The sequence below is a fragment of the Hibiscus syriacus genome, unplaced genomic scaffold, assembly GCF_006381635.1.
Source record: "Hibiscus syriacus cultivar Baekdansim isolate YM2019G1 unplaced genomic scaffold, ASM638163v2 tig00111783_pilon, whole genome shotgun sequence".
NCBI lineage: Eukaryota > Viridiplantae > Streptophyta > Magnoliopsida > Malvales > Malvaceae > Hibiscus > Hibiscus syriacus.
Window position 1 is genome coordinate 1,724,958 of NW_024063178.1, and position 72,089 is coordinate 1,797,046.

Consider the following 72,089-nt stretch of genomic DNA (forward strand, 5'->3'; position numbering starts at 1 on the left):
ACCATGGAACCAAATTTGAAAATCTTGGGTTTGGTGATTTTTGTAATTCAAATGGAATTAGCCATAATATTTCAGCCCCTAGAACCCCTCAACAAAATGAAGTTGTTGAGAGGAAAAATAGAACTTTAGAAGAAATGGCTAGGACCATGCATCGTGAAAACAATTTGCCAAAATATTTTTGGGTGAAAGCCACAAATACAACTTGTTATGTGATTAATAAAGTAATGATTAGGCCTATTTTAAAGAAAACTCTATATGAAATTTTCAAAAATAAAAAAACCTAACATTAGTTATTTTAATCTTTCGGATGCAAGTGTTTTGTTTTAAATAATGAAAAAGATAATCTTGACAAATTTGATGCAAAAAGTGATGAAGAGATTTTTCTCAGTTACTCTTTAAATTCTAAAGCTTATCGAGTCTTTAATAAAAGAACTTTAGTGGTAGAAGAGTCAATACATGTAGTTTTTCGATGATAATCCCCTTCCGAGGAAGGATTCTTGTGTTGTTAATGATGATGTAGGTATTTTAAATCCAAATGAAGTTGGTGAATCATCATCGAAAGAAGTGAAGAATGAGGAAACTCAAGATTTCTTCAAGAATCTAACTATAGAGGAAAAGAAAGTCACATACCCAAGGGAGTACAACTATGTCAAGGATGGTGAGATTTTGGGTGATCCATCAAAAGGGGTAACCACTAGATCTTCTCTTAAAAATATTTGTAATTATGTTGCATTTATCTCATTCTTAGAGCCTAAGAACATCAAAGAAGCATTAAATGATGAACATTGGATTATGGCTATGCAAGATGATTTAAATCAATTTGAGAGAAGTCAAGTATGAACATAAGTTGAAAGGCCTAGTAATAAGTCTACTATAGGTACTAACTGGGTATTTAGGAATAAATTAGATGAAAGTGGTAATATAGTGAGAAATAAAGCTAGATTTGTTGCTCAAGGGTACACTTAAGAAGAGGGAATATATTTTGATGAAACTTATGCTCCCGTAGCTAGGATGGAGACTATTAGAATGTTATTAGCATTTCATGTTATCATGGATTACATTATTTCAAATGGATGTTAAAAGTATTTTTAAATGGTTTTATAAAAGAATAAGTATATGTGGAACAACCTCCCGGTTTTGAGGATTTAAAATTTCCAAATCATGTTTTCAAATTTACAAAAGCTTTGTATGGTTTAAAACAAGATCCTAGAGCTTGGTATGAAAGATTATCAAATTTTCTTATTGAAAAAGGTTTTTCAAAAAGGAAGTTTGACACCACCTTGTCTATAAAATGTAAAGGTAAAGATTTATTAGTAGTTCAAATTTATGTTAATGATAAAATTTTTGGTTCTACTAATGATGTTCTTTTCCAAGAATTTCCTAAGCTAATGCAAGGTGAATTTGAGATGAGCATGATGGGAGAGGTTTCATTTTTCTTGGGGCTCCAAATCAAGCAAATAAAAGATGACATCTTTATCAATCAAGAAAAATACATCAAAGATATGCTCAAGAAGTTTGGATTGGAAAATATGAAACCCCAAAATACTCCTATGAGCTCATCTACAAAGCTTGACAAAGATGAATAAGGTAAGTGTGTACATGTTTAGCTTTATAGGTCTATGATTGGGTCTTTGATTTATCTTACTGCAAGTAGACCGGACATTCTATTTAGTGTTTGCTTATGTACCAGATTTCAATCATGTCCTAAGGAGTCTCACTTACAAGCCATTAAGAAAATCTTTAGATACCTTAAGGACACTCCTAGCATAGGACTTTGGTATCTTAGAGACTCTAGTTTTAGCTTGCATTCCTTCTCGGATGCGGATTATTGAGGTTGCGAATTAGCTAGGAAAAACACCTCCGATACATGTCAATTCCTAGGAAATATGTTAATTTCTTGGTTTTCAAAGAAACAAAATAGTGTTGCACTATCTACCACCGAAGCGAATATATTTCAGCCAGTAGTTGTTGTGCACAAGTTTTATGGATGAAACAACAACTTTTAGACTATGAAATTGATGTGGGTACCATTTCTATCAAGTGTGACAATACTAGTGCTATATGTCTCACTAAAAATACCATCCAATATTCTAGAACTAAACACTTAGAAATTAGACATCATTTTATTAGAGATCATGTCTCAAAATAAGATATAGTTCTAGAGTCTGTAGATACTTTGCACCAAGTAGATGATATTTTTACAAAACCTTTAGACAAAGAAAGATTTTGGGCACTTAGGAGAGAATTAGGTCTAACCAACCTACCTTGACTTTGTGTTTAAATAATTTATGCACTTTTATAATTTTATGCATGCAAAATGACCTTTTTAATCCCTTCTATGCTATTAGTCAGGGGAGTTTATGATTTTCATAAAAATTACCGATTAGAATTGCATATACCACTATTTATGCTTTGAAATTTGCATCCTATTTGTTTTTGTTGCAAATTTTTGAACCATTCTGTGCACTTAGAACCCGTAATGTTCATACAGTACCGATACTGTTCTTGCTTAGCATCGATATTGTTCATCCAGTAATGATATTGTTCTTGAAGCCTCGATAGGGTATCGATACTCGATATCGATACCATCCAATTATTTCTTTGAAGTATTGATACTCCCGTTGGAGTATCGATACTACCCGTCGAGTTCAACTTATAAAACCCTTAAATATCATATTTTCTTCCCCAACACTAAAACACTCAGCCGCACCTCTCAAAACCCCCTTCTCAAAATTACCTCATTCCATCATTTTGGAGTCAGATTTGCATTGTTTTTCAACTTTCCAACCTGCTAGCAACATCAAAATCGTGCATTCATCATCAAATTCTATCTCAATCCTAATATTTCAAGGTAATTTTTTTAAACCCTAATTTTTTCTTTTCAAATTTAGCACTAGTTTTAGTTAGTTTTTGCTTAAATTAGTGAATGGGCATTACTTATTTTGTTTTACTACACTGGAATCTTCAATTTTTTAACACATTTCTTTAAATTCGAAATTTCATAAAAAATATTTTACGTTTGTTTATATAAATATATATATATATACTTTTATTTTTCATAATTTTTTATAACACCATGTTTTGACCCATTATATTATATTTAAAAAATAGCTTTATAATACCTTGACTTGTGGACTCATATTGAGTTTTAGGATTAATTGATTGCATACATATGTGTTGTCTTTCTTTGCATATTTTACTTTTATTCTAATTTTCTTTAACATGTCTCACAAACGTCCTAGACCATCTTCCTCTCATGCTAATCCACTTCCTAACCCTCCGCCAAATCTTCCTCCCAATCCAACTGAAATGATAATCGTAAATTTGTGTTTTAATGAATCGAATAGTCAAAATCTCTATTCACGATATCTAAACCATTTTGAGTCTTATGCTATTAGGGGTGAGCGGCTTCCTTCTCTTTCGACAATGCATGAAATGAACTTTAAATACCTACCTCTTCTCCAAGCTTGGAAATTTGACAACACATTCAAAGTTAAACCCATTGTCTTTCACCAACTAGTCCGTATTTTTTTATTATAATTCAGTTTGCATCCAAAATGAAGCTCGCACACACACTGAAAGTATTCATTCCTATCTCTTGGGCAAATACATTACCATTGATTCTGAATCTATTGCCCGTGCTTTTGGTCTCGAAAACACCGGGATTAATAATGAGTGAGACACCATCCCTTCTTCCTTAGAAGTAAGAAAGAGTACAAGTATCCTTGATTTTCATTAGAGGTTTATTCACTTGATGATCTCTTGGTGGTTTCGATCATCTAGAGATAAGTATTCCTCTTTCTGAAGTATCGACATTTGATGGATCCATTGTTTTCAAAATAATAAAAGAATTAATCTAGCTCAAATAATCTTCGGTGAACTAGTGGACACCGTGAACTATATTCCTTCTAAGAGGGTCGAGTCTTTGGTTTATGGTTGTTTTCTTAGTAATTTCTTTATCAAAGCCGATCTTAAAGTCAAACTTGATGCTTCCATCTCCTTGGGTACCCCAATCAATATTACCTCTCTCCAAAAGTCAGGATGGACTCAAGTTGGAACAAATTGGGAAAGGGCACCTAAAAAGACACCCGGTGCTAGTTCTTCTCAAGCGGCTCCGGCTCCGGCTCTGGCTCCTCCTCAGACCGATGATGTTTTACAATATGTTGATGATCCAATAAATCGAGTCCCTGACGAGCCTCCTAGAGCTAGTAGTTAGATGCCTCCCTATTTTCAATCGCTGATGGAGACATTAAATATGAGGTTTGCATCTATGGATTCTCATTTTACTGCCTTGGGGACTCAAGTGTCCGAGCTGCAAGCAATGCATTTGGCTTCCCAATGCGACACCCTAGCTCGATTCGACGCCGTGACGGATATGCTGGATGCTCTTTCTCAAGACTTTGCCTATTTCCATGCACCTCGTTCGGATCCTGATCCTCTATCGGATGCTTGATGATGCTTTTGCTTTGCTAGTTGTTCTTTTGTTGGCGTTGCAAATGTCCTACTTTGAACTTTAAATTTCCTTTGAATTTATTCGCATTTGATATTTTGGATTTGGTGATACTTTTATGTTTTGGATGATTGGATTTATATTTATCATATTTCGCATATTTTTATTATCATGTTACCTCTTATTATGTTTATGACCAATCCCACTATCTTTTGAATATTATTATGTTGACTGACCTATTTTGACACATTTGTTCTTCACAACTATATTCTATATCTTATTTATTCTTTATTGAATCTTTTTGATTTAAAAAAGGGGGAGGGGAGAAATGTTAAAGTAAGGGGGAGAAATGTTAAAGTAAGGGGAGTAATTTTTCAAAGTAAATCTTAAAATTTGTTATATCAAAAAGAGAGAGATTGTTGAAAACACTTTGATATTTTGATATACAAAACAAAATTGTTATTTATTTTCTACAAATTTTAAGATTATATTCGATTTAATCATTCGAATATATATAATTTTTCTTTAAAGTTAAAACGTCAATTTTTACTCCTCACTTTATTGAAAATTTGAGTCCTATACTGGAAATATTTTTGAAATAATTTTTGCTAAGGGTTTCGAACTTTAATCGAGTCAAAAATGATTTTAAGCAAAGAAATATCGATACTACTAGAACAATACTGATACTGTTAAAGAAGTATCAATACAGATATCATCAATACTGAAGCCCAAAACAATGAAGTAGTACTGATACTATTGAGGCAGTACCGATACTGTAAAAACAGAAGGCTAAAATGGTACAGATACCATATACGGTATTGATACTACTTAATGTAGTAGTAGCGATACTCTTTGTTATGATACCAATACTACTCCTTTTGGTTTTAAGTCTGTGAAATTCCAGTATACTGAAATTGTACTGATAATATATACAGTATCGATACTACTAAATATAGTAGTACCGATACCATGTGACATTATCGATACCGATGTTTCCCAACGGTCAAATTTTTGTATTTAATGCAGGGAGTATCGATACTGATAAACGTAGTACCGATACTACAAGCCTCTGAGCAGCATTTAATGCTGAAAATTACCCCCAATGGCTCTATTCACTCCCACAACAACTCAAAAGGTTAAAATTGAATTAGGAAGTATATAAACAAGATCCCAAGCCGTTTGTGAATATAAGAGACAAAAGAGAAAACCATAAACATCAAGTTTGAGTTAAATCAAGTTAACATTCTTCAATATTCTTTTTGCTTTCAAAGAACACTTCTTGTACTTATTTGTATTCCTTTCTTAAGTGTTCTTATTTGTTCTTGAATTGTGCAAACACATTTCTTGTGAGGTTTTTTATAAGTTTGCAATTTGTAATTTTTCTCTTTGAGAGAGTGTCTCAAGAATTTGTGGTTAATTCTTGAGGGAGTTGTAAGGTTACACCTTATCCTCAAAGGTAGATACAAATTAGTGAATTTGTGGAAATCCTTAGTGTGAATAGCTAAGGTAGTGGAGGTAGACTTTGGTTGATAAAGTCGAACCACTCTAAATTTCTTGTCTTAATTTGTTTAATTTTTCCCCTTAAGCTTCCACCAAATTTTTAATTGCCAATTCACCCCCTCTTGGCTATTTCATCCTTTCGATTGACTCAATAGACCCGATTCAAATTTTTAGAGTATAAATTCGACCTGACCCGACCCGATATAAAATAAGAACTTAATTAAAAAATAATAAAAATTTAAGGAAATTACATTATTATCCTTGGATTGGGTCGGGTTAGAATTTTTCACCCTCCACTCGAACCCGACCAGACCTGATCTCACCCCTCAAAAAATTTGACTCGACCCGACCTTGAATTTTAAAAAAAATCCGACCCTATCGGGTCAGAACTCGTCGGGTTTGGGTAAAATTGCCATCTTTACTAAACACACTGAAAATAAGCCCACGTTTACTGCCTTCACTATCATCAAGTTACAGGCTTCACCTACCAGATTGAAAAGTAACGGCGAAAGAGGGCACCCCTGCCTAAGACCTCTTGCTAGTTGAAATCTGCTTGTTAGGGATCCATTAACGAGAATGGAAAAAGAGGTAGTAGAGATGAAATTAAAGATCCCGTTGTACCATCGAGTTCCAAAGCCCATTTCTTTCATTATCCAAATGAGGAAATCCCAGCCGACCGTATCATATGTTTTTCTTAAATCTGTTTTAATCATCATGCCTGATCTGATGCTCTTCCCCAATGAGTCGATCACTTCTTTCGCCATCAGCGAACAATCGAGAATTTGCCTCCCCGGTATAAATGTGAATTGAGAGTTACTAACCAAAGAACCCAAAACAAGTCTAAGATGGTTGGCTAACACCTTACTTAACATCTTATAAATCCTTCCAACAAGGCTAATAGGTTTGTAGTCTTCTAGTGATGAAGGGTTCGCTTTTTTGGGGATTCGCGAAATATATGAATGATTTAAAACCCCATCCAACTTACCAGAATTATAAGTCATAAAAATAATAGTAAGATCTCCTTTAAATCTAGCCAGAAGTTCTTGAGGAAGTTGAAATTGAAACCATCCTACCCCGATGCCTTGTTTCCATCGGAGTTCCTGAGTACTTGGTAAACTTCCTGTTAATAAAACTCTCTCCAGCACACATACTTGGTCCGAATTTAGTTTATTAAAAGGCATAGTCATCCCCAATACTTCCAGCCAGACAGAGATGTGGAAAAACCTGGTGTTTCAATCGCCCTCCATAATCCATCTAACTCTGGATTTCTGTAACCTGGATCTTTCCTCCTTCCTGCACTCTTCCCATAATCTCAATTTAAGGCTTTGGAATTCTGGCAAGGGAGCCTCATCATCGCCCTTGGACTGGAGCTCTAATTCGATCCCGTAAATCTCTCTCTAGGTCTCCTATGACTCGTTTAAACTCAAAACATTGCTTCTTAGACCAGACTTGGGCTCGTCGTTTGCATCTTTTAATATTCTCCCTATTTTAGAGTTGCTACCCCTGTTCTTGACCCCGAAAATGGCAATCTTTAACGCAGCCTCAAAACTCCCATTGTTAAGCCAAAAATCGAAACATCTAAATGGTTTTCTCCAACAATTCTTGGCCACCTCTGCAAGCGGAACCGCATTATGATCAGAAACCGTCTTCGGCATCAGCTTCAGAATTATCGGCGAGAAAGATAGCAAAAATTATCTATATACTGGGAATCTGTCTAACCTTACGAAAGTAGCCTTGTCGTGATTGTTCGACCAAGTGAAATATCCCTCTTCCACCAGTAAATCAATCAATTCAACTCTTTGAATAAACTTTCTAAACCACCAACAGCTCTAAAATTTATCGAAGCACTTATGTTTTCCTCGGAGGAGAGGAATGCGTTGAAGTCCCCTCCCACACACCAAGAATTTGAGAAACATTCCATGAACTCGGCTAATTCCCAGAAAAAGCTTTCTTCCTCAGTGTCTATGAATGGACCATAGACATTAATGAAGCTGCATATGATGTTAGTGCTTAGTATCGTCCCAAGCACCACAATGAACCTTTGATTGATGATCCTATCTGGCTCCTGGAAGGAAGAAGGATCCCACAAGGTCAGGATCCCCCCATTGAAGATTAGAAACTACCCGAGCGCAAAGTTGGCTTAAACTCCAACCTCTAAAACTACATGCCTTAATTCCTCCTGGAGGGCCCGAACCTTCTTTATAACTGCATGTTTACCTCCCTTGAAGGATAATTCCAGGATATTTCTAACTTCCCATACAACTTCAGCCTCCTCGTTCACCCCCTCATCGAGCCTATCTCGAACAGTGCCACCTATCAAGTGATTGGCATTTTCTAAAGATTCCCTGATCATCCTCCGAACGTCTCTCCTAAAATTAGCCGTTGAGCTTCTAGTGCCTTTGCTTGAGTATATGAACAAGGTATTAGGGACAACTAGGGAGGAGTGATCTGCGACGTATTCCCCAACTCACAACCGTTGAGGATAGGATTAGAAAAGTCTTCACCATTAACTATACTATCTGGTATCAGGTCAACTGAGTCCGAAATTTGGGTCGATGGAGGCTCAAGTGCTTGAGTCTCAAGAAGCTGGTTCGATGGGCTAAATAGCTTTTCAACAGGCTCCAGTGTTTCATTTAACCTACCAAACCCATTATCCTCTTGATGCCAACCCACAAACTCATTAGGAGAAATACTAGGAAAAGAAATATCAGATCCTACCATTGGCCTCACCAACGGCTCCCGAGATACCCCCATTCTGCTCTCGACAGTTGAGTCAGCCGTAATGATTAAGTTGTCCTCATAACCACCCCCCGTGGAAATATCCTCCCTTTCCTGCGTGTTGTGAAATTAAATTAGCACGAGAAACTGACGGCGCCACTTTGGGAGACCTCTTTGTAGAAACCAAAGTTTTACTGTTGAGATTACTCTCCTCCAGATCCCGACCAAGTGCCGGAGTGTTTTTTATCGCTGGAGGGGAAAACTCCGCCGATTCATCATCAGAAAAGGATTGGCTCTTATTGTCGCTCGTCTCAGAATTCCATTCATCAGCAAACCTTAAGGAGCCCTCATCTAGAATCTTATCATCCTGTACCAAACACCCCCTCTAGAAACGCGATTTTAACGATGAACATTCTCCCACCAGAACGTACCTTAATAGAATTTGGGATATCAAAAATGCTAGTCGCCCTGATAATTATTTTGGCTGTAGAGAGATCCTCCGGATTACTCGTTGAATCCTCTATGTTTATATATGATCCCTCCAAGCGTAGAGAAGAAACTTTCATGCCAAGATCCTCCAGATTACTCGTTGAATCCTCTATGTTTACATATGATCCCTCCAAGCTTAGAGAAGAAACTTACATGCCACAATTGCAAAAGGATTCCTTTCAAATGACACGAGTAATAAGCTGATGCAAGACCGGATTCATTTTTTAATGGAGCAAGATAACTAAACCAAAAGCCCCAACCATCATCCCTGTTTTTCCATGCTTCTTTCATTTCGACCAGTGACCGAAAGATGACGATGTATGATCTCGGCAAATTGCCCCATCTCGCTACTTTAGCTGGAATCCCATCCTTTTCAATTGCTCTCTGAACAAACTCCAGTTCGAACCTCTCATTGATCATTTCTGTCAGAGAAAGATCCACCCACTCCATTTTCTTTGCTGGAATCTCAAAATCCTGAAGACTATTAGGATTACCCCTGTTCTTTTCCTGCCTCTCATCGCTATCAGCTTCTAGGCTCACCTCCTCTAAAATCTTCCTCCTTCCTAGTAGAGCTTCAGCATACATTTTTGGAATACCTTGTCTTTGCAACCCAAACTTTATGGTACTTCCTCTTACTTCCCTCTTCTTACTTGCTCGACCCAGGCTTGTTCGCCATCTCTGAGCTCCTTTTCTTCTTGGGCTGACCTGGAGTCCGAGAAGGAAACTTTGCAATCGAGACCGAAATGTTCCCACCATCAATCCGAGCGTTGTTCATCTTGTTGATAGCAATATCCATATCACCCCGAGTAGCAAAGCAAACAAAGGCATAGGTGATGTTCTTGTACCTTGGTTTTTTGTTGTATCGCCAAATGAAAACTGAAGTCACCTTCCCATAATGGTTAAACACCTCCATGAAGGCTCCTCTCGATACCCGTTTGTTTAGATTGTCCACAAAAACCGTCCATTCTTCCCCGGCTCTGATATTCGACACCCCGTGTTTTGACACTCCATGTTTATCGCTCATGTTTGACATAAATATTTGAATGATGCAAAAGATAACAAGATAACATGGTTCATAAGGCTTTTAATGGATGGTTTAAATATTTAATCAATCTGATTTCTAAGTGCAATGAGTTCTCCACTGGTTGTCTGACCTATCTGTTGCTGATAAGTTTTGTATCAATAGTATATTTAGGGATGGCAAAAAAAACCGAACCGGGAAAATCGAAAACCGAATTAAACGGGTCGGGTTCGGGGATGATAAACGGGGACGGGAAAAATAGAATTTTTTAAATGGGGACGGGTTTGGTAATCCCCACCCTGATTACCCGAATACCCGGCCTGATACCCGGCCTGATAAATATTAAAAATAATTATATATATATATATATAATATTAATAAATTTAAATTAAATTAAAAAACATATATAAAGGAGATTAGGATTTAGGAGAACACATCTTGACCTACTCGTCACTTTCCCTGTATCTTATAATTTTGGTGGCTTATCATTTTTTTGTGTAATTCTAGCAATCGGGGGTTACAACAATTTGTTGACGGTGGTGGTGTCGTTGACGTGACTTGGAAGTTGGAACTTTGGAAGAATGATTTCGTTTATGAAAGTTGAAACATTATATTATTAGTCGTTGTCATTATATTTGTCTATTTGAATTGTTTTGTTTTTATATTTTGGATGCATTTGGTGGTGTTTGGCGTTTTAACTAAGTTTAGATCCGATAATGACATTATTTTTTAAATAACTCGTGTCATCGTGTGAAATTTAAACGGTAAAAGGGATCCCCGCGGTGAAAAATAACCATATAAGGTAAACGGTTATTTAAACGGGTAATTTTCATTGCGGTTATCCCCGCGGTGAAAATTACCCGTTTAAATAACGATTTATGCTAAACGGGAATATCCGTTTTAATATGATCGCCAATAGCAAAGATCCGGAGAAGTACCCAAGTGGCCCCATCACACGAGCAAGGGCTAAGGAGTTTCAAGCAGCCATGGAGAGTATGTTCACATCATGTTTGGAACGTGATGAAGAAGGAATAATAAGGGAGGAACACTTTACTTTGCTTTTGCATGAATTTGCATGAGAATTTAAAGTTTGCATAACATTCATTGCATTTAATAAGTGTGTTGTTCATTCAAGCATGCATTGCATTTAAATCATCTAGTTCATTTATTAGATTAAATCTTAATTGTTTCATGCATGTTTTCAATTAAATATTGAATAAAGTTCACCTTTGTGTCTAGGTGCATGAGAGAAGTTGAATGGTTTCATCATATGCAAGAATGTTAGTCAGAATGTCTTCCAATTCTGGATGCGATACAGATGTATTTGGTTCTAGAAATCAATTTGACATTATTCCTCTATCTCTTAGCTTTTCAACGCCTTTTGAATCACCTTAATCCGATATCGGGAGCTTGAGATATGATCGATTTATTGAAGACAATGCAGGCTGGAATTGTTACGGGAATTTTATGCATGGATGATTTGGATGAGTTTGAGACAAGGGAGAGTCTTTTCAACTTCAGCCAAGTGACAAGCCATTGAAGGACTCTTAATTCACCCATTAAAGGCATTCAAAGGTGATTATTATCATCTAAGTTCAAGGGTTGTTCATATTCTTCAAGATGCAATGAAGGGTGATTTAATTCACTTATTAAGACAATTTTCAGCATGGAATAGCAAGAGTCTTCCTTCCCTTGGACGAAATTAAGGCCAAATTCAATTTCAAATTGTCTAGATTCATCCCAAAATGATCTAGAATATTCATCCAACTTTGAAGATAAGAAGACAAAGCATTCAAGTGCATTTTATTGCTAAATTGATGAGAATGTTTTCATCTTTTGAGTCTTTTCATATGCTTCTTAGAAATACTATAAATAGGCACCTTTGGGATCATTTGTGGACACATTTTTGAATATATAAAACATCTTTGAGCAGTTGCTTTCATTCTTGTTCTCTTGTAGAACTTTATCGGCTTCAAGATAGTCTTGTAGTCTTCATCCATTTCCTTTTGTTATAGCGTTGGCTCCTAGCTCATATATAGCTAGTGGGTCACGTTCCATACCCTACCATTTCGATTTAATTTTTTTTATATTGTTGGTTCTTAGCTCCAAATAGCTAACGAGTCACAATCCGCTTTAACCTTACAACACTTACCACGACAACAACATTTGCCACGACAACACCATTCATACTTCACCATCTATTTTCATTATCATTAAACCACAACAACCATCACTCTTCCATCACCTTCAAACAACTTTCTCATTCTTTTCATTCCATCATTGCAATTATTATTTCATATCATTTTCCTTCTTATGTTTATATTTATATAATTTCAGAGTTCAAGCTATCATTACGGGGTTTCTTACTAGAATCACGATCGGACATTCTCATATATGACTCGAAACAAATAATCGAGATCATATCACGTTTCCCCGCGGTTTTTTAAGCGGGGACGGGTACGGGTTTTTAAGCGGGGACGGGGGGACTAATCCCCGGCCCGAAACCGCGCCGTTGTCATCCCTAAGTATATTTTCCATTAATTTAATCGAGCCGTATATTTAACATATTTTCTAATCTTTCTTCAGGTAGTATATAGTGAGGTTTACATGCTGGATGGAGACATGAAGTGGAAAACATTACCTCCTGTGCCAAAACCAGATTCGCACATCGAATTTGCATGGGCGCTTGTTAACAATTCCATTATTATCGCCGGAGGTACGACAGAGAAACACCCTATAACAAAAAAGATGATTCTGGTTGGAGAAGAGTTCCAGTTTAATTTTGATACACCGGTATCTTCTTCTTCTTAACTTTTTTATGGTCTATAATTGAAGATTTTCGTATTTATGCTCACCCACGCTTTACAGATTTTTGGTTCGTGTTTTCTTATTCATACACAAAAGTGTATAGGTAATCTATGTGCATGTGCATTTGTGCAATTGAACGTCTGTGTAATCATGCCTGAACCCCCCCCCCCCCAAAAAAAAATTATGCTAAGCATGCCTCAAGGATCCTCTAATTTTTTTTACACGTAGATGTATTCTTAACCTCCATTTCTTAGTTTCATTATGTTAATTTTTCCTGGTAGCGCCACTTGGCATTTTATCCTGCATTAAACAATTGAGAATTGAGTACATTTACGACATTTTAACCTGCACTTGTCCTTGAAGCATCAACAGACGGTTGTAAATATTGTTTGGTGAAAGGGTGTCCAAGTCTTGAGGTTCTGATCTTTGTGGTTCTGTTTTTGCAGGAGTGGTCCGTGATTGGAAAACTTCCTTACCGAGTTAAAACCACCCTCGTCGGATTCTGGCAATTTTACATCCGGGCAACGAGACAAAAGTCCCGATGATCCGGCACCTAGGAAAGTAATCGGAGAAATGTGGAGAAACAGATTAAAATTGAACTCATAATGTGCCTCCGAATGATATTTAGCTTCCTATCTGATCCATTTTCACCTCGAACCTACATCACAATACTGTTGGTCATTCATAGTTATTGCCTGTAATAGATCTCCATGTTCATAGGTAGTTATTCGCAAGTTTAATTAAATTATTCCTTATAAACATTTACTTAATATTACAACACTTTGAGTAAGGTTTCGTAGTACTCTATCGGAATAAATCAATGAATTAATCAATGAATTAATCGGATATGAAAAAAATGTGAAAATGACAGGTAAATATGGATGGTGAATTTAACATGTGATGAACCAATAGCAAGTTTAGAAAGGAAAACTTATAATATGAAATTCCATATTTCCGAGTTAAAAAGTAACAAATGAAATAAAGTCACGCAGAAATTGCTAAAGTTCATCATTTGACCCCGATTTTTCTGCCCCTACTCCATCATAACATAATTTCCTTTCCAAATTTCATCTTTACATAGTGCCCCATTTTCTTTATTTAAATTAATTAGGCTTTGACACAAACTAAACGACATCGGTGGTAAATTATTCTTTGAAGTTCTTGATTTGAACATCTGAAATATTAGGGGTGTGAGCATTCATTGTCAAATGATTGAGAGTTATCTTTGAACATATATTATCTTATACTTATCGTAAATTAATAAAAAATTAATTATGCTTTGGCTTAATTGCAAAATCTTTTTTTTATTTCTTTTTCTAAGCCTTTACAAATTAAGAATTAGATGACGGAGGACTCTCCACCTCTTTTTTCAAGCATTTTTTATTTAATTATTTAAAATATTTTTTTACCAATATATATTATTTTTAATCTAGTCACTTATAATATTTTTTATAATGAATTCGATATCTAAATATATATAGGCACCTATAATATTTTTTTAATCTAGGTTCCTATAATATTTTTCTAGTCATGTAAATAAATTAGATATCTAGATAAAAAAATCAATGTACTATTTTATAAACATATTGTAAATATCTAAATAAAAAATACTATATACTTTAAATTTTCGTACTTAAATGAAATCTTAGTTCTTTACACGATTTGGACCACTATTTTTTACTAAATTCATTTTTTTAACTAATAAAGTTGGATAAATTCGAACAATCACATTTAGACAAAATCATGCCACCTGCATATGGAGACTGTTTAATCATTACCTTAAAATTTTCTATACCATTAAATACTAATTTAAATCTTCAAACATTATTGATTTATATTCAAGTGAATTTTTATTTGTATTTCAGTTTGATTTTGTTGTGAGCGGTTTTTTTTCAGTTTGATTTTGTTGTGAGCGGTTTTTGTTAACCGCTCCTTAATGTTGTTTAATGCCTATGACCAGGAACGGATGCATGAATTTATGTCAGGGGGTGCAAACATAAAAGATTATATTAAAATCTTAGAGGGTGCAGATTATAAAACCTCAGGGAGTGCGAAATTAAATAATTCATATAAAATACAAAGAAAATATCTAATATACCAGGAAATTTTAAATTGCACCCCAACACCCCCTCGGTCCATCCCTGCTTATGAGCACGTCCGTACTCCCTGCTTTGGAGTTATACATGGACGTGCAAAACGGTAAGATATAATGAATAGTTTTTAGGTGATTTTTGATGAGGAACCACACCTATAAAAACCCATCTAGCCAAGGTCCCTAAGTATCAAATCAATTCATCTAGAATATTTTATTAAAGAGCATTTGGAAATCTGTTCCATCTAAGTGAGATTTTTGAGTTCTTAGAAGATCCTTGGAGGTTCTAGCTTTTGTGAAACCAAGTTCGAAGTGCTCAAAGTATTTTGTGGTGGTTCATCGTGGTTGACGGTGGTATTTACAATGATCATTTTTCGCTTCATTTATGCTCAATGTATGAAAGCATGTCTAACATTTGGTATCAAAGCATGGTTAAATCAATGTCTTGCCTGATTTTAAAAGTTTGTATCTTTCTTGAATTTACGATGCCATGATTTTTAAAATTGGAGAAAAATTGTGTTACAAACTTTATTGCTAAAATCTTTGGATTTTATTAAGGAGATATTTATAAATTAATTATGTTTATAATAATCATATGAAAATGGTTAGAAATATTGTATGATTTTATGTACCTAAATTATGATTGACTGTATGTGAATTATATGGTTATTAATAAAATACATTAGGTGCATGAAACTTTATTATTATTGCATAAAGTATTTAGTAATAAAACCTTATATTATATGTCTAGATATTGATATAATTTTATTTAATTAGAGAATTGGCCACAACAACTTTGGTTAAATAAAATTATTTATTATGGTAATGATCTCATCAAGACTATAGACATAAGATGTTGAATGATGAATTAGTAACAATTTTGAATAAAGTTTAGGATTAATATTTGGCTAAGTGATTTACAAAATTTTATTTGCCACAACATCTTTAGTTAAATAAAATCACTAAAGTTAAAAACCACATATATAATGCTTAGATATTAAATCCTATTAAATAATTTACTAAGGTAAAATTATTAGATGCCTTACATAGTTACCCACAGGAATTGTGAAAGTGAATTTAATAATTTTATCAAAAGGATATAAAATAATTCTGTCATACGATGAATCTAATTGAATTAAAAATTTAGCCCACAAATAATTTTATGTCACTAGATTCATTATTTGCATAATTTGCATTAGTAAATTATGATTTATATTTGCCTCAAATATTTTATTAAGGATGTATGCTCATTATTTCTTGCAGTTTTACTACCCGTGAATATGTAAGATAATAGAGTAGATATCCCTGAATTAACCAATTAGAACTTTAAGGTATGGAAGGAGAATATTCTTCTTCAATTGGGGTATTTGGATATTGACTATGTCATAAGATAATTTGAGCAACATATCACTGAAACCAACACTCAAGTTGATCTTGCTCTAGATGAAAAGTGGGAGCGATCTAATCACCTTAGCATTATGTTCATTAACAGAAAGGTTCCTGAAGATGTTCGTGGCTCAATTGAGCATTATGTAAATGTATAATAACTATTAATGGCTATTAAAAATAGTTCAAAACTTCTCAAAAATCCTAGCTAGAACCCTAATCATGAGGTTCATATCTATAAGGCTCACACTGTGAAAGGTGTACGTGATCACATCAATAAGATGTGAGATTTAGTAGCTTGACTTAGAGCATTGGAGGTTGAAATATCTGATTCTTTCCTAGTGCACTTTATACTGAACAATCTTTCACTCAGTATGGGTCATTTAAGATCGCCTATAACACACATAAGGATAAGTGGTCTATTGAGGAACGTTTGACCATGTGGAGATTTAGTAGCTTGACTTAGAGCATTGGAGGTTGAAATATCTGATTCTTTCCTAATGCACTTTATACTGAACAATCTTTCACTCAGTATGGGTCATTTAAGATCGCCTATAACACACATAAGGATAAGTGGTCTATTGATGAACGTTTGACCATGTGTGATCAAGAGTAGGATAGACTTATACTGGAGATGTAACACCCAAATCTGGTCCAACCCAAAGATCGAACGATTAGAGCATCACACAGACCACCAAACTAGTATACCTAGAATTTTCTTTCAAAAATCATTTGTAAGGAATCAATTAAAACCATCATAGTAACATGAAATGAACATCGTAAATCAAAGTTTACTAAATATGAGGAACTCTCAATACATACAAAATACAATCGCTGAGTTTAAAATCAAAATAGAGTTATGTCTCAAATAATTCAAGGTCTACATTATACATGACCTCTAAAAGACTCAAGACATACTCTGAAGAATAAATGATCTGGAATTTATCTACGTGGTAGGCTCATCATCGATCCTCAACTAACCTGCACACGAAACAATTTGAACGCTGAGCTCACAAGCTCAGTGCCACGCTAATAACTATGCAATACAACAGACATTCATTACATGAACATGTCGGTGTGTAAAGTCATGGGTTTGTAAACGTATATCAATAAACATGAGATAGGTCTAATGGTGTGGTTGGAAAAAATTTCTACATCTCGAGACAACACACTAGCCTACCTTGAATACTCAAGGGTCTCAAGGTAAGAACTAAAATTTTACGTGCATCGAAGCTTACATACTTAGACCATATGAAGGCTCTTGAGCATGTGGTGCGATCCATAATTTTATGTGAATCAGATACGTACCTGGCCGACTTTCTCCATCGAGTTTTGATGCATCTGTTCCTAGTTGGCAACTAAAGTGCCTCATGCACTAGAAAACTATATTCGGATATTAAATCATAAAAATAATCGTCATACTACTAAGGAGACTTGGGTGTCTTGATTGTTTCCCGAGCGTCACACAAGGCTAGTCTTATGTCATCATTGTTTGATTTCTATTTGTTTTTATAGTTGCTTTAGTTGTTCTCACTTGTAGTCGTGTGTACAATACTTATATGACCCCAAAACCCTTAAATCCAAACACTTGAATCAATTGGGTTAATTGCCCAATGACCATTGGATATCAATACCCACCATGAGTATCGACATCGAAAATAACTTCAATGTTTTGGAAACCTTCGGTATTGATACTTTTATGGGAGTATCGATACTACCCCGAGTATCGATACTAAAAATGACTTATATGTTTACTCCCTTGAGTACCGATACCAAAAATGCATTATATAATATATTTAATGCACCCGTTATCGATACCACCCCGTGGATATCAAAACTGGATCAACAATATTGATACTCCATGAGCGAGTATCGATACTCTCTTCACAACTTTCCCTCATTTTGCAGTAGCTGACAAACAATATCAATATTGTTCTTCTAGTATCAATAATCGTGCCTAGAAATACCTGTTTTGGGCACGAAAATGTGGTCTAACTTTACCCATTTGCCCTACCAAGTACATTAAGCTTTATGTAAGTCTTATATGATATTTTTGGGGTTAAAAGAAGTCACCTTTTATGCTGAAAAATATCATATGTGAAATCTACCATGAGCTACTCATACATGCTTCACGAACTTGACTAACCTTTTATGGACATCTAACGATCTGCATGTGGTATGAACAAGATAGAAACATGTTACCTTGGTGCTAAGCTGCTAGAAAATGTCCTCAAATCACCCAAGGACTAAATTATCGTTTCCCCTTGCCTTATAGCTTTCTCATTCCTCTTTCACTAATCAAGACAAAGGAAAATGAGTTGTTAACTCACTTTGGGACTTAGGGAAATGCTAGAAACAATTTCTAATAAAAACCCATTAAATCCATTGTAGACTCTCATTTTTGTCTGTATTTTTTTGTGTTATTATATAATATATATATATATATATATATATATATATATATATATATATAATAGTTGAAGTCATTTTAAAATTATAATATAGTTTTTAAAAATAAAATATTTTGAAATATAATATATAGTTTTTAAAACATTTTGAAAACTTATATAATATAGTTTTAAAAAACATTTTGAAAACTTATAATATTTTTTTAAATCATTTTTGAAACTATAATATATAGTTTTGAAAACTTTTTTTAAAATATAATATATAGTTTAAAAATATTTTTGAAATATATATATATATTATATAGTTTATATTATATTATTATTAGTATATTATTATTTTTTTATTTTATTTTATTTTATTTTATTCATTTTATTTTATTTATCTTTTTTTTTATTTTTCTGGTCCAGGTCCAATAACTCCAAGTCCAAGTCCAACAGGGGTCCAAATGGGCATGGGCACAGATCAAGGTTCTGACCCGCCTGACCTAGCAGGCCATTAAACCCGACCCAGTGAGCTTAGCAGATTAGGGTTTCTGGAACCCAAAGGTTAGCGCCACATGGTGGGTCACAAACGGCCATAATCACACCGGCCGAGATTTCCGGCCAAGGGAATCGGGACTGACCCATCCCGAAATCCCTGGCCAACGACGGGTTGGTTACCGTGTTAATCGAAATGGAAGAACACCGATGGTGGGGTATTCACAAGGGGGATCACAGAGTAACATCGAGAGACAACAATCGAACAGGATCAAACCATCACAAAACAACAACAGTTGGAAAATAACCACTATAAAACAACACATCGGCGAACACAAACACAACCAAGAGAGAAGCAAAACCATTCGAAATACCAACCAAAAACCATAAACACGAACAATAAAACCAAGAACCATTTTCTGGAACCAAACATCGAACAAATAATCAGATTCATTCGAAATGAGAAACACACAAAATAGGGGGAGATCATTCGGAAAACCCGAAGCCAAGAGAAAAAAAATACTAAAAGTCTTTCGTAGATCTATGGACTTTGAGTCGTTTGCAGGCGAAAAAACCTTGGATTCGCAACAAGGGTGAAAAGGTGCTTCGGATAGTGCCATTCTCTACATTTTCCGACGCCGGCGACTACCGGTCACCTTGTCGACACGGTGGAGCTTCATCGGTGGCAGGGCTATGTTTGAAGCCCTTGATAGAATTTCTTCTCTCTTTCTCTCTCTTCTCTCGACTGGAATGGAACAAATGAGAGAATGCTTGATTTTTTGGCCTAATTTTGGCCATTTATATTGCGCGTAAATGACTGCGTTGACATGTAATTTTGCGATCGGGTTATTCACCAGACATTCCCTTGTACTTTTTTACCCATCTATTATGGTCACTAATGCAATTTTATCACTTTTTTTATTTCGATCCCTTAATTTCGTAATAGTTTCATTTAACTACTGGTTTTGTGTGTTTGATATTTTAGGCTGATGTTCCAATTTGGTCACTAAATTTATAATTGTTTGATTTAAATCATTGTTCAATACTTGATTTAATTACTGTTAGGTCCTTTAGATATTTGTTTTTGATATTCCAGTGCCTTAATTTTTTTTTATTTTTTTTATTTCATATTGTTTTTATTTTAGTACTTTTTTAACTTTTTTCTTGACCTTTGATTTATTTTTTATTTTTTTATCTCATCTTTTTCTTTGATTTATTTTCTTTTTTTTTTTTCTATTTTTTCTTTTGATTTTATTATTATTATTATTATTATTATTATTATTATTTTTTATTTTTATTTTTTTCTTTTGATTTATAATTTATTTATTATTTCTTGATTAACATTTTCGACCCTTTTTAGAGAAATTCCTACCAATCAGAGGTAAGCAATTTGAATCGAATTTTTAAATTTTAATTTTAATTTTAATTTTACAATTAAAGACAGCCAACAAATTAATTGGTGCCGAAAGGCGGTTCAAGGGTGCTAATCCTTCCTTGACCATATCCGACTCCCAAACTCGACATATTTCTAGTAAAACGCATACCAGGTAAGATGGTGTCTGATCATCCTAAATGCTTTAAAGTGTTCGGTGGCGACTCTAACCCAATTATTCAAGTCGAAGCCCAATTCTGGGCCCAACCAAAAGACGGCCGCGACAGGTTGGCGAATCCGCTAGGGCAGGTAAATGAGTCAGGCCGAAATTAATTTTCGATTGTCTTTTTGAGAGAAATTATAAATATAAATTTATTTATTCGATTCCAATTATTTATCTTTGATTTTTTTTCAAATAAATAGTTCTACTGACGGTTTCTTTCAATGATTTCAGCCTTTAAGCTTTTTTCCATCTAAAGCTCTATACCCGAGCTCCAAACCGTTTTAAGTGGGGGTGAAAGCGACGCTCTAGTGAGAATTCATTCTCCGTATGGGCCTAGCAAGTAACCTTCGGGATTCATATACCTTATGTCTTCGTGTGAATTTATTCTCCGTATGGGCATAAGGGAATGTTTCCTCTTGAGTTTAACTTAGTTCACACAAGCTTGTAATGGGCTTAGGACTAAGGGTCTGGCAAGCCCAAGGGGGCACCAGCAAGGAGAACTTGAGTACCTTTTTAGAACATAAACCGGGAGACTACAGGGAATTAGAGCCTACCCCAAAACCTCATTTCAAACCCTAGGCTGCTTTGAGATTATTTCTTGCTTTATTTTCTATTCAAAGCATGTGAACTAGAAATTTATGCGGTTAGAGCTTGTTCAAAATCAACTTGCGGGATAGAGATCATGTCCGGGTAGGAATAATAACTATGTGGGGTAGATATCATGTGGGTTAGGACTTTTATTTTCATTATTTTTCTGATTATTATCCTTACCTTACTAACTCTTTTCATGTTTGTTCTCTTTCATTTTATTTTCATCATTTGCATCATTCAAAAGAGGTGCTGATCTACCAAAAACGTGTTTGTTAAACGTAAATAATTTGTATTAATGGATAAAGGGGTTATAATACAAGAGATGAAAAACTCAGAAGTCCAGTTATGGTTAGAGAATACTCATAATGGACTTGGATTTACACTGTGCACACCAAAAATCAACTTTTTCGAGCTGGGAAAGGTTGCAGGGGTAAGATGAGGAAAAAAGTTATTAACCTGGAGAGTCCCTTCAAAGAAAATATGTCATTGTTGACAAATCCAAGAAACAAGAAAATGAACTTCAGATAGCTCTTAACAATGGAGTGCTTCAATGGCGTTTCCGTTAGGGAACAGACTCAACAGAGAGTGAAAACCGGAGATGCAACCATTCGAGACTTCTTGGGACAAGTACAAAAAATAGCTCGTCACCTGCACGATTTAGCCAGAGGAGCTGGAACGGTTCGATTAAGGTATTCAACCGGTGATAGAAAAAGGCGGAAGACGAATCAACCTATCAGAAGCTGTTCGGGGTCTAAAAAGAAAATACCTTTAAAATGTTTTTTGTCTCTTAAGAAATAACACTTTTGTCCCCCTATAAGGATTATTTATAATAACAAACATTTTTGGATCAATGCCTCGAACATTTCATGCATCATGCATTCTGACATATTTCGCATTATTTTTCTCTTTTTCATTACCTTCATATGTCTCATAAAAATGGGAACATTTTGATCCTATTCCCATGAATTACAAGGAACTTTACAAACAACTTGTGACATTCATGTAGTGTCACCATATCCGGTGAAACCCATAAAGCCTCCATACCCTAGGTAGTATGATGAGAACACTCATTGTGAATATCATAGCGGTGTCCCAGGGCACACTATCGAGAACTACTATGCATTCAAGAGAATCGTGCAAAAGATGTGTGACAAGAACCGGATCGACTTCAACAACTTGGGGGCATCTAAGTGAGGAAGATCATTTCATCATTTGAGGCATTTTGTTTGAATTTTTTTTTATCTTTTCTCAAGTTTTTGTAAGGACATTTATAAATTTATGTTACTTTAAAGATGACAAGCAATGAGTCCAATTTGCAAACTTGAAATTATTTGAATATCAACTGAATTAAAAAAAATTCTAAAAGATTCGGAGTTACAGATCTTTGAAAAAGTAACATGATTTAAAAGTGGTAAAATGAGGACTTTGACCTTACCCAAGAAGATACGCTCAAACACCATACCCTTCTCTCGCAAATAACCGATATAGATTTCTCCTCTCATAAGGGAAGAGAAAAGAGGCTTGGTATTTAGATGTGCATAGGTGCGGACAACATAGTGCATCTTTTGCATATGACATTACTACACTTTTTGTTTAAGACATTCAATGATGTTCATAATCTTTACAGATGGAAAAGTCGAGTAGGTGAATCTAGTTTAGGTCAGTTGCTTGGAAATTGAGCTCTAAAGATGAAATTTTTACTTTCAACAAACACGTAGACTATAAGAGGTTCTTCTTGACAATCTTAAGAAACTAAATCCGTAAAGCTGAGCTATTCCACCAAGGCAATTGGTTATAGAGGAAACTCGAAAGCCCTGGCTTTATTAATAGATTACGTTCAAACCATGAATTGATCGGACACTTGGCAACTCGGTGTTTGCTCCACTGCTATTATCAGGCCAAAGACTTTGTGATGAGATGAACCTTCAGTTAACCTGATAAAAGTGATTATAATATTAAGTTGTCCCTCTAAAGCAATTGGTTAACTCCCTGACTTTATGGATTTGGCTAGCCAGACAATGGCAAATTAAATCAAATTTATCTAAACAAGAAATTTTCGGTAATGATGGACTAAGGGAGTTAAGGAACACCTGCTATAGTCAATTTCACACGAGCACTCAAGAATTTTTTTTAGACGATATTTTTGCACTACCTTTGTTAGAGGAGTTTACTAAGCTTGAACAAATAAAAGATTTTAGAGGATCGAAATAGAAGGCCTAGTAACTGATTAAGCTAGTTACGTCATTTTGTCCGCATCCAATTAAAATTCCAAGACAAGAAAAAGGCATGTCGCAATAACCAAATGCCATTTCTTGATGGCTGAAACCTTATAAAATAGGAAGCCAACCTAAAACCAACTCATCAACTTGAATATTTGTCAAAGAGCTATAACTCTGAAAGCATTGAAAGAGCTATTGATTCCATTGGTATTCTTTGAACTCATGTTTATGATTTGATTCGATTGCGAGCCTGAATTAAGGAGTAATATTTTACATAATTTTTATATACTCGTATCCTTTTCCCTCCTAAAATAAGAGAAATGATAAAAACATTTTCAAACAGGACAGTCTCAAATATGAAAAGTCCTTGAAGCTGAAACCCAAGAAGAAAATGAGGCACGATCGATTCCGTGGACCAGATCGGCTCCACCCAGGAGATAAAATAAGAGCTAATTCATATTGCATGCATCTTAGACATACTTAAGAGCATCACATTCATCATTTTTTTCATACATAATTTTACATCTTTTAGAGTCAATTTCAACTTCACAGCGAAGGATATTGGACTCAACAAATAATTCCAGTTTCATTTAGAGTCAATTTCAACTTCACAGCGAAGGATATTGGACTCAACAAACAACTTTCCATTTTCATTCAGAGTCAATTTAACTTCACAGCGAAGGATATTGGACTCAACAAACAACTTTCCAGTTTCATTTAGAGTTAATTTCAACTTCACAACGAAGGATATTGGACTCAACAAGCAACTTTCCAGTTTCATTCAGAGTCAATTTCAACTTCACAGTGAAGGACATTGGACTCAATAAATAACGTTCCAGTTTTATTCAGAGTCAATTTCAACTTCACATCGAAGGATATTGGACTCAACAAATAACTTTCCACTTTCATTCAGAATCAATTTTAACTTCACAACGATGTATATTGGACTCAACAACAACTTTCCAGTTTCAATCAGAGTCAATTTCAACTTCACAGTGAAGGATATTGGACTCAAAACAATGCAACCCTTGGATTTCAACTTGACGACGAAGGATATCCAATTCAAAGCTCAAATTCAAAACAAATGAGCTATCCACAATTTTAACTTAACGACAAAGGATATATCATGCCCACAAGCAGCAATGCAACCCTTGGATTTCAACTTCACGATGGAGGATATCCAATTCAAAGCTCAACTTCACAACGAATGAGCCATCCACGATTTTAACTTCACGACGAAGGATATCGTTCCCACAAGCAGTAATGCAACCCTTGGATTTCAATTCACGCGAAAGATATCCAATTCAAAGCTCAACTTCACAACGAAGGATCATCCACGATTTCAACTTCAAAGAAGGAAATCGTGCCTAACGGATCGACTTAAAGTCATCTGCAATAATAGGGATTCATTCCCTAGCCAAGTGCAGTATAACTCAAGGCGATAAGGGTTATCTGTCAACAAAAGACCTCCGAGTTCGATTACACTCAACTCAAAGGCACATCCAATTTACAGCATAACTCAAGGCGAGAAGGGTTATATGTTAACCAAGACCTTCGAGGTCGATTACACTTAGCTAAAATACATAAATTTACAGCATAACTCAAGGCGAGAAGGGCTATCTGTCAAAAAAAACTGTCGAGTTCGATTCCATTCAGCTCGATGAGACATTAACAACATGGTAGCATCAAGAAATTACTTTATGGTTGAAGCCGATGTTTTCAAGTCAAGAAGAAGATCTAGGGCAATCTCTCAGCTTAGTACAACGTAACTCAAGGCGAGAAGGGTTACTGTTAATAAAAACTTTCAAGTTCGATTTCATTCAGCTCGATGACGTATCGACTACTTTTCGGCTAAAGTTTAAAACGAGGTTTTTTAAGTCGAGAAGAAGACTTGAGTTAGCTATGCCTTAGTGATAAGGAACTATTTCCCAGTTGAATTTTTAAACCAAGGTCTTTAAACCGAGAAGAAGACTGAAGTTGATTACAATTTGGCAATGAGAAGACACGTTCTGATTCAATTTTGAAATACGGCTTCAATTCCATATCATTTCAATATGGACTCGAATTCGTGATGGAGGAGCCATCCGCTACTCAATTCGACAGGAGTTATTCTTAATTGAAATATCATAGTAAATTTTTAACTCCACCGAACAAAAATTTGTGTCATTTTGTCTGTCCTATTTTTCGTTCAACGAAAAAGGACAAAGATAGGCAGCTGTAGACACTCATTTTCGTCCGTATTTTTTTGTGTTACATATATATATATATTATAGTTTGAAGTCATTCTGAAAATTATATAATATATAGTTTTTAAAAATAAAACATTTTAAAAATATATAATAAATGGTTTTTAAAACATTTTGAAAACTTATATAATATATAGTTTTAAAAATATTTTTTGAAAACTTATATAATATTTTTAAATCATTTTTTAAAACTATATAATATATAGTTTTGAAAACTTTATTTTAAAATATAATATATAGTTTAAAAATATTTTTGAAATATATATATTATATAGTTTCTATTATATTATTATTAGTATATTATTATTTATTATTATTTTATTTTATTTACTTTATTTTATTTTATTTTTCTGGTCCAAGTCCAATAACTCCAAGTCCAAGTCCAACAAGGGTCCAAATGGGTATGGGCCCAGATCAAGGTTGTGACCCGCCTGACCCAAAAGGCCACTAAACCCGATCTAATGAGCTCAGCAGATTAGGGTTTTTGGAACCCAAAGGTTAGCGCCGCATGGTGGATCACAAACGACCAGAATCACATCGATCGAGATTTTAGACCAAGGAAATCGAGACTGACTCATCCCGAAATCCCTGGTCAACGATGGGTTAGTTACTGTGTTAATCGAAACGGACAAACACCGGTGGTGGGTATAAATACCCCACCACTCATCAACACAAGGGGTATCTGAGTAACATCGAGAGACAATAACGGAACATGATCAAACCATTACAAAACAACAACAGTCAGGAAATAACGACCATAAAACAACACATTGGCGAAGACAAACACAACCAAGAGAGAAGCAAAACCGTTCGAAATACCAACCAAAAACCATAAACACAAGAACAACGAAACCAATAACCATTTTTTGGAACCAAACATCGAATAAAGAACCAGATTCATTCTAAAGAAGAAACACACAACAACATGGGGGAGATCATTCGAAAAACCCGAAGCCAAGAGAAAAAAAAATACGAAAAAGTCTTTCGTAGATCTATTGACTTTGAGTCATTTCTAGGTGAAACAAACCTCAGATTCACAACAAGGGTGAAAAGGCACTTCGGATAGTGCCATTCTCTACATTTTTCGACGCCGGCGGCCGGCACGACGAAGCTCCACCGGCGGAACGGCTATGATTGAAGCCCTTGAGAGAATTTCTTCTCTCTCTCTCTCTTCTCTCAACTGGGGAAATGAACAAATGAGAGAATGCTTGATTTTTGGCCTAATTTTGGCCATTTATATTGCGCGTAAAACGGTTGCATTTTGAGGGGGCTTGGCATGTAGTTTCATGACAGGGATATTTACTAGACAAGTCCCTTATACTTTTCTACCCATCTATTATGCTCACTAATGCAATTTTATCACTTTTTTATTTTGATCCCTTAATTTCGAAATAGTTTCATTTAACTACTGGTTTTGTGTGTTTGATATTTTGGGCTGATGTTCGAATTTGGTCACTGAATTTATAATTGTTTGATTTTAATCATTGTTCAGTACTTGATTTAATTACTGTTAGGTCCTTTAGATATTTGTTTTTGATATTATAACGCATTAAAATTTTTTATTTCATATTTTTTATTTTAGAACTTTTTTAACTTTTTTCTTGACCTTTGATTTATTTAAGATTTATTTATTTTGTTTTATCTCTTCTTTTTATTTTATTTGTTTTTATTTGTTTTTCTATTTTTCTTTTTGATTTTATTATTTTTATTTTATTTTTCCTTTGATTTATTTATTATTTATTGATTAACATTTTTGACCTTTTTTAGAAAAATTCCTACCAATCAGAGGCAAGTAATTTGAATCAAAATTTTAAATTTTAATTTAAATTCTAATTTTCACAATTAAAGACAACCGAGAAATTAATTGGTGTCGAAAGGGCGGTTCAAGGGTGCTAATCCTTCCTTGACCATAACCGACTCCCGAACCCGACAAATTTCTGGTAAAACGTAGACCAGGGAAAATGGTGTCTGATCCACTTAAATATTTTAAAGTGATCATTGGTGACTCTAACCCAATTATTCAAGTTGAAGCCCAATTCGGGCCTAACCGAAAGACAGTCGCGACACCCATGTTTGACTACCTCAACCAAAACTTGCAGATAAGGGCTAGAATTGAAGCTTTGAGGGAGTAGATTAAGGTTTTTACCTTGGAACCTTTAGACGGTGCTTGAAATTCTTATAGTTTCAAACTTTGTGTTGCTCTTAGGGGAAGAAAGAAGATAAAGAAGTGGAGAGGATGAGATAAAGATAGGATGAAAAAGAAAAGAAGAGTTCAAATGTGATATCATCCCAACTAACTCATTTCCTCCATCCTTTGGTCATGATTAAAGTCATCTTTTTTTATCTCCTATTGGGCTCCTACTAAATTAGTGCTTAATAGTGACATTGTTTTAATTTTTGAAAAAACTTTTTATGTTCCAAGTTTTTCTAGAAATTTAATTTTTGGTTCAAGACTTGCACCATTGGGGTATTGTTTTAATTTTTTTTTATCAAAAAATGAATTTGGTTTGTCTTATAAATCAGAAATTGTTAGATATTAAATTTTATTTGATGCTCTTTACTCTTTAAATTTACAAAATAATGTCACTCATAATGTTATGCACATTCAAACTGGCTCTAAACGTTGTGTTATAAATAAAGATTCATCTATTTTATGGTATTAGAGATTGGGATACATCTCCATTGAATGGATAAAGAGATTAGTAAATGATGGGGTACTTAGTACCTTAGATTTTTTTTATTTTGATACTTCTATAGACTGTATTTAAGGTAATCATACTAATAACTCAAAGAAAGGTTCCAAGAGGAGTCTGGAAACATTGGAAATCATCGATTTTGATATATGTTGCCCATATATAGACGTACAAGGTCAAAAATACTTCATCACTTTCATAGATGATTACTTACGATACATATATATCTACATGCTTCATCTAAGAGCGATGCATTAAAAGCCTTTAAGGTTTTCAAGGATGAAGTAGATAAACAATGTAGCAAGTATATTAAGATTGTGAGAATTGATAGAGATGGTGAATGTTATGTAGATATACCGAAGATGGAAAAACACCTGGTACATTTGTGAAGTTTCTTCAAGATAACGATATAGTTCCTAATACATCATGCCAAGATCACCTGATCAAAATGGTGTTGCGAAAAGAAGAAACTGAACTTTAATGGATATGGTGCGAGTATGCTTAGCAGCTCTAAACTACCTAAGTCTTTATAGGTTGATGCTCTTAAAACGACTGTGTATATATTAAATCGAGTTCAAACTAAGGTTCTCCCAAAGATACCTTTCAATCTATTTAAAGGTTGGAAACGAGTTTACGACATATATGCATATAAAGATACCCGTTAAAGTGAGAATTTATAACCCACAAGAAAAGAAACTGGTTCCGATGACCATTAGTGAGTATTTCATTGGATACGTCGAAAGGTCTAAAGGATTTAAATTCTATTATCCATCACATAACACTAGAATTGTGGAATTAAGAAATAGAAAATTTCTTGAGTATGACTAAGTCAGTGGGAGTGATCTACCTCATGACTCAATTCATGTAGATCAACCTTCCACTTCAAGTGAGAGATTGGTTATCATACAAAATATCGCTCAAGTACAATTGGGTGTTCAAAAATCAATTAATGAAATTCCACAAGCTGTTGAAAATATTCTAGTAGATCAAGTTGTTCAAGAAACTCTAGAAATTATTGAATAACCAGTTGAAAAACATGATCCACAAGAAAATGTTGATTCAACATTTAGGAGATCTACTAGAGAAAGAAAATCAACAATTTCTAGTGACTACATTGTGTATCTACAAGATTCTAACTTTAATGTTAAAGCTAAAAATGATCCTGAGTAATTTTCACGGGCTATGAGCTGCAATGAATTAAAATTATGGTACAATACTATGGAAGATGATTTATAACATCTCAAATTCTGGGCTAGTAGTTTTAGGTTTACCTGATAGGTAAGTAGACCCCACAAAAATTATAAGTAAAGTCATTGAGATTAAGTGGGTTTGAATTGGGCCCAATTAGCCATAAAAATGAGATTTTTGGATAATGGAAAGATGGAAAGGACCAATTGAGTAACTTTTCCATTTATAAAAAGATGAAAAGCTCTTTATTTCTTTTCATAATTTTCTTCTCTTTATTTTCTTCATATCTTCCCATTTCCATATTGTTCTCCCTCTCCCAAAATTTCTATATGACAAAGGTAAGTTCTTGAGCCCATTTCAAGTTTGATTTTCATTCTTATCCCTCAAACAACATGAATTTAAAAATTCGACCATGGGTTTTTTGTCTACAAGAGGAAGTTGGGGTTTTTATCATCCAAGTCCTAATAGAGGATGATTTCTAGCTAAATGAGCTCTATTTCAGGATTTATTCATCAAGGCAATTTATCTCTAATCCTTTGAAGTATTAAGTTTCCATAAATTTCAAGAAATTACTGGGATTTGGATACTGAGCATGTTTAGGGTTTACTTTTAATTTCATGATCAAATCACGCATTAGGTGTTAATAATGTGTTTTTAAGACACCTTAACACCCTAAACAACTTACTAAAACTTCTGATCAAGATTAAAAACCAAGTCAAGTCATTTAGGATGATTTTAGGTGTTTTTCTAAGCCTAAAATATTAGTTTTAGGGTTTAAATATCTATACTGGGATGAACAATATCGATACTGGTTTAATTGAGGCTAAAATTAGGGTTTTCAAAGGGGAATATCGATACTGTCAGGGTGAGTATTGATATTGTCCTTGCAGTAACGATAATCATGGTAGCAATATCGATACTGAGGCCCCATTTTCACAGTAGAATGTATTTTTGGTACCGATACTCATAGGGGTATCGATATTTGACCCTAGGGTATCGATACTACAACTTAAATATACCCACCTCAGATGATTAGTTTTGACCCAAATTAAGGTTTGTATGAGCTTGGGATGGTCGGGAGAAAGCTTTCCATAAGGAACGTAAATGGCTAAAGGGGCTTAGAGACACTCGTGGAAGTAGGTTACAACCAGAATAACCTTAGCAAGCATAACGCGTTCAAGTATCTTCAGTGAAAGTGTAACATACATTTATGAATAGAGAATCAATGCATAGGGTGTACCAACGAGAGTTATGACCAAGTAATCAAATTATGAAACAATAATGGCGTATACCACAAAAACAACTGAAAATGTTGGACGCACAATTATTCCTCTAATTCAAGGGTGAATTGAGGAAAAGTGTAGGATTAGAGATTAGTTTATTGCTACCTATAAATAAACCCGAGTTAGATACTGGGCCAACCAATATCTCATCTAGTAAACCATAAAAACAATAATTATCGTGAAGTCTCGAATCGAGTAGAGATTTCCCAGAGTCAGAGAACGACTAAAATACTCTTAAGTAGCATATAGCCATATCAGTACAGATTATCAGTAGTAACAAATTATTTAACCCTCGTATAACATTCTAGATGAGAGAATGAACAAGATAACAACTAAAAATAGTAACAGTAACAACATAAAACAATAACAATAGTGACTAGAAATAGTACAACTAGAATGTCATAAAACTAGCCTTTGTGTGACACTAGAGAAATAACTAGGATACCCGAGTTACTTTAGCAGTAGGGTGATTACCTGATGTCAGTATATCATGTATATACCAGTAATTGTTGAGGAACTTCTCTTTCCAGATAGGCGCAAATGCCCATGACTTAACTGAGTAAGTTGGAGGGGTGTACGTTTCCGATACAGCTCCGGATCTCACCCCATATACTTAAGGCATGGGTGTACGTTTCTGATGCAGTTCTGAATCTCACCTAGGCACCTTAGGGTATTATGGCTGAATGAAAGGGTACGTGAACTTTGAGATGTAGCCCCTTAGTCACACCATGATGCTTGCCATAGTTTTATGTTTGTTGCTATGTATCATACATTAGTATCTGGTAGGATAGAGGGATGTGTGAGCTTGAGATGCAACCCCTCAGTAGATGCAACCCCTCAGTCGTACTATGATGCCTACATTAGCTAGTGTATGAGTCATAATAGAGTTAGTATTGCATTCAAATAATGCACAACAGAGTCAGCATGGCATTCAGATAATGCACAATAGAGCTAGAATTGTATTTAGACAATATATATCAAATTCATACATTAAGGTTAGAGACCCTTAGAGGTGTACTCATGGCTAAACCATTAGCAAAGCATTAGGGAAGTATGAGACCCAGTTTAGAGACAAGACAGTTAAGCTTTAAGTTGGTAACATTTGATCCAGATCATGCATGTACCTATTGCTTAGTATCAAGTCTTCAACATGCTTGCATTTATGAAATTCCTATGCTGCTCTAGATTAACGATTATACTGTTGGGCTTTATAAGCTCAGCCTTCGGATATTTTGTTGGCAAGTTAGTAACATGAGTAGTTTGTGGAGCACCATCGTAGTAAGACTTCCAACATCTCCTTTAGAGTACTATATCATAGCTTAGTGGGCATGTGTATTCATAAAACCTTATTTATATATTTAGTTTATTAAACTCAGAGTTTATATTATTTTTATTTTATTTATGTGTCACGAAGCTCTGTTTTTTTTTTTTACAATAGTTGTTTATGTTTTTAATTATGATACCATTAAACCTATTTGAAAAGAAAATGAATAGGTTTTAAAAATCAGAGGTTTCCTAGGTAGCCCAATGTGGAACTTTAGGCCCAATCATGTTTATGGTGTTACATTTAGTGGTATCAGAGTGTCAGGTTGAGTCGGTTCTATAACCCAGTGGTCAATATTATTAAGATGTCAGTGAATACATTCCCCTAGGTACTGAATGTACTTGTATAAGTCTGGAATCCTGATGGTGCTTCTTTTTCTTAACCTATGTGGTAGAGTTTGTGATGAGAGATAGTTTCCAGCGTAATTTAGAGAATCAAATAGAAAGGCAAACCTCTCACCTTGACAAAGTCAGTGAGGGATTTCTGTCAAGGACAGAAGTTATTGGAGTCCCTGTCAAGAATGGGCGTCGCAAGGGTGACCTTTTTCAAAGGTTTGACCTTCACTCTCAGAGGTAGTGGATGTTATTCCTAAAGTGCAAACATTTTAGTCAACCACTCATAGAACATTATGCCAACAGAATCCCTAGTAGAAAGGATAAAGAGGTATCAGACAGTTGACTTATTTGGTTCAGAAGATAATGATTCGATTTTAGTCGATCAGTGGTTGTGAGAGACCACTAAAATTTCAAGTAGCTTCACCTTACCTCAGAGTTAAAGTCATAGTGCGTCACCATTTTGCCTAAGGGTGATACTATCGATTGGTAGAAGATTGTAGTGATAACCCTACAGCCAAAGGTGCCAACGTGGAATCAGTTCCTGGGTGAGTTCAGAGCAAGTATATTAGTAAGGCATATATGGATTATTTGAGATTTTATTTCTCTTCACTAGTTCAGGAATATCACCCAATGTTTGAAGAGGAGAAAGTGATATTCCTTTAGTGAGTTATTATGTCCCAGAGCTATTTGTGATCGAGTCTTGATGTATAAGAGGTTCCTTGGGAGATCCATTTTGATATCAGTGTACAATTAGATGCAGATCCACTTAGAGTGTTTCAGTGCATAGCATGAGGATGAGTTTGTTAGGTGAGCCAGGCACCCCGATTATAAGGACTTATGTATCATAGGTCTATCTTAGTATGTTGCGGGGAGGACCCGAGCTCCGAGTGAAAAGAGAAGAGTGACATCAATTCAGTCATTCTAGCCAAGTCATAGGTGAGTTGTAGGGTCTCATAGGAGACCGCCAACTCCACTAACAGTGGCGAGCTTTAGAAGATTCAGTAGAGTTTTGGGTTATCTAAAGTATAAGCATTGTGGTAAAGATTAACGAGAAAGGCTCTTTAAATCCACAAGAAAGTGTTATGGATATGAATCTTTAGTGCTTATTTTAAAGGTCCGTCTTAGTTCTAATGGAAGTGTTTCAGCTCCATCCAGAGGAGCGATCCCTGTAGTTCAGCATGGTTGAGAACCTTTTCTAGGAGGTGTAGTTCTATACTCAGGCAGGAGAGTAGAGGAGCGGATAACCCAGTTCTTGATCTGACTACATACGTTCAGCTTGACATATCATAGAGAGGCAAAGCCAAGACATTGATGTCATAGATGAGATGTTAGATAGAGAATCCAAAGGTGCAGATCCAAGTGGCTAGCAAGTAGACCTAAGTGGATTAAATAAGGTTACCTTAGGAAGTTGTTGAGGAATTATATCAGACTCAATATTTGACCTAAATGTAGTTGTTAGCACAAGTATTTCTTAACCTTAGGATTTCGAGATGCGGAGTCAGGATAATATATGGTTGTTCATTGTTGAGCTAAATATCAATCTTAGAAATGTTTAGCCGCAGAAGCTTTCACCCTTGAATGTTCCCTATGGGAGTATCCTTACTTATGGTCCCATCAGATACGAGATTATAAGAATATTTTCATATCACCAGTACAGGGTTCTTGTGACCGACCCATAGAGAATTAGTAATCCAAGGTTCAGTTTGGGAGGTAGAGATATCCAAGAGAGTGTTAAGAGTAGTCCAGGTTACTCTTTCCAGTGTAGCGATCACACTGTTATCAGAAAACTAAAAATATGTCTCAACAAGTGCCAAGGCACTTCAGTTGCTAACTGGACGTAGATACCCCAAGTAATCGTTAGAGTAACTTAGTATGTGTATATTATGATGCAGTAATTCTGGAATTTACCCCATATTCTAAAGGTACTATAAGTGTTATAGTGTGACTCTTAAGGTGCAGTGAACCCTCAGGTGTCACCAAAACATCTTCTTACTTTAACAAAAAGTGTATTAGCTAAGAGAGCCAAGCCTCAACAATGGTGTATAAGCGCGAGCTATATATAACAAATGGTTGTAGTTAGCGTTATATAGTACTGAGGATTTCAATACTTCAGAGTAAAGGAAATCAAGTGCATTAAGCTACATTTGACTAGTGTTAGCTGTCATCAAATAGCTTAGTTGTGTTAAGCGTTAGTGAGTGTCAGCCATAGAGTCTCAGGATTCTTATAGTGCAGTTGCAAGAGATCTCCACTTTGTGTGACGTGCTATATGGGAGAGCCAAATGTTGCCACTTTCGCTCGGTCAGTGGCCGATTCCCAGTTACGGGCGCAATAGATGACGATCAGGTGAGTAGAGCATATGTAAATTGTAAGGTAATGAGAAACAATCAAGTACCATGGATGAATATTAAATCAGACTTGTGCAGCTGAAGCTTAGGGGTCGACGTTAGTTGATAATTATCAACATGTAGTCGGTATTGAGATAATATTAGAAAATTCTATAAGATTTTAAGGTATGTCACGACGAGTACCTATGTTCAGCAGGTAAAAGAGGTTATCAGGTTATTTAGAGAATTAACTCAATTGTGTAAGATTATTCAGAGAAAGATTCAATGATAGTAGTATTTTTGGAATGATGTCATCCTTGTGGAAGGCTCTGAGCGTACAATATCAGATAACTAGAACGTGATTTCCTTAGCTTCACGCTTCTCAAATATTTTGCTTAGAGTTCAGCGTTAATATTGTCCTCAGAAAATAATAGAACAAGTTCTAAACAACATCTCAGGTTGCGAGGTCTTCTTCTTCGAGGATCAGATCATATAAAAGCCTCAGTGTTTAACGAAAGAGTAAGATACTCGAGAGGTAAGTGGACCCCGTAGAAATTATAAGTCATTAGGCTTAATTGGGTTTGAATATGGCCCAATTAGCCATAAAAAAGAGATTTTTTGATAATGGAAAGATGGGAAGGATCAATTGAGTAATTTCACACTTTATAAAAAGATGAAAGGCTTTTTATTTCTCTTCACCATTTCATTTTCTTTATTTTCTTCTTATCTTTCCATTTCCATACTCTTCGCTCTCTCCCAAAATTTCTATAGCACAAAAGTAAGTTTTTGAGCCCATTTCGAGTTTTATTTTTGTTCATAATCCCTCAAGCAACATGGATTTACAATTCAAACCATGAGTTCTTTGTTTGTAAGAGAAAGTTGGGTGTTTTATCATCCAAGTCATGATGGGGGATGATTTCTAGCTAAATGAGCTCTATTTCAGGATTCAATCATCAAGGTAGTGTATCTCTAATCCTTTGGAGTATTCAATTTCCATAAATTTCAAGAAATTTCTAGGATTTGGATAGTGAGCATGTTTAGGGTTTACTTTTGATTTCATGATCAAATCATGTTTTAGGTGTTAATAATGTGTTTTTAAGACACCTTAAGACCCTAAACAACTTACTAAATCTTCATAACAATATTATAAACCAACCTAAGTCATTTAGGATGCTTTTGGGTGTTTTTTCAAGCCTAAATATCAATTTTAGGGTCTAACTATCTATATTGGGATGAACAATATCAATACTGGTTTAATTGGAGCTAAAATTATGGTTTCATATGGGACTATCAGATATTGTCAGGTTGAGTATCGATATTGCAAGAGTATCGATATTGAGGCCCCATTTTTGCAACAAAATACACTTTTGGTATTGATACTCATACGAGTATCAATACTTGACCCTAGGGTATCGATACTACAACTTAAGTATCAATACTACCCACCTCAGATAATCAATTTCGACCCGAATTAAGGTCTTTAAGAACTTAGGATAATCCGTAAGGATAAAGGTTAGTCTGTAAGGAACATAAATGGACAAAGGGGCCCAGAGACACTCGTGGGAGTAAGTTAGAACCAAAGTAATCATAGTAGGCTTAAAGTGTCCAAGTATCTTCAGTAAAAATATAACAGACATTTATGAATTGGGAATCAGTGCATAGGGTATGCTGAAGAGAGGTATGACCAAGTAATCAGATTATGAAACAGTACTGTCATGTACCACAAGAATGATCAAGAATGTTGGACGCATAATTATTCCTCTAATTCGAGGGTGATTAGAGAGAAAGTGTAGGATTAGAGAATAGTGTATCTATACCCAGAAATGAACCCTATTCAGATACTGGCCCAACCATAACTTCAGCCAGTAAACTGTAAAAACAACAATTATCTTGAAGTCTTGAATCATGTAGAGATTTCCCAGAGTCAGAGAATGACTAAATTACCCTTAAATAGCATATAATCATATCAGTATAGATTATCAGTAGTAACAGATTAATTAACCCTTGCATAACGTTCTAGATGAGAGAATGAGCAAGATAATAACTAAAAGTATTAACAATAATAGCTAGAAACAATAATAGTAGCGACTAAAAATGGTACAACTAGAATGTCATAAAACTAGCCTTTGCGTGACACTCGAGAAACAGCCAGGACGCCTGAGTTACTTTAGCATGATGGGAATTGTCTTATTGTCAATATGTCTAGGTGTATATCAGTCAGTGCGGAGGCACTTCTCTTGCCTACTAGGTACATATATCCCAAGACTCGATGGAGTAAGTTGGCAGGGTGTACGTTTTCGATGCACCTCCGGATCTCACCTCATATACCTAAGAGTTGGGTGTATGTTTTCGATGCAGTTTCAGATCTCACCTAGGTACCCAAGGGTATTTCAATAGGCTAGAGGGGTATATGAGCTCAGAGATGCATCCCCTCAGTCGCACCATGATGCCTACCACAACTTTATGTTTGTTATTATATATCATACATTAGTATATGGTAGGATATATGGGTCTTTGAGCTCCAAGATGCACCTCCTCAGTCGTACCATGATGCTACCTAAGCTAGTGTATGAGTCACAACAGAGTCAATATTGCATTCATATAATGCACAATAAATTTAACATGGTATTCGGATATTGTATAGTAGTGATGGTATTGTATTTAGACAATGCACATTAGATTCAGACATTAAGGTTAGAGATCCTTAGAGGTGTACTCATGGTTAATCCTTAGTAGATGATCAGGGAAGTATGGACCCCAGTTTAGAGACAAGACAATTAAGCCTTAAGTAGGTAGCACTTGATCTAAATCATACATATACGTACTACTTAGTATCATGTCTTCAACATGCTTACGTTTATGAAATTCTTATAATGCTCTAGATTAGAGATTATACTATTGGACTTTAAAAGCTCAGCCTTCAGATATTTTTCGTTGGCAGGTTAGTAGCATGAGCAGTTCGTGAAGCACCGCAGGACTTCTAGCATCTCCTTCAAAATATTGTACCGTAGCTTAGTACACATATGTATTCATAGAAACTTACTTATGTATTCAATTTATTAAACTTAAAGTTTGATTTATTTTGATTTTAATTTATGTGTCACGGAGCTCCGATTTTATAAATTATTTTGTAATAGTTGTCTATGTTTTTAATTATGATACCATTCAGCTTATTTGAAAAAATGAACATGTTTCAAAAATTAGGGGTTGCCTCAATAGCCCACTGTGGCACTTTAGATCCAATCGAGTTTAGGGTGTTATATGATATGAATTCCATGTAAAACAATGATGTTTGGGATAATGTACTGTTACCTTATGGTGTAAAAGCCACTGGATGTAAATTTGTCTTCAAAACAAAAAGAGACTCAATGGGAAAAATTGAAAGATATAAAACAAAATTTGTTGTGAAAGAGTTCACTCAATGAGAAGGAATCAATTACACAGAGACTTTTAGTCTAATATCTAAGAAAGATTCCTTACACATTGTGTTAGCATTAGTAACTCATTTTGATCTTGAGTTTCAACAAATGGATGTGAAAACTACTTTTCTCAATGGTAACCTAGAGGATGAGGTATACATGAAACAAACTAAAAGATTCTCCTCTAGTGATGGTGAAACTTGGTATGCAAGTTGAAAAGTTAATATATGGATTGAAACATGCCTTCCGATAGTTGTATTTAAAATTCCATGAAGTTATCTATTCATTTGGTCTTGTTGAGAACATCATGCATCAATGTATATAAAGAAGGTCAGTGGCAGTAAAATTTGTTTCCTTATCCTATATGTGGATGATATTTTACTTGCAACAAATGACAAGGTATGCTACATAATGTGAAACAATTTCTTTCTAAAAATTTTGATATGAAATATATGGGTGATGCATTTTATGTATTTAGCATTAAGATTCATCATGATTGATATGACCCCGATTGTAATACCCAAATCATATAGATGTGCCAGATCGTGATTCTAGTAAGAAACAATCGTCTCAACGCTTTGAACTCTAAAATATCATAAAACATTTATGTGATATTAATATCGATATAATAAAATTGATAAAAGAAAGAATTGGCTAGATAACTTGGATAGTTTGAAGGCAGAGGATGGAGAATGGTAGTTATGGTAAAATGAAAATGAAAGGAGAAGTGATGGGAATATGCTGAAAGTGGCGTGGAAGTGTATGGTTGGTGGATTGTGACCCGCTAGCTATAACAAGCTAGGAACCAACAATATATCTTGGTGGAGTTGAAGTGCAGGAGTGTGGAACGAGACCCACTAGCTATAAGTAAGCTAGAAACCAACGCTATAATCAGATGGATTGATAGAAGACTACAAGCACAACTTGAAGCTGATAGAGTCCTCACAAGAACTAAAATGAAAGCATTTTTATATAAGTTTATAATTCAAAAAGTGGTGTCCTATAAATGATCCTAAGGTGTCTATTTATAGTGCGGATAAGCATCATATGAAATTCACACAAAAGAAAGATGAATACTCATCTAAATACTCTTGAATACAAATAAATGGGTTGTCTTCTTCTTATCCATTGATGGTCGGCCATATAGAGTGAAAATGGTTGAATTTAGCTTTAATTTAAGATAAATCTAGCCGTAAATTAGTCCAAAAGGAGGGGTGACTCTTAGGCGACTTTGTTTTGCTTGAAAATGAGTGAAAATAGGATGGAAAGATGTGGACATAAGATGAATGTGGACATCCTACACATCCAAATCAGCTTGTTTCTTGAAATTCCTTTCTTATTTTATCACATAATTTGGTGGTTACATGACATAAAACTAACCTTCATTGCTTGTCTTCTTGCATTACATGAAAAGCCTTTAAAATTAGATAATAATGGCCATGAATACGAGCTTTGGATGCTAGTAATTGCTTGTCCTCATACCACGTGAGTGACCTCCAAAGATGATAAATTCAACCTTGAATAGTTGAATTAAGAAGACTTGAATGCATTGTCTTTGGTGGAATAAAAATAGGCCTTAAAAAGTGAAGAAAAATCAGCCTTGAATTATCTTGAATGAGTGAGTTAAGAAGGTCTTCAATGGCTTGTATTTTGGTGGAAGATGAAAGGTCTCCTCCTTGGTTCAAGCTTCCTTTCTATGTGAATGCATCTAGACACAAAAGGTAAATTTTATTCAAACTTTAAATGAAGGCTTACTAAATTATCTAAATGCTTAATGAACTACTTCCCTAAATGAACTAGATGCTTAAATGCAATGCATGCTTAAATGAACAACATGTTTTATTGAATGTAATGAATGTTATGCACACTTTAAATTCTCATACATATTCACGCATAAGCAAAGTAAAATGTTCTTCCCTTGTTATTTCTCCTTATTCACATTCAAAACTTGTTGAGAAAAAGCTTTCCATAGCTACTCAAAATTTTTTGGTCCTTGTATGAGTAATAGAGCCACTTGGGTATTTCTTTGGGTCTTTGCTTAGTGGGATCACATCATTCCCTCCCTATTTAAAGCAATTTGTCCCCAAATTGACACTTACTATGAAAAAGAACAATTTTGACTTCCTCTTAACGGGGAACTTCTTTTCTGGCTTACGATCCCATAACCATTCTCCTAGTTTGAAGTTTATTATCTTGTACTTCCTGTAAACTCTTATTGTAAATTCCTTCATCATTTGAGACATGTTCCTCTTATGATCTTTGTATTGATGGCCTTTTGTCTCTTTGTTTTCTTGCATAGTTCCATGTATCTCCTTCTTAAAGTTAATCTTTCTCGTGTAATCTTCTTGCAAAACTTGATTAGTATGGAAGGGAATCAAATCTAATGGAGTAGAAATATTAAACAGGTTGATGTCTCTAAGCAGTGAATGTTTAGTGGAATATGGCATTGTTTGCTTGCAAACAAACTCAATTTGAGTTACACTACATTCCCACATATTTATATGCTTCTGAATAATTTCCCTTGATGTGGTGGATATCCCTAGATTCTCAATTCTGGTTTGATAGTCTTTTTGTATGTGGTATGTCAATCGTTTGGTCCCTTCTTTACTCTATAAAGTTTCCCAAAGATAGTTAAGAAGCTTGGCATCATAACTCGTTATGATTATCCTCAAAACCCAAATTGCCTAACAATCTCCCTGAAAATCAAACCAATATTAGCTTTAGGAAAGCTTATCACTAAATTTGTAAGGGCATCAACTGTGGAGGATGTTTGATGATCGTAAAGAATATCAATCCACTTGGAATATCCTGCATAAATAATTCGTCTAATTCTGCAACAAAGATACAATAGAAGAAGGCAAAGTATGATCAAGTTGGTTAGTGTTCAATAAACTTTCCTTGTACATGAGTAAGTAATTCCTTTCCCAACAACAAACACTTTCTCAACTCTCTTTCTTTGGTAAGAACAATCAATTTTGAACCCTCACTTTGCTCACTCTCACTGGCTTTTACCTCTATTATTGACTCTCTCTCTTTGACTCTTTCAATACTTTCTCTTAAATGGATTTAGTCTTTGTGAATTTGTTTTGGTGAAAAAGGGGTTAAGGTAATCTTTCTTGCTCCATGGGTGAATGTATACCGATTGGTATACCCGTCATGCATGACTTGTCTATCAAATTGCCATGGTATTCTGAGTAAAAAATAGCCAACATGCATGGGAACAACGTCACATAGTATCTTACTTTTTATGGAGAAAGATATAAGGATTTGCTTGGTAACCTTCAGTTTACCCTATTCATTAAGCCACTATAATTTGTAGGGTTATGGATGCTTTATTGTTGCTAAACCGAGCTTCTCTACCATAAGAGTACTAGAAACATTAGTATAACTCTCCCCATCAATAATGATAAAGCATACATTTCCTCCAATGTGGTAGCAAGTGTGAAAGATATTATCGTGTTGTTTGTCTCCATCATTGGTTTGCATACTTAGGCTTCTTTTGATAATAAGGGCCTCTTATTACGTTGCATACTCTAGATCTTCACCTTCATCTTCTTGTACGACATAACTTCATCTTCCTCCTCTCATTCTGATTCAACTTCTTTATCATCACAAAAAGCATGATGTTTCGATATGGACATTGATTTGCAATATGCCCTCTCCCCCAAGCACTTTAAGCATTAGATGTCTCGGGAATGATTTGGAATGTTTAGGGCTTTGCCTTTTCTGGTTTTGACAATGGCCTCATTTTCTTTGGGTAGAACACCACTTTCATTGGATAGTATTTGAGGACTCATTTGAAAGAACTTTCCCCCCATCTTGATAATGGTCCCCCATAGAATCGTGTGGAACCTTTCTGTTTAAGTTTCTTTTCCACTTTCATGGCCATGTGCACCATATCTTCCATCTCCTCATAGTGTTAATACTCCACCACATTCGCAATGTTTGGGTTAAGACCAGCAAGGAATCTCTCCATGGTAACTTCTCTGTCATCGTCTATGTTGGCACTAGTCATAGCCACTTCCATTTCTTTGTAATAATCATCAACACTCTGATTTCCTTGTGTAAGATTTTGGAGTTAGTTGAATAGCTCCCGAAGGAAATGGGTTAGTATGAAATGCCTCCACATCACTGCCTTCATATCGTTCCATGTTGGGATAAGACGCTTTCCGTTATGCCTCATACATGATGTCAATTGATCCCACCATATTTGTGCATGATCCGTGAATTCAATGGCAACAAGTTTTACCTTCTAAAGGTCAGAATAGTTGTGGCACTCAAAATGTCCTCAACCTTACTTTCCCTTTCAAGGTAAGCTTCAGGATCTGTTTTCTCTTGGAACTGTAGAATAGTGATATTGATGTTGTCTAGGTTTTCATCCACTCTTGGATGCACTTTCAATGGTCTTATGTTCCCACCATCTTCTTGCAACACTCGTTTATCCTCTGGGCTTTCCACTTCATCGAAATCTCCTTGGTAGGCATCTTCTTCACGTCTTTTTCCTCGATTTCCTTAAGTGAGCTCTTCTTCAAGGAAGTCTATGCTTTAATGAAAAGTCTTCATTTCTTCCCTCAAAATTATGGTCAACTTACGCACCATATCCTGCATTTGTAAGTTTGGTGCACTATTATCATAATCTTGACTTAAAATATGAGAGTTTGCTTGAGATTGTCTAGACATCGTTAGTAATAGAATAAATATATTAAACCTCACCAATGCACTCCAAGAAAAGACACTCTACTTGTTTTCTCTTGGGATGCCTTTTACCCTTAGGGTACTCTCGTGCCTTTTTTCACTCTTGCTTTCAATCGAGTCCTTTTAAGAACTTCCTCAAAGCTTGTAAATGGCTTGTAAAATTCAGCTGAAAAGAACTTGGTAAATAAGATTTGAAAATTAGAATAAAGAAAAATGGCTATAGAAGAAAATGAAATTGTGTGAATTGGTAAAGATGAAAAATAGTGGCAAAATAAAGATGATTTAAGATGTAATATTTTATATGATGAAGAATAGAGAATAAGATGCTTCCTCCCTTTTTAAGAAATTTCTTTACTGGTTTTTTCAATTTTTTACTATTCTGGGAGAGAAAATAGCTATCTTACTGAATCAACCTACGCTCTGATACCAATTGATATGACCCCAGTTGTAATACATGAATCATATAGATGTTCCCGTTCATGATTCTAGTAAGAAATAATTGTCGCAACGCTTTGAGCCTTGAAATATCATAAAACATATATGTGATATGAATATCGATATAATAAAATTGATAAAGAAAGAAATGGCTAAATAAATTGGATAGTTTAAAGGCTAAGGATAAAAAATGATAGCTATGGTAAAATGAAAATGAAAGGAGAAGTGATGGGAAGATGCTGAAAGTGGCGTGGACTTGTATGGTTGCAAGGATGGTGAATTGTGACCCGCTAGCTATAACGAGCTAGGAACCAACAATATATCTTGGTGGATTCGAAGTGGAGTAGTGCAGAACAAGACCCACTAGCTATAAGAGAGATAAGAATAAACGCTATAATAAGATGGAATAGATAGAAGACTATAAGCATAAGTTAAAGACGATAGAGTCCTCGCAAGAAATAAAATGAAAGCATTCTTTCAATGAGTTTATAATTTAAAAAGAGGTGTCCTACAAATGATCCTAAGGTACTTATTTATAGTGTGGATAGGCACCATAAGAAAAGTCACACAAAAGAAAGATGAATGCTCATCTAAATGCTCTTGAATACAAATAAATGAGTTATCTTCTTCCTTATCCTTTGATGGCCGACCATATAGAGTGAAAATAGATGAATTTATCTTTAATTTGATATGAATCTAGCTTTAAATTCATCCAAAAGGAGGGTGACTCTAGGGCGGCCTTGTTTTGCTTACAAAGAGTGAAAAGATGATGAATATGGACACCCTACGTGTCCAAATTAGCTTGTCTCTTCAAATTCCTTGCTTATTTTATCACTTAATTTGGTTATTAAATGACATAAAACCAGCCTTTATTACTTGTCTTCTTGTAGCATGTGAAAAGCCTTCAAAATTAGATAATAATGGCCATGAATACAAGCTTTGAATGCTTCTATTTTCTTGTCCTCATACCAGCACGTGAATGACCTCCAAAGATGATAAATTCAACCTTGAATAGTGAATTAAGAAGACTTGAATGCATTGCCTTCAGTGGAATATAAACAACCCTTGAAAAGTGAAGAGAAATTATTTTAAATGGGTAAGTTAAGATGGTCTTCAATGGCCTGTCTCTTGGTGGAAGATGAAAGGTCTCCTCCTTGGTTCAAGCTTCCCTTCCATGTTAATGCACCAAGACACAAAGGTAAACTTTATTCAAACTTTAAATGAAAAATATGCATAAAACAATCAAAGCTAATTTATTCAATGAACTAGTTAAATGAATGAACTAATGTAATCAATGAACTTAACTTTATTCAATGAACTAGATGCATAAATGAAATAGCTTAATAAATGATCTGAATGCTTGATGAACTACTTCCCTAAATGAACTAGATTCTTAAATACAATGCATGCTTAAATGAACAACATGCTTTATTGAATGCAATGAATATTATGCATACTTTAAATTTTCATACAAATCCATGCATATGCAAAGTAAAGTATTCAGCCCTTTTCATTCCTACTTATCCATGTTCAAAGCTGGTTAAGAATAAGTTTTCCATGGTTGCTCAAAATTTCTTGGTCCTTGTACGAGTAATGGGGCCACTTGGGTATTTCTTTGGATATTTGTTGAATGAGATCACATTAGTTATATGCATCAAGGTATCTTAGGTATATCTCAAGAAACCTATATCAACAAAGTTTTAGAAAGATTTAAGATGAAAGTTTGTTCACCTAATGTTGCTCCTATCGTGAAGGGTGATAAGTTTCATTTAGACTAATGTCGGAAGAACGATTTTGAGAGGGAACAAATGAAAAATATTCCATATGTTTTAGTTGTTGGAAGTCTGATGTATGCTCAAGTCTATACAAGACCTGATATGATCTCATTCAGCACCAATTTTCTTCATCCCTTGATTACACCATGGACGTTCTTTAAGGATCAATCTAAGGTAGTACTACCTTACTTTATCTTGTATATACTTGTTTATACATTATATAGTCACTTTGCGTATACTTTGTGTTATGTTACATTTTTCATGTTTATCATACTTCACTATGACAATCATTCATGTCATGTTATGTTAAGTATGATGATCATATGCCTTATGTTTCATGCTATGCATAGTATGTATTTCATACTCAGTAAATTTCATGCATATTATGTTAAGCATAGTCTATGTTCCTTATTCTATGTTAATCTTATATTTTTCTTAGCATAATGCATTAATACACATCTTTTCGTAACATATTTTATGTTTATGCATCCATTCCTTGTTCACTGTTAGCATATGCATTCATTTATAGCTCATTCTTATCTCATACATAGGCGGCCTAGTGCATTATCACTGTTTACCATTGATTCAAGACTTGTACCATTGTTTTTCTTGCACACCTAGGTACACAAGATGCTAATGAAGGTTATGCCAACTTTTGGATAGCTAAATTAACCTATGATAGCTCATGCTAGCTCAAACACATAAAACGATAGCTTAACTTAGCTAAATAGAGCTTAAGGCACAAGGAAACTAGCTCGGGAGTGACTGAAGTATCTGAATGGGAGCTGACATTAGCTGGAGAGTAGATAAGGACTATAGGCAGCTGGAGGTAGCTAGAGTGTCACTAAGTACCTAGCTAGCTACCTATACTACCTAGCTAGCTACCTAACCTACCTATGCATCCACCATAGCACCAATCACCTACTTGTTCTCATCCGACATCCTATGGCCGAATCAACCTAAGTTTGGTGTGGATAATCATCTTCATTCAAGGGAGGTCATGTGCATCAAGGGGGCTGTCATATGAATTCAAAGCAGTATGTTCACTTTATGTGACTTCAAATTGGCACCCAGATCATCAAGGATACTTAACCTTTCTTCCAAACACCTTCCAAGCATCAAGAGTCATCATTCAAGGTTCATATAATTCAATTTTGGTGCCTAAAATAATAAGGGACGTGTGCATTAGGCATAAGCATTCAAAGGGGTTCCAAACTGAACCAACACCTTATTTTTCATCCAAAGACATGTTCTTTCATCATTTAGGTTGAACCCTTTGAAAATTATATTTTTCATCAAAAATCATATTTTCAAAGGGGTTCTTACCTTAGCTGAACCATCATCTATCCATTCTTCCTAAACCCTTTGAAAATTATAAATAGGACATTAGTTTGTCATTTGTAATCATTTCTCTTTGTATAATCAAACATATTTGTGAGGATTTTCTCTTATCTTAAGTTATGTTGAGCTTTTATTGACTTATCACATTCCTTTGGTTCTTGTGGCGTTAACCCATTTTTCATTGATACTTCTGGTTGCTTTGGTTTCATATACTAAAGTGGTCAAATTCCATTGCTATCACCCCTTGTTCAACTTATAAGGTTTGGTGTTAGGTTACCTATATCCTAGTTTCTACCTTGGTTATTCAAGATAATGTCCTGACCATTCCCTTTCTTTCTTAAGACCATTACCACACCCAAACTACTTCCTCTACCATACTTAATCATTCATCATAAATATGTCTACCATTTCACCCTTACATCAACTACCAAGCTCTCCATTTGTGCCTATCTTCTTGCAGGTACTTTCTCATTCACTAGATCCATAATCAAAGGGTACTCTACCCTACATCAAGACCTAACATTGCATTGGTTGTTAGAATGTTGGGAAGATATCAGAGTAATCCATGCAATACCCCAAATATCAGGTCGGTAACCATAATAAAAGAATTTGAAATTTGTGGGAATAAATTGAATAAATGGTAAAGTATAAGAAATGATTTAGAAATTGTGTTTGAGACTAATTGGTAAGAATGGAAGAATGAAAAGGGCATTTTGGACATTTAAATGGAAATGGATTTAAAATTCATTTTAATTAGGGTGTTTAAGATGAGAAAAAAGGGGAAAGGTTAGAAATAAGTTAAGTTCTCTTCTTCTTCCCCCGTTGCTCGTGCTCTCCTCATTAGCTAAAGGTAAGATTTCATCTAGCTAGTTTTTCTTTCGTTTTTGGTTTGTTATTGAAACGTTAAGTGAAGTGTACGTTTAAGGAAGGGTTAAAGAGGATTAAAACTAAGATATAGATGATTTTTTTGAGATTGAAGAAAATTGGTTTTTGAGTGATATGTTGAAATATGAGTTTTTATTGAGGATTACAAGTATTTTTGACTTGCCAAAGAAGTAAATAAGAGATTAGAAGCCTTGGATGTGATTAAAACATGTATGAAAAGTAGTGTGATTTTTAGTTTGGAATGTTCTTTGGAGATTTTAGATGTTATAAGAAGCTAAATAGAGGAAAGTTAGTTGGATTAAGTAAAGGTGAGTTTAATGGTATTGTTGGAGGTAAAAATAAGATATTTAAACGAAATTTGGGCAAAATTGAGTTGAAAAATGGAAAATCTGGGTAAGGGTATCAGTACTGGAGGAACATTACTGATATTATAGGTTTAAATTTGAAGAAATACGATGAACAATATCGATACTGATGCAATTAGTATCGATGCTGATGTGGGTATCGATACTAAGAGAAAGGTATTAATATCATGGATTCCAGAATGCAAAAATGGTATCGATACTTAAAGGGTGTATCGGTACAATAGTATAGAAGTATCGATACCATGGTAAGGGTACCGATACTATTGAGCCTGGAAAATTTAAGATAGGATGATTTTTTATAGAAATTGAATATAATAGCACTTTTGAGTATTATTAAAAGTATAAATGTTAGAAAGTATACTAACATTGGTATGGTATGTGCACTTAATGGATGCTTGTGTATATCATAATCAAGCTCCTGAGTTAAGCAAGAAAAATGGCAAAGATAAAGTTGTCGAATAGTCAGATATCATTACAGCATACTAGCGAGGCTTATCAGGTGAGTGCATTTATTGTACGTGTATGAAAGGAGGAAGACTCACGATGAGTCAACCTCAAATGTTTTGGTAAATGTATGTTTTACAATATTTTGGTATTATTTTAATAACGTGTATGGGAATGATATTATGAATAAGTTTTAGAGAATGAACTACTATGAAATGAATGGATGAATATTGATGTTGTGCAATTGTTATCGATGTTGCCAAAACAGATGTTTAAATCTATAAAATTGACTTAAAAGCCCATTGTATGTACATTGAGAGTCATAGATGCATTTCGGTATAAAAGGTTAAATGCATAACGGTGTATTTTAGAATAAAAGGTGCCACAAATGAAAGTTAAATGCATAACAGTGCATTTTGGCATAAAAGGTGCCACTCAGGGTATTCATAAAAGGTGAATGACCATTTTGGCACTTCAGTGCAGTGCATGTACCTTACGTTCTCATTTGAAATACATTGGGCAAAATAAAAGATAATTGGGAAAAATATACAAAAAGATAGGTTTGCTGGGCATACTAAGAATAGTTTCGAGGACTATAGAAAAGAAACTTGGTTTAACTGAAATGGTTTTTAAATGATTCTTATGAAATATACGGATTATTTCGGATATTGCTAGTCATGATATAATTGTGTATGAATTGCAGTTTCATTTACATCATTATGCCTCACTAAGTAAATATGTAATACCCCCAAAAATTAGATAATGACCAAAATGAAAATTTTGAAAGCTTGGTGGCCAAAGTATAAAACTTGGAAAATTTTAAGGAATTAAGTGAAAATTTTCCTAAAAAGAATTTCATTATATAAATATATAGTTTATTCTTGAGAGTGGGGTTTTAGAGAAATCATATTTTTGGATTTGGAATTTAGTAAAGAAAAAAAATTAGAAAGGGTTAAAGCAGTAAGAAATTGGTATTCGAATCGAATTGTAATTTTTCAAAAATTTGAAGGATGTTATAAAATGGTTGGAAATATTATTTTAATATTTTAGATTAGAGAAATTTGATTTGAAATGTTCAATTTTTCAAATTTAACCGAAATTGTGGAATTTAGTGACTAAAAGGCAAGTTTTGAAAATTTCATGGGAAATTTCGAAAATCAAAGTCAAATTAATTCATCTTTGACTTTGAAAGATGATAAGGATGAGTTGTCATGGTTTTATGGTGAATAAGAAGATTCATTAAGGGTAATTTGGTCTTATTCCAATTAAATGAATATTTTATTCATTTAAGTGGAATATAATGTAAACTAATATGAAATGGACCCAACATTTCATCCAAATTGCTCATCTTCTTCCCCAAGCTGTCGTGGGTTTCTCCTAAGGTGAGAGAAAGCTTTAATTCAATTTTTAATCAATTTCCTTAGGATTTTGAGTATTTCGTAAAATATAAATTGTTATATGCGAAAAACGCTATCATTTGGTACCAATATTGCAAGATAATCTTGATGGTGTTCAAAGATCCCAAATTCTACAGTTTGTGTTCATATAAGGGATCATGAAATTGATGATGGATCTTGATGTTTGTAAGGTAGTAGATTCATATTCAAGCATGTATGATGATTAGAACATGTTTACTCTTTCTAGAACTTGGTCTTTAAGTTTCGACCATGGATTGTTTGAGTGAGAAAAATTATGGAAAATTTTTATAAGGGTTGGAAATGATGAAGGAAGTATTTTACAAGACTTATAAAAAATTTTGGGGACCATTTTATAAATTTTGAAAAGTTGGGGATTAATTCATCATTTTTGAAAAATTGATGGGTCGTTGTGTAAGTGTTATATAATTGATGTACTATGCTGGAAATTGTTGTTTGTGGATTTTTGTATTGAAATTTTAAGTGTTTTATATAAGTTGGAAAACTGGTGCCAAAATTAAAAAAGAATTAATTACTGTTAAAATATTTGGTGGAAAATGAGTTTCAAGTATATCATGGAGTTGGTAGGGGATATGTTTATGTTAGTACAATACTAACATATGTATCGTTATGAATTTGTGATTTATACAGCTCGTGATTTATTTGTGATCGAAGCAAATCAAATAGAAAAGGGTTTATTGTAGACAATAGTGAGGCACATATATTTTGAAAGATATAAAGTGTCAATGTAAGTGCAATACATGCATGACATTATACATGGATGTTTTATACATAAGTGCAATACATGCATGACATTATACATGGATGTTTTATACATCATCAGGAAGACTTGTGATAAGTCGACCTTGTTTATATCAGCATGATATTATGTCATTTTTTTATAACTTTGACATAACATTCATATGTCACAATATGAAATTATAATGCATTGATCATAGAAACTGTGATATTTTACCATGAATGTTTTCGGGTATGAATTGCCCATTGTTAAATTATGATAATATACTTTACCATGGATAGATTAAAATATACTATATGCCCAAGTAAGTCATCGAGGGGCAGGGTATAGTTGGCATGCCATAGAATATAGCAGCTGCAGGTTTATAATATACTTCGATGTATATGGTGTGCACGACCTTATGTGTAGCACTATGGTACAAATATTACTCGAATATCCAGGGTCCTCAGTGTTTTATAATGGGCTATTGTCTATGGTTTTATAGATTATTGGTTAATAAATGGTAAGCATGAAAATAAGCTTACGAGCTTATGGAATAAATGGCAAGTATATTATTAAGAAATTTTATACTCAGTTATATTATTTTGATCATGGTAAAATATGGGATATGTTGGTAACATTATTTTATGTCATTTGATTTTGACATTGATATTCATGCATGAATTGTATTGCACTATTTATTGTTTTAAATATCCTCACTAAGTATATACTTAGCGTGTGTTGATTTTCAAGTGTAGGTAAAAAGTCAGTAGTGGAATAAAGATTTCAAAGTGACATCAAGCATCGGGGATTATATTTCAATATCAGTAAGACATCCTATGATGTAATGTTGACTTTATTAGTGGCATGTATTTATTAATGTCCTATTTGTTATGTTAAACTATGTTTAGATATAACAAAATTTTATAGTAATGAAAGGTTGAAGAGTAATGAACAGTACCCACGCTTAAAAATTTATAGAATTCTACAGGGGTACCGATACCCTACTATAAGTACCAATACCCTCACTGTTCACTGTTTACTATTAACGGTACTATTCATATAAAAAATTCTTTTGAATTAAATTTGTTATAAAGAAACATAATTTATATGATATGATATTTTTATAATATTAGTTACCGTTTTATGAAAATAAAATTTAAATCGCTTTAAATTTATAAAATGGTTTTAGAAATTCGGGTGACACATATAATCTGTATAGGTATAATTATACAGGTTATGAGTGTTACATTTATTGGCATCAGAGCTACATGTTTAGCCGATTTTAGGACTAAACCGAGTTTGTTTTAATTTAAAAAGTGTATACATGCCACTAGGATGTCAAAAGTTACTGATAGTTGTATATATAATGTGATGATGCTTATTAGGAGTAAAGTTACTCTTTATTAATGGACGATAATTTTGACTATGTTCAGATGTCAGATCATCAAGAATCGAGTGGGGAAGGCGAGTATGTTACTCTTGTACAAAGTGGGAGTAATGAGGTGAATCCACCCAATGCTCAGCCGAATGTAGAGCCGTCAAATCTGAATAAACAGGATATGCATGTTCAAGATCGAGGATTATTTTTACAAGCCCTAGACAGCATTATTAATCATTGAACCCCAATATCAGTTCCGAAAGAACTGAGGAAGAAGAGAGCACCTGAATTTCGAGGTGATTCAGATGCTAATGCGATGACTTTTGACTTCTGGTTTAATGATGTTAAGAATATGCTCAACAAGATTCCTTGTGATGATCAAGGAAAGTTGGAAGGGTTGTGTCTCTACTGATGGAGCAAGCCAGTGTGTGGTGGAATACAGTCGTCGCACGAGTTTCTACTGAGCATATAACATGGGAATTCTTTCTTAGGGAATTCAAGGAAAAGTATACTGGGGACGTGTTTGTTAATGAGATGATGCAATAGTTCCTATAGTTAAAGCAATCCGGCAGAACAGTTTATGAGTATGAATGTGAATTTCACAAGCTGAGTCGATTTGCTTCGGAGTTTATTCCGATTGAGAAATCTAGAATTGATAGATTTTTTTTCAATTGGATACTCAGTATAAGAGAATTATGGTTTCTCATCATTTTACTACTTTTCAAGAAGCGGTAAACAAGGTTAAAGCTATGGAAAAAGTTGACCTTGAAGACATAGAGACGAAGAAGGCTCAGACAAACAAAAGGTTTGGAAGCTATTACTCTGCACCATTTTCCAAACGCAACAAGGGCCAGCAGTAGAAAAGTTATGCTTCCTTAGTATCCACGGGAAGAAAATGATTTTCTGGAGAAAAGTCAAAGCAGACACCGGTAACTTCGGTGGGTACTCAAAGTTTGGGGTTTTGTTCGGCTACAGAGTGTAAATTTTGTGGAAGGAGACATTCTGGTTAATATTGGTTTGCTGAAGGAAAATGTTATAACTTTGGGCAAGCGGGTCATTATAAAAGGCATTGTCCAGAGTTAAATCCAGATCAGAAAGTATCGGGACCTCGGAAGGGTAGAGGTGGCAAAATGGGTAAACCTGGTACATCTGAGACTACATCTAATCGTGAAGGAAGAACTACTGCAAGAGTTTATCACATCAAGACTGATGATGACAGAGATGCTCCTGAGATTATAGCAGGTACCTTTTATCTCTTTGATGAACATGTGTTTGTATTGATTGATCCCGGTTCTACATACTTGTATATTAGTACAAAACTCGTAAGAGATAGGGAATCTTTTTAGAACCTATTTCTAGGGATATTGTGGCAATCAATCCATTGGGCCATAGTGCGAAAATTTGTTGGATTTGTAACGAATGTCCGATAAAGATACAAGGAGTAGAATTTCCTACAAATTTATTAGAATTGCCTTTTGAGGAATTTGGGATAATCTTAGGCATGGATTGGCTATCTTCCTACTATGGTTGGGTAGATTGTCGTTTGAAGAGATTGTTTTAAAATATACAATGGGTTCAGAGATAATATTTGTTGGAGAAAGGGTAAATCCCTTATCCAATGTGATTTCAGCTTTTACTGCTAAGAAATTGTTGTCACGGGGATGTCAAATAATTTTAGCAAATGTCTTGGAAACGAGAACTACTGAAGTTAAGTTGGAAGGTATTCCAACTGTACGAGAGTATCCATAGATTTCCGAAAGAGCTACCCGGATTACCTCTAGATAGAGAGGTGGAGTTTGGGAATGATGTATTCACAGATACAACTCCTATTTCGATGGCTCCTTATCGAATGGCACCAACAAAGTTAAGAGAATTAAAGGCCCAATTGCAAGAGCTACTGGATCGAGGATTTATAAGACTGGGTATTTCACCTTGGGGTGCACCGGTGTTGTTCGTGAAAAAGAAAGATGGATCAATGTGTTTGTGGATAGATTATCGACAGTTGAACAAGGTGACTGTAAAGAACAAGTATCCTCTTTCGAGGATTGATGACTTGTTTGATCAACTTAAGGGAGCAGCTATTTTCTCTAAGATTGATCTTAGATCGGGATATCACCAGTTAAAGATTAAAGAGGAAGATGTTCCAAAGATAACTTTTAGAACATGTATGAACAGTACGAGTTCGTAGTAATGCCGTTTGGGTTGACAAATGCTCCGACAGCGTTAATGGATTTGATGAATCGAGTATTTCAACCTTATTTAGATTAGTTTATGGTGGTCTTTATTGATGATATTCTGGTACACTCGAAGACAAAGATAAAACATGATATTCATCTTCGTATTGTGCTCGAAATACTTAAGGATAAAAAGTTATATGCCAAACTATCAAAGTGTGAGTTTTGGTTATCAGAAGTTTCTTTTCTTGGTCATGTTGTCTCGGCATAAGGCATAAGAGTTGATCCTAAGAAATTTCAAGCAATATTTGAGTAGAAACCTCCAAATAATGTTACAAAGGTCCAAAGTTTTTTGGGACTTGCTGGTTATTATCGAACGTTTGTGAAAAACTTTTCGATGATTGCTTCTCCTTTGACCAAGCTCTTCAGAAAGGATGTTTCATTTAATTGGACTGAGAAATGTCAATAGAGTTTTAAAGCTTTAAATAATATTTTAACGGAAGCACCAGTTTTGGTACAACCGAAAACGGACAAAGAGTATGTGGTGTATAGTGATGCATCTCATAATGGTTTGGGTTGTGTACTTATGCAAGAAGGTAAGTTGGTAGCCTATGCTTCTCGAAAATTAAAGACGCACGAGAGAAATTATCCTACTCACGATCTTAAGTTAGCAGCGGTAGTTTTTGCTCTAAAAATTTGGCGTCATTATTTGTATGGTGAGAGATGCCACATCTATACGGATCATAAGAGTTTGAAACATTTTTTGACTCAAAAAGAGCTCAATTTGAGACAAACAAGATGGTTAGAACTTTTAAAGGATTATGATTTGATCATTGATTATCATCCATGCAAAGAAAATGTTGTAGCAGATGCACTTAGTCGAAAAACTTTTGCAGCTTTGCGAGCTATGGATGTGCGACTATTGTTGAAAGAAAATGGTGCAATATTGGCTGAATTAAAAATAAAGCCGATGCTTTTAGATCGGATAATAGAGCTAAAAATGAAAGATGACATATGCTTGGAAAAGATTTCACTAGTAGAAAAAGGTGAAACTAAGGACTTTGAAATCAAGTCAGATGGATGTATGTATTACCGAGGAAGAATCTGTATTCTTCATGATGATGAGTTGAAGAAAGATATTCTTTCTGAGGCACATTATAGTCCACTGACTATGCATCCAGGTGGGAGCAAGATGTATCATGATGTAAAGAGTCGATTTTGGTCGTCGGGTATGAAAAGAGACATTTCTGAGTTTATTGCTACATGTCTAACGTGGCAACGAGTGAAAGCTGAACATCAGGTGCCTTCAGGATTGTTACAAAAAATTTCTATTCCATAATGGAAGTGGGAGAGAGTTACTATGGATTTTGTTACAGGGTTACTATTGACATCAAATAAGAAGGATTCCATTTGGGTGATAATTGATCGGTTAACTAAATCGGCACATTTCATTCCGGTGTGAATGGACTACACCTTGGATAAATATACAGAGTTGTATATCAAGGAGATAGTTTGGCTACATGGAGTGCCAGTATCAATCATATCTAACAGGGATCCAAGGTTTACTTCAAGATTTTGGAATTCTTTGCATAAAGCATTGGGTACTCAATTGAATTTCAGTACGGCATTTCACCCACAAACGGATGGTCAGTCTAAGCGAACTATCCATACATTGGAGGATATATTGAGGGCATGTGTGATTGAGTTCGAAGGATCTTGGGAAAAGTATTTGCCTCTAGCAGAATTTACTTACAATAACAACTATCAATCTAGCATCAAGATGGCTCCTTACGAAGCTTTATACGGGAGAAAGTGTTGGACACCATTAAATTGGTTCGAGTTAAAAGATCGGGATCTGGTTAGCCCCGATTTATTGAAAGAGGTGGAGGATAAAGTGAGGATAATCTCAAGATTGCAGCTGGTCGTCAGAAGTCTTACGCAGATTTGAAGCAAAAAGATATTGAGTTTCATGAAGGCAATAAAGTTTTTCTTAAAGTATCACCTTGGAAAAAGATATTTCGCTTTGGGCGCAAAGGAAAATTAAGTCCAAGATTCATTGGACCTTATGAGATATTAAAAGAGTTGGATCGGTGGCGTATCAGTTAGCATTACCTTCAGAATTGGATAAAGTTCACAATGTTTTTCATGTGTCGATGCTTAGAAAGTATCGATCAGATCCTTAACATATTATTGCATCAGAGGAGATTGAGATCCGACCAGATTTGACTTATGAAGAAGAACCAGTTCGGATCTTAGCTCGAGAAATCAAAGAACTACGTAACAAGACGATTCATCTAGTCAAAGTGCTTTGGTGAAATCATAAAGTCGAGGAAGCTACGAAGGAAAGAGAGGAGGACATGAGGAAGCAATATCCCCATATGTTTTCATCATAAACGTATTAAAAATTTGAGGACGGATTTTATTTAAGGATAGGACAATTGTAATACCCCAAAAATTTAGATAATGACCAAAATGAAAATTTTGAAAGTTTAGTGGCCAAAGTAAAAAACTAGGAAAATTTTAGGGAATTAATTGAGAAATTTTCAAAAAATAATTTCATTCTGTAAATAGATAGTTTATTCTTGAGAGTGGGGTTTTAGAGAAATCAAATTTTTGGATTTGGAATTTAGTAAAGAAAAAAATTAGAAAGGGTTAAAGCGGTAAGGAATTGGTAATTAGGATCGAATTGGAATTTTTCAAAAATTTGAAGGATGTTGTAAAATGGTTGGAAATATTACTTTAATATTTTAGATCAGAGAAATTTAGTTTGGAAATGTGCAATTTTTCAGATTTAACCGAAACTGTGGAATTTAGTGACTAAAATGCAAGTATTGAATATTTCATGAGATATTTCGAAAATCAAAGTCAAATTAATTCATCTTTGACTTTGAAAGATTATAAGGATGATTTGTCATGGTTTATGGTGAATAAGAAGATTCATTAAGGGTGATTTAGTCTTATTCCAATTAAATGAATATTTTATTCATTTAAGTGGAATATAATGTAAACTGATATGAAATGCACCCAACATTTCATCCAAATTGCTCATCTTTTTCTCCAATCTGTTGTGGGTTTCTCCTAACGTGAGAGAAAGCTTTAATTCAATTTTTAAGCAATTTCCTTAGGATTTTGAGTATGTCGTAAAATATAAATTGTTATATGCAAAAAACGCTATCATTTGGTACCAATATTGCATGATAATCTTGATGGTGTTCAAAGATCCCAAATTCTATAGTTTGTGTTCATATAAGGATCATGAAATTGATGATGTATCTTGATATTTGTGAGGTAGTAGATTCATTTTCAAGCATGTATGATGATTAGAACATGTTTAATCTTTTTAGAACGTATTCTTTAAGTTTCGGCCATGGATTGTTTGAGTGAGAAAAATTATGGAAAATTTTTATAAGGGTTGGAAATGATGAAGGAAGTATTTTACAAGCCTTAGAAAATATTTGGGGACCATTTTGTAAATTTTGAAAACTGGGGATCAATTCGGTATATTTGGAAATTGATGGGTTGTTGTGTAAGTGTTATATAATTGATGTACTATGCTGGAAATTGTTGTTTGGGAATTTTTGTATTGAAATTTTAAGTGGTAAAATGGTGAAGGATCATTTATATAAGTTGGAAAATTGGTGCCAAAATTAAAAAGAATTAATTAGTGTTAAAATATTTGGTGGAAAATGAGTTTCAAGTATATCATGGAGTTGGTAGGGGATATGTTTATGTTAGTACAATACTAACATTTGTATCGTTATGAATTTGTGATTTATACAGCTCGTGATTTATTTGTGATCGAAGCAAGTCAAATAGAAAAGGGTTTATTGTGGACTATAGTGAGGCACATATATTTTGAAAGATATAAAGTGTCAAGGTGAGTGCAATACATGCATGACATTATACATGGATGTTTTATACATCATCAGGAAGACTTGTGATAAGTCTACCTTGTTTATATCAGCATGATATTATGTCATTTTTTTATAACTTTGACATGACATTCATATGTCACAATATGAAATTATAATGCATTGATCATAGAAAATGTGATAATTTACCATGAATGTTTTCGAGTATGAATTGCCCATTGTTAAATTATGATAATATACTTTGCAATGGATGGATTAAATAAAATAGATTATATGCCCAAGTAAGTCATTGAGGGGCAGGGTATAGTTGGCATGCCATAGAGTATTGCAGCTGGAGGTTTATAATACACTTCGGTGTATATGGTGGGCACGACCTTATGTGTAGCACTATGGTGTAAATATTACTCGAATATCCAGGGTCCTCAGGGTTTTATAATGGGCTATTGTCTATGGTTTTATAGATTATTGGTTAATAAATGGTAAGCATGAAATTAAGCTTACGAGCTTATGGAATAAATGGCAAGTATATTAGTAAGAAATTTTATACTCAGTTATATTATTTTGATTATGGTAAAATATGGGATATGTTGGTAACATGATTTTATGTCATTTGATTTTGACATTGATATTCATGCATGAATTGCATTGCACTATTTATTGTTTTAAATTGCCTCACTAAGTATATACTTAGCGTGTGTTGATTTTCACGCGTAGGTAAAAAGCCAGTAGTGGAATAAAGATTTCAAAGTGATATCAAGAATCGAGGAGTATATTTCAATATCAGTAAGACATCCTATGATGTAATGTTGACTTTATTAGTGGCATGTATTTATTAATGTCCTATTTGTTATGTTGAACTATGTTTAGATATAACAAAATTTTATAGTAATGAAATGTTAGGTTTTTATGAGTTTTACATATATATATATATATATATATATATATATATATATATATATATATATATATATATAGTAATGAACAGTATCCACGTTTAAAAATTTCCAAAATGCTACAGGGGTACCGATACCCTGCTACAGGTACCGATACCCTCACTGTTCACTGTTCACTATTCATAGTACTATTCATATAAAAAATTCTTTTGAATTAAATTTTTTATAACGAAACATAATTTATATGATATGATGTTTTTATAATATTAGTTACCATTTTATGAAAATAAAAATTTAAATCGCTTTAAATTTATAAAATGGTTTTAGAAATTCGAGTAACACATATAATCTGTATAGGTATAATTATATAGGTTTTGGGTGTTACAAAATATTTAGTGTGTGTTGATTTCACACGTAGGTAAAAGTAAAGACTAGCAGAGTAAGAAGTTCTACAGAGATCAAGATATGATCCCGGTTATGTGTTCTAAGTCATATATGATGTTGCCCGATCGTGATTCTAGTAAGAACTTCACAGTGCTTTGATTGAAGACTGAAAATGCATAAACAATGTTATAAGAAGGAAAATATGTATATATGAATATGTGTATGAAAGTAATGGAAATGATAGAATGGAGTTGAAGTGGATTGTAAATGAAAGAAGTGTGGTGGTGATAGTGGTTGAATGGATGTAACGAAAATGGTGAAGGATGTTTGTGGTTGGCGTGGAGAATGATAGTAATTCAAAAGATGGATTGTGACCCTCTAACTATATATGAGTTAGGAACCAACAATATAATAAAGATGGAATCGAAGCGATAGAGGGTGGAATGTGACCCACTAGTTATAGTTGAGCTAGGAACCAACGTTATAACAAGATGAAATGGATGACGGTTTCAAGACCGACAAGAAACTGAGAGAGTTCTAATCCAAGAACTAAAATGAAACCAATCTTTCAAAGTATTTTCATAAATCAAAATTGTCTTGATATATAAGTGAATTAAATCACCCTTCATTGCATGCTCCCTTGAAGAATATGAACAGCCCTTGAACTTTGATGATAACAATCAGCTTTGAATGCCTTTAATAGGTGAATTAAGAGTCCTTCAATGTCTTGTCACTTGGCTGAAGTTGAAAAGACTCTCCCTTGGCTCAAACTCATCCAAATCATCCATGCATAAAATTCCCGTAACAATTCCAGCCTGCACTGTCTTCAATAAATCAATCATATCTCAAGCTCCCGATATCGGATTAAAGTGATTCAAAAGGCGTTGGAAAGCTAAGAGATAGAGGAATAATGTCAAATTGATTTCTAGAATCAAACACATATGTATCGTATCCATAATTGAAATACAATCTGACTAACATTCTTGCATATGATGAAACCATTCAACTTTTCTCATGCACCTAGACACAAAGGTGAACTTTATTCAATATTTAATTGAAACATCCATGAAACAATTAAGAGTTAATCTAATAAATGAAGTAATTTGATGAATGAACTAGATGATTTAAATGCAATGCATGCTTGAATGAACAACACACTTATTAAATGCAATGAATGTTATGCAAACTTTAAATTCTCATGCAAATTCATGAATAACCAAAGTAAAGTGTTCATCCCTTATTATTCCTTCTTCATCACGTTCCAAACATGATGTGAACATACTCTCCATGGCTGCTTGAAACTCCTTAGCCCTTGGGTACTTCTCCGGGTCTTTGCTATTGGCGATCATATCAGCCCTCCCTCTTTAGGGCGATTTGTCCTCAAATCGTCACCTATATCATAAGGAGACAAGTTAGTAACATTGAAGGTTGCACTAACATTAAACTCAGCTGGAAGATCTAATTGATAGGCGTTGTCATTGATCTTCTTGACTATTTGGAATGGTCCATCTCCCCGAGGCATTAATTTGGACTTTTGTTGAGGCGGAAGCCTTTCTTTCCTCATGTGCAGCCACACCCAATCCCCTGGCTCAAAAGTAATTCAGTTATGACCCTTATTTGCTTGATGCTCGTATTGCTTAGTTCTCTTTTCAATGTTCTCCCTCACTTGTTGATGAAGCTTCTTAACAAACACAGTTTTGTTAAGTCCATCTTTATTCACAATTTGATCAGCAGGTAATGGTAACAAGTCTATCGGTGTTAATGGATTGAACCCATACACCACTTCAAAAGGCATATACCCCGTAGTAGTATGGATTGAACGGTTCTACGTAAACTCCACATGTGGTAAACTCCTCTCCCATGTTCTCAAATTCTTTCGAATGATAGATCGAAGTAACATGGAAAGTACTCGATTCACCACTTCAGTTTGACCATCCGTTTGAGGGTGGCAAGTGGTGGAGAATAGTAGCTTAGTACGAATATTACTCCATAAAGCTCTCTAAAAGTGGCTTAAGAACTTCACATCCCGATCAGACACAATAGTTCTTGGTATACGGTATACCATGTAGCCTTAAAATTTCCCTGAAAAATAAAGTAGCAATATGTGAGGTGTCATTAGTTTTGTCACAGGGAATGAAATGAGCCATTTTGGAAAATCTATCAACAACTAAAAAGATGAAGTCTTTGTTGTTCTTTATGCGTGGAAGCCCTAGCACAAAATCCATTGAAATATCCATCCATGGTGTTTCTGGTATGGGTAGTGGTGTGTAAAGTCCATGTGGCATGACTTTAGATTTGGCCTTCTTGCAAGTAATGCAACACTCAAATAAACTTTCCACATCTCATTTCATTTTGGGCCAATATAGATGTTCTTGAAGTATAGCCAAAGTCTTTGCTATCCCAAATGTCTCATTAATCCTCCTCCATGGGCTTCCTTAGTGAGCAATTCTCATATGGAACCTTGTGGGACACATAGTCTCCCTTCCTTGAATAGAAAACCATCATGCTTAAAGTATTTATCAATCATCCCTTTCTCACAAGCTTTGTAAATTTCCCCAAAATCAGAGTCAGGAACATATAAGTCTTTAATAAAAGTAAAACCCAACAACTTAGATTCCAAAGTGTTAAAAAGAACATACCTTTGTGACAATACATCGGCAACTATATCCTCCTTACCTTTCTTGTACTTGATAACATATGAAAAAGTTTCAAGAAACTCTACCCATTTGGCATGGCTTTTGTCGAGTTTATACTGCCCCCGAATATGTTTCAAAGCCTCATGATCGGTGTGAATGATGAACTCCTTAGGCCAAAGGTAGTGTTGCCATGTTTCCATTGCCCTCACAAGAGCATATATCTCTTTGTCGTAGGTAGGATAGTTAAGCATAGCTCCACTTAATTTCTCACTAAAATAGGCTATAGGACGTCCACATTGAGACAAGATTGCTCCAATTCCTACACCTGATGCATCACATTCAATTTCAAAAGTTAAATTAAAATCTGGTAGAGCAAGTAATGGGGCATGTATTAAACAATCTTTAATTCTATTAAAGGACTTATCTTGATCTTCCCCCCAAAAGAATTTAGAATTCTTCTTAATAACACTTGTTAGTGGGGCGGCTATGATGTTGAAGTTTGGGACAAATCTCCGATAAAAACTTACAAGTCCATGGAAGCTCCTAACTTGAGAAATGCTTTCTGTTCGTGGCCACTCTTCAATGGCTTTAACCTTCTCTTTGTCAACCTCCAAACCTTCAGAACTCACACCAAAACCTAGGAAAACAACCCTGTCAGCACAAAATGTACATTTTTGTAAATTAACAAATAGTTTTTCCTTCCTCAAAACAAGTAAAACTGACCTCAAATGTTGAACATGTTCTTCCATGGTTTTACTATATATTAGAATGTCATCAAAATAAACCACAAAAAACTTACCCAAGAATGGCCTAAGAACATGATTCATTAACCTCATAAATGTGCTTGGTGCATTAGTTAAGCCAAAAGGCATAACCAACCACTCATAAAGACCTTGCTTCATTTTGAATGTTGTTTTCCACTCATCACCTTCTCACATTCGTATTTGGTGGTAACCACTCTTAAGATCAATCTTGGAAAAGAGGTTAGAACCACAAAGCTCATCTAACATGTCATCTAAGCAAGGAATAGGGTGACGATACTTTACCGTAATTTTGTTTACCGCTCGACAATCCACACACATGCGCCAAGATCCATCCTTCTTTGGCACAAGTAGAATCGGCACGGCACATGGGCTAAGGCTTTCCCTCACGTAGCCTTTTGCCATCAACTCAGATACTTGTCTTTGTAATTCCTTAGTTTCTTCAGGGGTGCTTCGATATGTTGGTCAGTTTGGAATGACGACACCAGGAACAAAGTCTATTTGATGTTCTATTCCACGAATAGGTGGCAACCCACTTGGTATTTCTTCCAGAAATAGGTCATCAAACTCCTGCAATAAAGACACAGTAAAAGCAGGAAAATTTTGATCAAGGTAGTTAGTGTTCAAAAAAAATTTCTTGTACATGAGCACAAATACTTCCTTTGCCGTCATTAAACACCTTTTCAACTCTCTCTTTAGAAAGAATGATAATTTTCCTTCCCTCGTTTTGATCACACCCTTTTGCTTTTACCTCCATTTTGGTCTCTCTCTCTTTGGCTTTTTCAAATTTTCCTCTCAATTGAATTTGGTCTTCATGTATTTGCTTTGGTGAAAGTGGAGCTAAAGTGATCTTCCTTGCCTCATGGGTGAATGTATACCAGTTGGTATAACCGTCATGGATCAGTCGCCTATCAAATTGCCAAGGCCTTCCAAGTAGTAAATGGCTTGCGTGCATTGGTACGACATCACATAACACCTCATCTTTGTACTTCCCTATGGAGAAAACAATTCTAACTTGTTTGGTCACCTTGAGTTCTCCTCCATCGTTGAGCCATTTGCAATTTATAAGGTTGTGGATGCTTTTTTGTTGCCAAGCCAAGTGTATCTACCATTAAGGTACTAGCAACATTAGTGCAACTACCTCCATCAATAATAAAAAAGCATACCTTTCCTCCAACGTGGCAGCGAGTATAGAAGATATTTTCATGTTGTTCATCTCCTCCATTGGATTGCACGTTTAGGCTCCTTTTGACAACAAGAACCTCTCCTTCCACAGCATGCTCTAATTCTTCTTCATCAATGGTAGCATCTTTATTCTCATCCTCTTCTTGTTTCGATTTAACTTCTCCATCATCTCGAAGAAGCATGGTGTTGTGATTTGGACATTGGCTTGTAATGTGTCCATGCCCCAAACACTTAAAACATTGTATGTCACGGGAACGATTTGGAGTGGCGGCAGTCTTACCCTTGCTGGTTTCGGCAATGGGTTTACTACCTTTGGGTGGTCCTCCTCTTTCGTGGGATGACAATGGAAGAGTCTTCTTGTATGAACTTTGCCCCCATTTTGAAGTTGCACTCCTATAAGATCGTGTGGCACCCTTCCTTTTGAGTTGTTTTTCCACCTTTATGGCCATATGCACCATGTCTTCCATCTCCACATAATGTTGCAACTCAACCACGTTAGCAATGTCTAGATTAAGTCTCACTAGGAATCTTGCCATTGTGGCTTCTCGATCCTCATCGATGTTGGCTCGAATCATGGCCACCTCTATCTCTTTGGGATAATCTTCAACACTCCAGTTACCTTGTGAAAGGTTTTGAAGACGGTTGAATAACTCTCGATGGTAGTGGGTTGGAATGAATCGCCTTCGCATCACTGCTTTCATTTCATCCCATGTAGTGATAGGATGTTCTCCATTGTGTATCCTAATTGATGTCAATTGATCCCACCATATTAGTGCATAATCCATAAACTCAAGGGAAGCGAGTTTTACCTTCTTGAGTTCGGAATAATCATGGCACCCGAAGATGTGCTCTACCTTCTTTTCCCATGCTAGGTAAGCCTCGGGATCCATCTTGCCTTGGAATGGTGGAATGGCTTTAATGGATTTGAATGCCTTTAATAGGTGAATTAAGAGTCCTTCAATGTATTTTCACTTGGATGAAGTTGAAAAGACTCTCCCTTGGCTCAAACTCATCCAAATCATCCATGCATAAAACTCCCGTAACAATTTCAGCCTGCACTGTCTTCAATAAATCAATCATATCTCAAGCTCCCGATATCGGATTAAGGTGATTAAAAAGGCGTTGGAAAGCTAAGAGATAGAGGAATTATGTAAAATTGATTTCTAGAACTAAACATGTATGTATCGCATCCAGAATTGGAAGACATTCTGACTAACATTCTTGCATATGATGAAACCATTCAACTTCTCTCATGCACCTAGACACAAAGGTGAACTTTATTCAATATTTAATTGAAAACATGCATGAAACAATTAAGATTTAATATAATAAATTAATTAATTTGATGAATGAACTAAATGATTTAAATGCAATGCATGCTTGAATGAACAGCACACTTATTAAATGCAATGAATGTTATGCAAACTTTAAATTCTCATGCAAATTCATGCATAAGAAAAGTAAAGTGTTCCTCCCTTGTTATTCCTTATTCATCACGTTCCAAACATGATGTGAGCATACTCTCCATGGCTGCTTGAAACTCCTTAGCCCTTGCTCGTGTGATGGGGCCACTTGGGTACTTCTCCGAGTCTTTGCTATTGGCAATCATATCAGATCATCAATCCAAGGTTGACTCATCAGTAACTGTAGGACAATTACGTCTCTTTTTTGATAATTAGATGGCATGTATATGAACTTAAGAAAAAGCTCTGGAATGTACTAAAATTACAATTTTTGTAATATGTTTCAACGAATGTTTTATTATTGAACTAAAATGTTTTTATTTATTTTCGAAACAAAATTTTATGGGTTTTACAAATAAGTAAATGTTTTTAAAAGTCATGTGACACCTATGACTTGTGTAAGGAAAATATACGGGAAATGAGTGTTACATTTATTAGTATTAGAGTAACAGGTTTAGCTGATTCTCGGCTAAAATCTGGTTTATTTGACTTTAAAAAGGGTTACATGCCACTAAGATTGTCAAGGTTACTGATGTCGTGTCATTAGACTGTGATTGATGGCACTCCCTATTATTATGTATGTCCTAGAAGATGTCGAAATCTTCAAACTCGCGAAGAGCGACTGAAAGAGAAAATAGAGAAGAATCGGGTAGTGACAGCTATGAGGAGAATATTGAGCATTCGATTCCATCCGAGAACGCTAGCGCAGATACACATCAGGATATGCTTGTGCCAGAGTTTGGAACTTTTATGCAAGCTTTCGATGCCATCTTAACACGGTTCTAACCTCCTCCACCTCCCCCTGCTCTTCCAGTATCGAGGATGTTGATCCTAAAGAACTGAAGAGTTTAGGAGCTCCTGAGTTTCGGGGAGAAGAGGATGAGGGTTCTATGGAGGCTTCTAAGTTTAGGAGCTAAATGATGTTATGGTAATACTTGAAAGTCTTCACTGCTTGGATTCAGAAAAGTTGAGTGCAGTTATATCTTTACTTTGGGGATCAGCTCGAGTGTGGTGGTCAAATACTACGATGTATGCACCACTGAAACAAGTGACTTGGTAGTTCTTCCAGGAGGAATTCAAGAACAAGTGTGTGGGTGAGCAGTTTAGACGGGCGATGCTGCTAAAGTTCCTTAATTTGAAACAAGGTGAACGAGCAGTACATGAGTACGAGGCTGAGTATAATAAGCTGAGCCGTTTTGCTACTAAGGTAGTTCCCAATGACAAGGCTCAACGTGATTGGTTCATTGAAGGTTTAAGGCCAAAGTTGAAAGAGATGATGTTGACTTTGAACTTGCCTAGCTTGCAAGAAGTCATAAACTGAGCTAAGGCTATTAAAAGAGCTCAAGAGTATACTCTAATAGCTGCACAGAGTATACAGATGGGGAAAAGAGTTGGAACGCCTTCAACTCCCCATCATGCTAAGAAAGGCAAGGGCTCGAGTTCCAGATATACTGATAGAGATGGTTCTACTGCAACTTCGCAAAAAACTAAACAATCCCAGTCTTTTGTTGCTAGCTCGGGTAGAGCATTTGGAGAGAGAACTCCATGTCAGACATGTGGTAAATTGCACCGTGGAGTATGCAGATTTCTCATTGGAGCTTGTTTCTAATGTGGTGAGACTAGTCACTTTGTCCGAATTTATCCTAAGAAATCCGGTGACAATTCAGCTCAATCTGAGAGATCTGTAGTAGCTACTAATAGAAGCAGAGAAAGAAGTAGATCCAGACGTCAAGAGAGGAACATAATGCTCATCTTCGTGTGGTTCTTCAGACACTTTGAGAGAAGAATATGTATGCCAAATTGTCCAAGTGCGAATTTTGGTTAGCTGAGATTTCTTTCCTTGGTCATATAGTCTCCGCAGAAGGCATAAGAGTAAATCCCAAAAAGATTCAAGCTATAGTGGATTGGCAACCCCAAATAATGTTTCTAAAGTTCAGAGTTTCTTGGGGCTTGTTGGTTATTATAGACGGTTCGTGAAGAACTTTTCAATGTTAGCTTTGCTGCTAACTAAGTTGTTACAAAAAGATGTGCCTTTTGTTTAGTAAGAGAAATGCCAAGAAAGTTTTGAAATGTTAAAGAGAATCGTAACAGAGGCTCGAGTGCTCGTACAACTTGAGTCGGGCAAAGACTATGTAGTCTTTAGTGATGCATCTCACAATAAATTGGGATGTGTGCTTATGCAAGATGGAAAATTTGTGGCGTACGCCTCAAGACAACTGAAGAATCACGAGAGAAATTACCCAACACATGACTTGGAATTGGCAGTGGTCGTATTTGCTTTGAAAATTTGGCGTCATTATCTGTACGGTGAGTGGTGTCATATTTATATGGATCTTAAGAGTCTAAAGTACTTGATGACTCAGAAAAAAACTGAATTTGAGACAGAGAAGATGGATAGAGCTTTTAAAAGATTATGATTTGATCATCGATTATCATCCAGGAAAAACTAATGTGGTAGTTGATGCACTTAGTCGAAAGACTTTTGAAGCTCTATGGGATTTGGATGTGAGTATGTCTTTAAAGGAATATGGAGCCTTGATTGCTGAACTTAAGTTAAAGCTGATGCTTTTGGATCAGGTAAAAGAGCTGCAAGGACGAGATGAGAAATGTTTGGCGAGAATGGTGCAAGTAGAAAAAGAAGAGGTCAAAGACTTCAAAATGAAGGTCGATGGATGTTTATATTATCGTGGAAGACTTTGCATTCCCAATAGTGAATAATTAAAGAAAGATATTATTTTCGAGGCATATATAGTCCTTTGACTATGCATCCAGGTAGGAATAAAATGTATCAAGATATGAAGAGTCGTTTTTAGTGGTCTGGCATGAAAAGAGTTGTATCGGAGTTTGTTGCAAAATGTTTGGCATGTCAGCAAGTGAAAGCTGACCATCAAGTGCCTTCTGAATTGCTACAACCGATGTCCATTCTCGAGTGGAAGTGGGAACGAGGTACCATGGATTTTGTTTTGGGGCTACCTTTGTCACCAGGTAAAAAGGACTCGATATGGGCAATTGTAGACAGATTGACCAAGAAAGCTCACTTTATTATAGTTTGGGTAGATTACTCGATGAAAAAATATGTGGAATTAAAGTAATTGATAGGGATGGCAACGGGCCGAGTATTGGTCCCCCCGTCCCCGTCACTGTTTAAAAAACTCATACCCATCCCCTCTTAAAAAATCGTGGGGATTTAAACGGGGATTCCTATCGGGTAATCGGGGAAAACTGCGGGGAAACGGGTATCCTCGTTTAGCATAAACAATTATTTGAACGGGTATCGGGCCGGGTATATATATTTAAATTAAATATATAAATATTATATATATATATTAATTTAAATTAAATTAAATTTATTAAATATATATATATATATATATATATATATATAATTATTTTTAATATTTATCGGGCCAGGTAATCGGGTAATCGGGGCGAGGATTACCAAACTCGTTCCCATTCCCGTTTAGCATAAACGATTTTTCTCCGTTCCCGTCCCCGTTTATCATCTCCGAACCCGACCCGTTTAATTCGGTTTTCAATTTTTCCCGTCGGGTTCGGATTTTTTTGCCATCCCTAGTAATTGATATTCCAGCCTCAACTTGTACACGCTTTTTGGTTAGTACTCTCCCTCTCTCTTTAGCGGTATTACATTAATTTAGTAACCCTTATTTTCTTATCAAATCAAGCTCTTCAAGTTCGTAACTGATATTCCAGCCGTAACTGGTATACGCTTTTCGGCTAGTACCTTCTTTGCGGTCTTTATTAGTGTTTTATTACATAACACATATAAATGTACATGAATATTTTTTGCTTTGGTTTAAGATTCATCGGACCCCATCAATGATATAAAAAAAGTTTCTAACAACGAAGTTTCAGGATTACAGAAGAAGAATTGATGTGGAATTTTTTTAAAAAAAAAATTGATTGTCACGTAACACTTCTGTTAAGGGTTAACAAAAATTAACGGTCGAACGGATCGATAACGTAAGGGGCCAAATGAACTTAATTAAAAAAATCAGTGACCAAAGTCAGTCAGACCGAAAATAAAGGGGACTATTGGCATAGTTTACTATTTTTTTTAAAACTTCACGTTAAATTTTTCACAAATGTATTAAAATGAAAAAAATCTAAACATTAAATACGATTTTATAAAAGTTAAAAAAAATTAGATATTAAAATAAATTAAAACTAATAATTTAAATATTAAATGTGTAGTTTAAATTTAGATATATTACTAACAAAATTTAGATATATTTACAATTTTAACTAAAGGATGATTCTTCTGCACTCGACAAGTAGGGATGAGCACCACTAACGACGAGCACCATTAATTTAATTTATAAAAAAGTAAATTCTAAAGGATTCAACGCATAATTATAAATTAGTTAAAAATTTAAAGATAAATTATTTAAAATAAAGGGTAAACTATACTAGTGACCACCTAACTATTGTCCCTTTTTATTTTAACCAATATTTTTAAAATTTTGTCAATCAGGTCACTCAACTTTCTAAGTTGTTAATATTTAACGGAGAAGTTGATGTGACAATTAAAATATTTGGTATAATTATACATTTGGTCATTGTTACTTATATATTCTATCAATTTAGTCCTAATTTTAATAATTAAAATAAACTTAACCCTCAAATCAAATGGTACCATATATAATGACCCAAAATTCAACTTTTTAATTTTAAAAGTTACTACATATTCTATATTTATAACAAAACAAAATTTATAACAAAACCTTTTCTCTAAAAAATTGAATAACTCAAGCAATAATTTATGATATTAAATTTAAAGCAAACTAAATTTATCGCCCTTTTGATATAGGTCAATCTCTTAGTGCAAAATTTTTCATGCTAAGTCCACCGAGAATCTTAACAGTATAAACTTTTATTAAAGATGAACATAAAATTTTATGGTAGGAAATGAATTTTTAAAATTTTAAAGGAAGATTGTCAAACGTGAAAGAAATATATGTCACATTTTTCTATTATAAATTTACTAAATAATTGTTTTTTAGTTTTACAAGTTAGACTATATTACCTTTTTCTAGTAGAATGTCATTTACAAATAGTAGTAGGATAAAAGTTTGGTCCAGTGAACTTTATATGCATTGGTTAATCAACTCAATTTTCCTTAAAACCAAAATAAATTATGGTACCATTGGTTGGATGTTTCTAATAACCATAAATGGATTTTTAGTAAAAATTTTGTTTTGTTATAAATATAAAATATATCGTAACTTTTAAAATCTTTTAAAATTAAATATTCGAGGGTTAAGTTTATTTAATTTATTAAAAATAAGACCAAAATTATCAAATATATAAGTAACAATGATCAATGTTTCATTATACCAAATATTTTAACTATCACATCAGATTCTCTGTTAAATATTAATGGCAAGTGACTTAATTGAATGCATTTAAATAGTTGAGTAACCTGATTAATAAAAAAATATTAATCAAAATGAAAAGGAACTATGGACACTAATTAAGTAATCAGTAGTATAATTTATTTTTTTTAAAATTATACATTCATTATTTTAAAATTTAAATATTTATAAATTAAATTAATGATAATTATGGTTACTAATGTTAGTCGAACGCCATACAATTTTACTAACTTAAAACACAGGAAAAAGAAACCTGAAATGACCTTAAAAAAGGGTAAAGTATAGTAATGGTCACTGAACTTTTCTAAATCTTTCAATTTGGTCCCCTAACTTTTAAAACTTGTAATACAGTCTCCCAATATTTATTCCGTTTGTAATATGGTCCCCAACAGTTATGTCAGGGACCATATTGCAAATGGACTAAATGTTGAGGGACCATATTGCAAACGGACTAAATATTGGGTGATTATATTGTAAGTTTTAAAAGTTAGGGGACCTAAATGAAAGATTTAGAAAATGCAGTGACTATTACTATAATTTACCCTTTTTATCATTTCCCATGCTTAAATGAACAAGTAATTTGAATACTGTACGTAAACTCAGAAAAAATAAATAACATTCCTACAAGATTTCGATTTCGTCAAGGAATTACCATTACATGTAATAAAGATTACAACATAAAAACATGATGATTTTAATCTCCCATCTAAGTAACGAAAAGCTTGAAACCCTAAACATATTGATGTGCTCAAGCATTTTGAACCCTAGCTGCTAAGGCACCCATGAAATCTGGGTACTGAAAGATATCATCTAACAAGAAGTCTTGACCTACCTGCAGGTATTTCGTTGGTACTTCATTAGCATAGGGCACCGATTCTGAGCCAGTGACTCCACTGAAACTCTCCACCTATTGAGGGAATCCTTGATTGTAATCGGCATTATAAAAACCTAAATGTTCATTCTTCAACTCGATTACAGGAACAGCTATTGAATGTTGAGTGCAGTTCGTGGTAACTTTAAGTTCACCTGATTTCTTCGGTATGAACCCTTGAATTATTTCCTGGAACAAGCCGGAATCTGAAGGCTTCTGCGGGAAGAATTCCATATCATCGACGGTTTCCTTGGGAGTGTGCGTCATGGTTGTGCCAGTGAAAGAATCGGATACGCTATCGGTTGCGCTTCGAGTAATGTTGTTGTAAAGGATTTCAACAAAGATGCACAGGGCAAAATGCTTGAATTAGCTAAAAGTGAAAGAAAACGAAGAAGAGGAAGCATTTCCGTGGATT

General features: G+C 34.7%; 2 protein-coding genes across 2 annotated transcripts in view; both read right to left on the reverse strand.

The window, feature by feature from the left end:
• Positions 1-9,803: 9,803 nt before the first annotated feature.
• Positions 9,804-10,181, reverse strand: LOC120170678 (RNA-binding protein with serine-rich domain 1 homolog). The gene has a single exon (XM_039178587.1). It carries the CDS (start codon positions 10,179-10,181, stop codon positions 9,804-9,806), a length of 378 nt encoding a protein of 125 aa, XP_039034518.1.
• A 61,859-nt stretch (positions 10,182-72,040) lies between these two features.
• The window catches only part of LOC120170680 (ethylene-responsive transcription factor ESR1-like), a 692-nt gene continuing 643 nt past the window's right edge, over positions 72,041-72,089 (reverse strand). Inside the window, exon 2 of the mRNA XM_039178588.1 lies at positions 72,041-72,089. This exon is cut by the window's right edge and continues 437 nt beyond it. Coding sequence (XP_039034519.1) covers positions 72,041-72,089 — 49 coding nt within the window.

Bases quoted from the DNA above. Each gene is read 5' to 3' on its own strand.
- LOC120170678 (XM_039178587.1), bottom strand. From the start codon at position 10,181: ATGAGCGATAAACATGGAGTGTCAAAACACGGGGTGTCGAATATCAGA.